The sequence below is a fragment of the Acipenser ruthenus genome, chromosome 11 (genome assembly GCF_902713425.1).
Source record: "Acipenser ruthenus chromosome 11, fAciRut3.2 maternal haplotype, whole genome shotgun sequence".
Taxonomy (NCBI): Eukaryota; Metazoa; Chordata; class Actinopteri; order Acipenseriformes; family Acipenseridae; genus Acipenser; species Acipenser ruthenus.
Window position 1 is genome coordinate 25,694,865 of NC_081199.1, and position 72,089 is coordinate 25,766,953.

The window sequence follows — 72,089 nt, forward strand, 5'->3', positions numbered from 1 at the left end:
GCCCATCTCTTCAATGTTACAACTGACTTGTTAAACCGTCACAGCCTGCATTTTATTTCTGGCATGGCAAATCAGTCTGTCTTTATTGTGCACTGCAGTTACACAGCACTTCCTCCAAAAACAAAGCAACCATGCACGGTAATGTAAAAGTTAATCATTAAACAGTTTTAGATGCTGTGATGCTTTTTAAAATCAGTGATCTTTAGTTGCTTTTGTGCATTTTCATTTGCAAGTGAACTGTGACATTAGGGCCTTATCGAGCCTGACTTTGGATACTGTTTTAATTCTGGAAACTGGTGTTTTTTTAATCTTTTGCTCAATTGCATTGCCTTTTATGTTTTACTCAGTTCTGTGCATGGGTAACATTTACATTTTGATTTAATTTTGCTGTTGTGTCATTAATGGGGAATTTTACATACTGCTTCAGTACATACCCGATTTAAAGGTATGTGCTATATTACAGTTCACGTGTCCAGTCGTCTCTTTTGGCAAGTGATATTTTCAGAATCATATCGTTCTGAATTAAATACTACTTCTGTTGAAAATGTAGTACTGTACCAACAAAACCAATACAGTACATCTAAATGGAAGCCTGCTTATTGTAAACCAGCCCTTTCAGCTATGTATTTTTGACATTGTATCTTTGTATTCCCTGAAAAAACGGATACGTTTTTGTCTTTTACTGCTGTGTTATTCCCCCAACTCGTGCACTAACAAATTTCAATGAAAGAATCAACGTTTCCCTGTACAGTTCTTCAAACCTGTCATAGTTTTCTTTCCATATGAAATGTGTGCCCTTCAGGGGGTTGTTTGGGTGGTAGAGGGCAGGTTGTAACATGCTCACCTACATACACATCAAATCAGATGAAATAATCAGATATGCGTCACACTTGTTTAACCGTCACTAAAGTAAACATTTTAGAGGGTCGGATATGTTAGTGCTGACTGTATATGCATATCTCTTAAAAACAATTTAAAACTAGAAATCAAGGAAGAGCAAGAAGACCAGTGATAATGTTGTTAATAACAGGTAAGAAAATACATTTTAAAGTTTTTAAATAATCCCAGTGCTGGTCATGCAATTCCTTTCACGTTTTTATAGTGCTCAATTGTGCATGATGTCTGGTATTAAACTTCCTTAAAGAAATATTTTACCAATCTGTAGTTATGCACTTCCCTTCTCACCTGGAGAATGCAATTGTTCCCACTCCTTTTCTTTCCAGTCATTCACCAACCAGTTGCCTCCCATATCGACTGGCATGCCTTTTAACCAGTGACATGAACTCGAACACACCGATGAGGTGTAATGACCTAGGAAGTGAAATAGTCACAGATTTTCTGAAAGTAAGGCAAGCAAACTGAGAGCTTCTGTTTAACTATTGCAGTACTAGACAACAAGTGTTCAAATTAAAATGAATGTTTGCTATAACATGTGTCTTTCTGCACATCCTCAAACTGCTCATTTGATCCCCACATAGTGACTAGGGGTGCAACAATTAATCAGTGCATTGATGATGGATCATCTGTGCTTAACTTTCCCGCGCTTCGATTACACTTTGGTGAATCGATGCATCGAACCCAGTTTGAAGTCTCCAGTTGCCAGTTTGCATTAAAAACTTGTGTGTGAGAGTGCTAGTACGGTAGATTAGCGCGTTGCTAGGATACACACTTTAGGCCTCTACATTTGCGTTGGACAAGCCAAATCAGAAGTAGGGGTATTCACGTTTTCTTGATTTAAAAAATAAGTCAATACAATTTTTATTTAATCTATTAAATCTACTGATTACCGTCTTGTTTCAAAGCATGTTGTGTTTGGATTATATGGCAATATTATATAAAAAGATGAATTTAGTATGATAGTTAAATTAATCAGGATTTGTGAGATTAATTCAAATGTTTTGCTTTGCTTTTGGACATAAAATGTTAACAAACAGGGACACGGGATGTGCGCCTGCACCCCCACATGCCGAGGAAGGGGTGCGGTGGCAGTGCAGCCGCAACGGCAACTTTTCTTGTTAACTTTAGTTCCCTTTCAAGTCGAAGACGACCACCAATATTAAGTATGGGATATTCCCTGCCCTAGAAGTAGGTAATACTGAGCTCTCTATATCAGAACTGCCGAAGGCCCCTTCCTGTGATGACACACTCTGTCCTGCCTACCGAGGGTACAAAACCATCACTCACCGGAAGATCTCCCTCTTTTTCCTTCTCAAGACGGTAAGGTAGGAACTCTGTGTCTAGAACTGAGCGTGTTGATAGGAAGAGCACTCGAGTCGATTCAGGTCTGTTATAGTCCCTAGCATTTGTGCTGAAAGCTGGCTTGCCGCTTTCCTGGAATCAACGACTCTTGAAAAAGACAGAGTTTTTTGTCTTTCTGTCTTTCAGCGGCCCCCCTTGGTGGGCCGCTCTCTCTTTGCTGTCTGTTGTATGTGAGCGGCTGTCTGTGCAGCCACCCGCGATTGATTTGTCTTTTCCTATAGAGAGCTACACAAGTATCCTCCTCGGGGCTAGGCCTGCCCGCTGTCGAGTGACCCAGCCGCGCTCCCTTCCTAGGGGTTAGGTACTACCGTATCCCCATCTGAGCGGAGTCGCCGGCCGAACCTGACTGCTGCGGTGTGTCGGTTCATGTGCGTTCGGTGTGCTCTCTCTCCTTTTCTTCCTTCTTATAAACTGTAATTTTCGCTTGACAAAAACTTCACCCACCGCGGCTTCGGCCTCTGTCCCCCCCTGGTACACGCTTCGCGCTGACCAGGTGTGTGTGTTGACCACGCGGTCTGGGTACGCACTTTGCGTAGCGTCCTCTTTGGTGCTGCGGTACCACGGCGCACGCATAGCCTGATTCTCTTGGCACAGGCTGCATATTATCCGACGCCAGCGTAGGAGCTTAACGCACACGGTACTTGGTTCCCAGTACGCAGTGTACGCAGAACGATATTCACAGCGCATACAACGCGCAGGTGTTCGTTGCTCCTTCCCAAAAGTTACACACAGAGCGCAGAGTACGCATTTTAAGCTCCCGCTGCGCAAGGCGTCTGGAACATTCGAGGACGAGCAGTGCTGTGCACGTTGCTCTCAGTGCGTAGGCACTGCGGCACTGCACTGCTAGCGCATACCTCGTGGTGCCGCACGGTACAGTCCAGGCCTAGTCTGTTGAGCATTAATTCCTTAAAAAAAAAAAAAAGGGGAACTATGCTAACAAGAACAGACCCATGCCGGGGTTCCATGCCTGTACGGCTTGTAACGCCAGTATCAATCTTGGGTGTCCCGCATGCCACCATGGCCCTCGAAAGGGATGTGGCTTGCAGCGTCTGCGAGGCTTTTCAGCCTAGGGTGAAAGAGGCTCGTCTGGAGAGAGCCAGAAAGGAGAGCTCCGCGTCCTACGCGGAGGGGTCGTTGGTGGCCTTTGGTTCCCCTGACAACGCGGCCCTGGACTCCCTGCCTGACATCCCGAGTGCGCAGCTTAACCACTCCCCGTCTCCAGCCGCAAAGCGGGTAAAACGCTCTAAGCAGGCAAGGGACATTATGGACCTGAAGGCCAGGATGGCCCAGGTCCTGGAGCTATTGTCCAAACAGGCCACAGCATTGGCCCCTGCCCAGGCTCCGCTGCAGCCCCAAGCACCATATCCCCCCTCCCTGCAGGGAGCGCAAGGAGGGTGGGAAGGCTCGCCCCAACAGGCACAGGAGGACGCGCTGTCCATAGCCGCCTCCGGTGATACAGCTTCATTCTCCTCTGACATGCAGTTGGGGGACACCCTTACAGAGGAGGAACCTGGCTCTGAGTGTGTGTCAGAAGCCAATTCCACCCTGTTGCCTAGCTCGGTCTCGGCTCTTATGGAACGTGCTGCAGCGTTCCTGCAGGTTCCCTGGACACCGGCGGCACAGCCACGCCGCTCCGTGTTCCGGACGCAGGTGCTGGCTCCCCGCCTGCAGTGTTTCCCAGCCTTCCCAGACTTTGTGGAGGAAGTGCGCTCCTCCTGGGATAGACCAGCTTCGGCCCCTAATATCTCCAAGCAGACTACGCCGCTCTCCTCCTTGGAGGGCGCGGATAAGCTTGGTCTGGCGGGGTTTCCACCAGTAGACTCCACTATCGCAGCCCTGGTGAGGGCCCCGCCAGTCAGGGGGTTCGCTAGAGACCCAATGTGTCCTAACCCTCAGTGCAGGGTGACAGCGACACATCTAAAGCGAGCGTACGCAGCAGGGGCGCCGGCAACCCGCTTGGCTAACACAGCGAGTGTGCTGACTGCGTATCTGGATGGAGTGTTGCGCGAGGCCTCGCTCCCGGAGCCGGTAGCTTCGGAGCTGCGTCTCCTGTCAGATACACTGCTGCAGATCTCCGGCCTGCAGGGGCAAGCCCTGGGCTGAAACCTGGCGGGCTTAGTTGTGGCGCGTAGACAGCTGTGGCTGTCACAGGCCAGGGTCCCTGACGCAGATAAAGCTGCGCTGCTGGATGCGCCCATATCCCCGGAGGATACGTTTGGGCCAGCTGTGGAAGAGATTCTGCAGAAATCTCTTCGAGACCAAGAGGCTTCCCGTCAAGTGGCTGCGTTGCTCCCTCCCCGCACTCCGGCGTGGAGTAGTTCGAGCCGTTGGCGGGCTCCCCAGACTCGAACTGTCACCAGAATGGTTCCAGTCCCCACAGCCCCACGGGGTTACCTAAGGCATCGCCTTCAGGGTAACAGAGCCCAACCAGCAGGTAAAGGAAACGCAGGCCGTGGTCGATCCACGTACCAGCATCTCAGGGGTCGTCCTCAGGGCCAGCACGTTATGTGCTCACCCCAAGCTGCTCAGCCCCAGCAGCCCCAGCAGGGCCCCTGAAGGCTGGCGGCCTCAGACCCCCTTTTCGGCACAACAGCTGCAATACTGGTGCACTTGCACCACAGATATCTGGGTGCTCGCTACCGTGCAAACCGGCTATGCGCTTCAGTTTCACTCGGGACTCCTCCCTTTCGGGGTGTTACAAACACCTTCGTAACAGACCCCTCGCAGGCCTCGGTACTTCAAGAAGAAGTGGCCGCCTTGCTGCGCAAGCAAGCTATTCGTCGAGTAGACCCCGTCTCCCAGGAGGAGGGGTACTACTCCAGATACTTTCTGGTACCCAAAAGAGATGGAGGGGTTCGTCCCATCTTAGATCTGAGGCTCTTTAACAGGTTTCTGAAAGAAAGGAGGTTCCGAATGCTGACACACCGTCACATCCTCCAGTCTGTCCGGCCGGGCGACTGGTTCACAACTGTGCACTTGCAGGACGCATACTTTCATATCCCCAATCGTCCAGAGCACAGGAAATACCTGCGGTTTTCCTTTCAAGGAAGCGCGTACGTGTTTGCTGTGCTGCCGTTCGGGCTCTCCCTAACTCTGCGTACGTTTTCAAAGTGCATAGACGCTGTACTGGCTCCCCAGCGGCTGCAGGGGATCAGAGTTTTGAACTATCTCGACGAATGCTTGATTTGTTCCCAGTCTCGAGAGGGAGCTCTAGCCCACACGGCAATTGTGACAGAGCATCTGGTCAGGCTGGGCTTAGCCTTGAACGATGCAAAGAGTCAGCTCGCACCAGTGCAATTATTTGGGGCTCCGGCTGGACTCAAATGCAATGCGTGTATACCTGTCGGACGACAGGATAGCAGCTATTCAGGATTGCCTCTCCCTGTTTTGACAGGGATCGAAGGTAACCCTCAGGTTGTGCCAGAAACTACTGGGTCTTATGGCCGCAGCCACAGTAGCGATCCAGCTGGGTCTGCTTCGCATGCGCCCGCTGCAATCGTGGCTCAATGCATTTCATCTCAATGCCAAATGCGACAGACACCGCTCAGCGCTTGTCTCAGGCTTGCACATGCTCAGCGGCCCTACACTGGTGGGGGGTTCCCTCTCACCTGCGCAGAGTGGTGCAAATGGGAGTAATATTGAATCGCCAAGTGGTGACAACAGATGCCTCCAGCCAGGGCTGGGGAGTAGTCTGGCAGGGCACGGGAGTGAGCCGATCCTGGCCGGACCGCTGGGCACCCCTGCACGTGAACATGCGAGCGGTGTTCCTGGCTCTCCAGCACTTTCTTCCAGTGCTGAGCGGTGCACATGTGCTGATCCGAATGGACAGCACAACAGTAGTGGCGTATATCAACCACCAGGGAGGCCTTCGGTCTCCGTGGTTACATTGCATAGCCTTCAGGCTATTAGTATGGGCCCAAGCCAACCTGCTGTCCCTGCGGGCGACGCACATTCCAGGAGTGGTGAACTTGGCAGCGGATCTCCTCTCCAGGAAAGGTCCGCATCCGTCAGAGTGGCATCTCCACCCCTAGACGGTGGAGTGCATTTGGAAACGGTTCGGGAAGTCGCAGGTTGATCTGACACATTGCCCCCCATGGTACACCCTCCATCGCTCAGGCGGTCCACTAGGCGTAGACGCCCTAGCGCACATTTGGCCCAAAGCGTTTTTTTACGCTTTTCCTCCTATAACGTTGCTCCCGGCTTTCCTGGAGAAAGTCCGGTCAGAGAAAGCATCAGTTCTTCTAGTGGCCCCCAGGTGGTCCAAGAGGATATGGTTTGCGACCCTGTGCCAGCTGCTGGACGGCCAGCCTTGGGAGATCCCGCTTCGCCTGGATCTCCTCACTCAGACACAGGGCTCCCTTTGGCACCTGGATCCGGGCAGGTTCCAGTTGTGGGTCTGGCCCCTAAAAGGGACCACTGGCTAGCCCTGGGGCTGTCGGACGCGGTTGTGAGCACTATGCAGAATGCTAGGGCAGACTCCACTAGGTCAGTTTATACCTACAAGTGGAAGTGTTTTCAAGCCTGGTGTCTGGCTAGAGCCATGACCCCGTTACTTGCCCGATGCCAGTTATATTGCAGTTCCTGCAGGAACTGTTTGATGCTGGAAGGTCTCCTTCCACGCTGAAAGTGTATCTGGCAGCTATATCTGCTTGTCATGCCCCTGTAGATTCTAGGTCTCCGGGTGTGCATTTTTTGGCTACGCGCTTTCTTAAAGGCGCACAAAGATTACATCCTCCTAGGAGGACTGTTCTTCCTGAGTGGAGCCTTAACATTGTACTGGAGGCTCTTACAAAGGCCCCGTTTGAGCCTTTAGACTCCATAGAGATGAAGTACCTGTCTATGAAGACAGCCTTCCTTTTGGCTATCACCTCTGCTAAGCGGATCAGTGAACTGCAGGCGCTGTCCGTGCACAGCTCCTGCATGCGTGTGTGGGAGGATGGAAGCAGAGGTTCGCTGAGCACCAGCCCCGCTTTCCTCTCCAAGGTGATCACAGCTTTTCATGTTAACCAATCTGTGGAACTAGAGTCTTTCCACCCGCCTCCGTTTACTTCACAGGAGGATGAGAAACTAAACTTCCTCTGCCCAGTGCGGGCATTGAGGTTTTATGTACTTAAGACGAAAGCTTTGCGTAAATCGGATCAGCTTTTTGATTGTTATGGTACACGGACCTTGAGACAGCCCCTCTCTAAGCAGCGTTTGTCGCACTGGATTGCAGACACGGTGTCGACTGCATATGATGGTGCTGGGTTACCCCCACCTGGTAGAGTAGCTGCGCATTCGACTAGAGGGTTGGCTACATCGTGGGCCCTTTTTAGGGGCGCTTCGATATCTGAGATTTGTACTGTGGCTAGCTGGGCTACGCGGCATATTTTCACCAGATTCTACCGCGTTAATGTGGTAGATCCTGCTGTGCCATCTCTGGGCACAAGGGTCCTTGAGGGTGTAAGTTCACACCGCTAACCTCTAGGTTAGACAGCGCTTGTGCATCCCTCATATGCTGCCGTTCCTTCTCCCTCGCGACAGCTCTGGTATACATTACAAGAGGCCTGTTTCTCTTGCCCGGGTAAATCAAATTCAGAAACAAAGTCACCGACCGTCAGACACAACTACAGCAGCCTTTATCCAGCCTCCCAGGTACAGCAACCCCGCACCACTGTTGAAGTCCAACCCTGTAAAACCAGCTCAGCACCGTCTCGGTCACCAAGCTGAACAAGCAGTCTTCTCTCTGTCGCTCCACAGCACACACCTGGCAGGTAACAGCGCTCTCCACTCCTCTCTCTCGTATGCACAAAGCAGCTGATTTAAATAGCCGTCTCGTGGCGATTAACGCAACATATCAGGTGTGTTTAATTAAGTCCCGAACAAGGTAAGGGGTTTGTCAATACATAACTAACTAAAATCCCTCAATCGCTACACGTTTTCAAGTCTGATCTATGTTACGTTAGAGACCAGCACAATTTATAATGTGTGAATAGACCTATTAAACGTGTCGAATAGAATGAAAGCATTTTAGTGCCGTTTGATTAATGTATTTTATTTGTATTTATTTTAAAAAGACTAAGGACAGTACATCTGATGTGCAACATCTGATTTGCAACGTAGTTATTAGGTTGTCTTGTTGCTTTGAATCTTACATAAATATTTTAAGACTTTGTGCCGCTGTGTCTTATGAAAGTCACTTGGTCTGTGCATATTTTGATGGTGAAATGCACACAAAATGACGATTCTGTATATATTTAAATATTGCCCGAAGGTGCCTATGCCCCCCTCCCCCCCCCCCCCTCCCCCTCCCCCTCTTTTTTAAAGCCCCGTTTTGATGAGCATTTGATATGAAGGTTCTGTGAATTGGATAGCAGGGATATTTGCAAGTGGAAGCAGTGCAGTGTTTAACATATAGTTCTATAATTTTCAGAATATCAGTTATGTTAACTGACATATCCTTCTTGTTGATTTTCTTTGTGTTTCTGTTTCAGTCGTCACTTCCTGGTGACTTTTGAAAACTGAGACTAATCCCCTGTGGCCTCAATAGAGCTCTCATAATGCCTAAACTCTCATTATTTGTTTATTTATTTGTTTATTTAGCAGATGCCTTTATCCAAGGCGACTTACAGAGACTAGGGTGTGTGAACTATGCATCAGCTGCAGAGTCACTTACAATTACGTCTCACCCGAAAGACGGAGCACAAGGAGGTTAAGTGACTTGCTCAGGGTCACACAATGAGTCAGTGGCTGAGGTGGGATTTGAACCGGGGACCTCTTTGGTTACAAGCCCTTTTCTTTAACCACTGGACACACACCAAGTACACCAGAGTGTAACCATTCACGTATGAATTTACACATGATTGTGAGAGCTCTATTGAGACCACAGTGAATGCTTTGGTTTTTGCCTATGTACTGACATACGCACCAGTCTGTGGGCCTTTTTATGCACATAGGCTTTGCAGCTTTTTGCTAAAACATCTTGATTCATTTTGCCCCTGGTTAGCTTTGACAGCCTTATGAATGTAAAGAAAGATGGATCCCTTCTGAAACTGAACCCCAATCACGGATACAAGAGTCCATGGCCAAATCTGTAATCTCTGCAAGACTCCCTGGACCACTCCACCCCTGCCTTGTCATGATTCAGTTGGCATTTCACAAAAAAAATCAGACAGTAGTGAGTAGCTGAATTCGACATGGCGCCACGCCAGTCTGATTGCTTTTCTATCCTATCTGATGGTTTTGTGTTTTGAGAGATATTGGATTGTCCAAGCTCCAGCGCTCCGGCTGCCATTCTTTTGTGTGACCGGCTGGAAAATTGCTTGTTAGCGGACTGCTGTGAGCTCGGCACGGCACAGGAACAGCAGGGTGATTGACTAATCGGCACGCGTGCGCGAACTAGAATGAGCATCTCTGGTGTTTTAAAGTAAGCACTAGTACAATTTAAAATCCTTTATTTGTATATCCCAGTGGGGAGCTAAAGATGTAGTGTTCTGTCTAGTGCATTCCAGAGCATTGGATTGGCTTAAGATGTTCTGTACTGTACCTAGAAAATTGGCTGAGCTGTTTCACTACATTAGCTGAGTGGAAGATATAATGTCTTACCAGAGGATTAATTTTAATTATGGTGCCGCTAGCCTTTCATGGAGGCTTTAAAAATAAATAAATTAAAAAAATAACAAAACAAACAGCAACTGAGAAAGAGATAACATGGTTTGGGGCAAGGTACTGTAGGCAGCATTACATAATTGAGCACAGTTATCATAGTTTTTGTTATCTGGTACTTTTTAAAAACCACTAGGATAGAGGTGCCCTAAATAAAATGAAATCCTAGGTTGTTCTTCTTTGTGATTCTGTGGTTTATAACCCTTATATGTGTATTTCAGTGCTTAACTGATGCATAACAGGAACTGCTGAAGTGGATGGTGGTGTTGGCCTGTCAGAATAACCACTTGTCATACCTGAGTGGTGCTGGGTGACACAGTTGCGTGTTTATTTAACAGTTTGTCTTGAATGATTGCACTTGATTATTTAATTGCAGTTTTATTACAAATGTCCACCCTACCATACTGTACACAATAAGGTTGTAATACTGGGCTTTGCTCTCATAGTTTATCATGCTACCAGAACCCCTCAATAGTGTTACTGCCTTATATTTACTGATTTGATGTTTTGTTACAATGCATAACTGATGATTTCATACTACAGTTATGAGATCAAACAAGACTAACTTGGATTCTGAACAAGTGTAAAACTGTTAGGCAATTCATTGTAATAATAATAAAGTAAAGGCTCTAATATATTTCTGTTTAGCGGTGTAGAATGGGGGTGCCTGTGTGATAGACAAACCCTTTCTAAGACATTTCTAGGACTTGTCAGTCCCAGAACTGTTGTTCAAGTACCGTAAACTGATGGATTCACTTCTTTAACAAAGGTTCAACATACTGTACGTGTGTAAAACAAAGAGAAAATACGGAATACAACTCTTTCATTATTCCAGTTTGAAGACAATTCTAAGTTAAAAATTATTTTTAATAATGAAATGAAGGCTTTGAAGTGATAACAAATGAAGATGTTCTTTGTGCAAAGCTCCTGATAGTGGAGGTAATCATCGCGCTGTGCAGTGAAGAGATGCCCTTGTGTGCCTGTGACGGAAATATAATGAGTTCTGGTTGTAAATCTCCCTCTCGACCTGTGAGGGCACTAAGTAGCGAAAGGGAAAGGCTTTGGACAGGTTGGTCTGACAGTTTATTCCCTGGGTCGGGAGGTCAGTCAGTCTGGAAAAAGACGAGACTCCAGTGCGGGAACGTATTGATCTGGAAGGTAAACGAGGTAGCAGCTGCAGGCAATAGAGTCAGCTCTAATCGTTTACCAAGGGGTCATGCATAATCGCATAAAAGGGGCCGGAGAATTGTAAATCTTTTCCTTCGCTTGGGTTTCAGAGTTACGAGGAGACTGGAAGGACTGGGAGATATCCCCAAAATAAAATAAAGAGTTTGTGAGTGTTTTGTTGGTATTTTCTGTTTAGTAACTGTCTGTGTTTTTTTTTTGTTAAATAGCACTAGACGGCTAAACAGAAATCCGGAGCTGCGCCAGGGGCCAGCACAAAGCCGGATCACCACAGCACTTGTTTTTCACCAATAGCACGTAATATATTGTACTTCGCCACAAGCACTGAGAGCACTCACTTTGGACCTGTGATAGTGTGTGTCTAATTGTGTGTGTTTTGTACCGTGTTTATTGTTTGCGGGACTGCAACCCTTTTTCATTACTGTGCAATACACATTGCTGTGTATTGCCAGCTCATTATTGTTTTCTGGCTGGTCATCAGACAATTGGATTTCTAATCATTAAAACCCTCATTTCACCCGTACTTTGTTGTCTGTTTGTTATTTGGAATTACTGCATCCGCACTGCACCTGCTATACACCTGCTACTAATTACCACTTTGCCACAGTGCCCCATAGCAATGAGGATATAATTGAAAGAGTAGATTTTCCTCAGAAATGACTTTTTACACATGGCCCAGACTATATTAAGCACAAGCTGCATAATCAGATTGTATAGTACAGCTCATCTTATTTCTTCTTGTCCATCCTGTGTGTTTAGAGCAATTGTACGTCATTCAGTAAACTATTTCACGTCATTATAAATAATATTCTGCCAATTGTAACCCATGAAAGAGTACCTTTACATATAATTCAAATGTAATTGTCTTTACAGAGCTGAAACTTGGTGCCTAGATTAAACAGTAAATAAGGATACGATTTTGTCACAGAGGTCACGGAAATTGTGAAAATCGTGAATTTGAACAAAAGTCTGAAATCTTGGAAATGAATGTAAAATCACATTTGGTTAGGCATTTCCTTTAAAAATGCAGTATGTCATGCAGTGAAAATACAAATCTTCGAGTATCTAAATTGCTTGGTTGTGTGTGCACTCAGCATTTACGTGTAGCTATGTAGGTCAGCGAAATGAGATTTATATTTTGTAGCTGAGTGAGCATGTAAATGAAAACAGATCGTATGTTACTGTAAAGTCTCGGTTGTGATCTTCACATACGTACAGCGCTTGTTAATTTATTTATTTTTAAACAAAAAAGTGGGCTTGCATCTTTAAAAAATATTAATTAATACTTACATTTTATTTCTTGAAACTGTTTTTCATACAATGTAGTGCACCCAAGTAGTCTGTTGAAAATAAATACTTGCGAGGCTAAGTATGTGAACTTCCCTTGCGCACTGAATGCATGCCTGCCACAGGACGGGAATTGCAGTAATCACACACCGGCCATCAATTTCGTAGACATTAAAGGTTTGCTAACATAAGGGTGTTTAACAGTAGAATACGGGAGAAAATCTGTCCCGGGAGATGTCCGGGAGAAGGGTTCAAAATACCGGAGACTCCCGGTGAATACGGCAGAGTTGACAGGTCTGTATTTCCTCACCAGTCTTAAAAACCCAGAGCAGCACAAATGATTTAAAAGGCATGTCATATGCAGACAGGCTGAAAGCCAGTGAGCCAGTGTTATTTAGAACAGCAAAACCCTCTTTGCAAACTGACCTGGAAGTTGATGGTCCAGTTTGTTTTTTTATTTTTTATTATGATGTTTTTTTTTTGTTTGTTTTTTTCTTCTTTAAAGTGTTGGCTTCCTGTGTTCCTGGTGATTGGAGAAATAAAAGATTGCAATTTTTTGGAATACCTGCTGCTGATTTGCTGCTGTTTTCTGCACCCTTTGCACCCGCCACCACTCTTGCCTTAGCCTGCACGATCACAATACTACAATGGCTCATTTCACAGGATATTGCATTCCATTAGGTGGTCCACTGATTTAATAGTCATTGACGTCACTAACAGGAAAAGTTCCTGCACTCCCCTATCTCTGACCTAAAGGAGACAGCCACCTATCCTGCATATTAAAACCTATTATTGAATTTGTGCCTCTCAATCCGTTTCCATCTCAAAATTAAATGCACTGACGGATACATCACAGGTTCTAAAAACGACAAGAGTAGAAAAGTTAAAAAAAGAATAATTGCTTCAAGTCATTAATGTTTGTGCTGGAAAGTAATTATAACTAACAAGACACCAAAATAATCAGATTTTCTGGGTAGCCAAGACTGGGTTTCATGTAATCACGGCTGATCAGCCTGTTTCTAGATTTCAAATTAGGCTCAGAGAAAAAGGACATTGAGCAGATAAACTACCCAAGGTAACAGAGCCTACTTTTAAAAATCGAAAAGCAAGTCAGCCAAGCGAATAGTCTCAGGGAGCGAATTCCAGAGTCTGGGAGCATGATTAGAAACAGGTCTTCCGCCCATAGAGATCAAGCGGAAATAAGGAACAGAGAGTAGATCTGAGTTAGAAGAATGAACAGAACAACCCGGAGTGGACGGCTACACCAGCTCACACATGTAATCGGGGCCAAGGTCCTTACGTCAGAAGTAGGACTTTAAAATCTTTTATCAGCTTAACAGGCAGCTAATGTAACAAAGCCGGGGGGCTCCCGAGTGGCGCATCCAGTAAAGGCGCTCCTCGCAGGATGTGCCCTATAGCCTGGAGATCGCAGGTTCGAATCCAGGCTATGTCACAGCTGACCGTGACCGAGAGTTCCTAGGGGGCGGCGCACAATTGGCTGAGCGCTGCCCGGGTAGGGAGGGCTTAGGTCGGCAGGGGAATCCACGGCTCACCGCGCATCAGCGACCCCTGTGGCCCATAGGGCGCCTGTGGCTCTGCAGCAGAGTCGCCAGATCTGTGTTGTCCTCCTTGTCTGGTGGCATTGCTGTGGATCTGCAGTGCGAAAAATGACGGCTTGGAAGGAGCACGTTTCGGAGGACGTGTGTTCCAGCCTCCGTTTCCCAAGTCGGCGGGGGGGTTGCGAGTGGTGAGCCGGGGATACAAATAATAATTGGGCATGCTAAATTGGGGTGAAAACCGGGGTAAAAATAATTGGCGACGACTAAATTTAAAAAAAAAAAAAAAAACAAAGCCAAGACAGGGCTAATGTGCTTTCTTCGTTTAGTTTGTGTTAGGAGGCATTCAGCAGAGTTTTGGAGAAGCTGAAATCGTAAGATAAACGGATTTACAATAATCAATTCAGGAAGAGACCAAATGTGTGGCTCAGGATCTCTGCTTCCCTTTGAGGTAGCATGGCCTGAATTCTCGAAATATTCCTGAGCTAAAAATAGTACATATTTGTAATCGCATGAATGTGAGAGTCAAAAGAAATGAAAGATAACTCCAAGATTCCTCGCTGCAGATTTAAGTTCAAATTGTTAAGTTGTTACTCACCCAGCACTTAATATCACTGAGTCAGAGGGAGAGAGCAGAAGAGGCGTGTTTGTCAGAAGGATTAAAAGGGAAAGAAATGCGAGTGTCATCAGAATAGAAATGAAACTATACACAGAGATAATAAGCAGGACGGTTTGCGAAAGACAGCCACAACTGGTTTAAGAACAGACAACTGCAGACTCTCTGTTGACTGCTGCCAAATTATTATTTATGTTTGTTTGTTGTTATTTATTGCATTTAAGAGTTCAGTGTAGATACACTGTTACTCGCCCCACTAATTAGGAAGGTTGTATTTTCCTCAGTTTGTTACATTCAGGATAAAGTATGCCTGCTGTTCTTTCATCTGGAAGAAAGTCTGCAGCTGTAACAGCAATTATAAAAGCTTCCCTCTGCTCTGTTACAGAGAGACTGGTTCCAATGCAGTACAGTGAGTATAAGAGCCTCCCTCTGCTATGTGTTACAGAGAGACTGATTCCTGTACAATGTAGTGAGTATAAGAGCCTCCCTCTGCTCTGTGTTACAGAGAGACTGATTCCTGTACAATGTAGTGAGTATAAGAGCCTCCCTCTGCTCTGTGTTACAGAGAGACTGATTCCTGTACAATGTAGTGAGTATAAGAGCCTCCCTCTGCTCTGTGTTACAGAGAGACTGATTCCTGTACAATGTAGTGAGTATAAGAGCCTCCCTCTGCTCTGTGTTGATGGTATAGTGATCCCTGTACAGTATAGTGAGTGCCCTGCAGGTCAATGTCAAATACAGTATTTATGAGAATGATTCCAGGAACTAACTGAAGAACTCTTGACTCTTCCCTTCTCCATCAGCTTTGGTCCTGGACCTGTTTTGGAAATCTGCAAAAAAATGCCGTGCTGTCAAAATAAAAAAGGCATTTTTATTTCTGCATGCCTGGCTTTCACTCAATCCAACTAAATCAAATGATGTATTTGTGTTTTGACAAGGTTCCGTTTATATAGATGAACTACCTAAAGGAGTCAATATTCACAAATTGCCACTGAGTGATGGAAATGAGCCCTGAAAGGGGGAGATTGTTTGTTTGTTTGTTTGTTTGTTTGTTTGTTTGTTTGTTTGGTCGATGTCACATAGTTGAATGCTTTATGTGTCTCTCCCTATAGAGCTGAACTGCACCACATGATCTCCATTGCACAGCAGCCAACACTAAGCTTGTTAAGAGGAGGATCCACAGATGTAAAGGCCCAATTGTATCTGCCATCATTTCACAGATAATGACTTTATATTAGGGCAATTTCTCTGGTTTACAGCTATTGTGGAATAATTTGATGCTAACGTTTTTTTATTTAATTTTTATATGTATGTATGTATGTATGTGTGTATGGTTCTGGGTTCTCTTAAGCTTGTCTAGAGTATAGAGTACGTAGCTGGGTTCCAAAAAATATAGCGTTACACGTCCTCATGTCCCCACATGTTAAAATAACGTACTGGTAATTTTTCTTTTCGTTGTTAAAATCCTGACAACTTTTTTTTTAACACTTATACCTTTAATGTCTGTTTCAAAGCACTTTTCAAAATGTCCGCTCTAGTGCACTAATAGTGTAAGGATTATTGCCCACATTGTCAAACAGGTAACACAACAATAACAATCCATGATGTGGTACAGAACAGAAAAGCCAGAGCACTTTTTTAAAGTTTTTTTTTGTTTGTTTGTTTTTTTAATCGCTCTTTCTGCAATAATTTAGAGGACAGATCTCAACCCCAGTGCACTAGAGCGGACATTTTGAAAATAATTTTGAAACAGACTTGAAAGTTATAAGTGTAAAAAGTTGCCAGGATGTTAACAATGAAAAGAAATGACAGGTGCATTATTTTAACAGTTGTAGCAACATGTGGGGATGTATAACACTGTGTTTTTCAGAACCCTGCTACTTACACTTTAAGTGTTGTGACTGAACTGCCTTCTTTATTCCATTCAAATTAATTATACCTGGTTTTATATTTTCATATCAAATGTCTCTCAGATTGGAATATTTAACATAAATGAAGGACAACATAATAGGGGAATGTAGGCCAATGTGACTTTTCAACTCTGCCAGCCCCACCTAGAGAGAGAGGCGATATAAACATGACCTTACTTTACTGGAAGTAAGCACTGACACTAAAGTGTTTTTTTTATATATATTATTATTATTATTATTATTATTATTATTATTATTATTATTATTATTATTATTATTTTATGACCATAAGTTTCTTTAAGTGTTTTTAAGTTGTTCATAATTCTACTTCATTTTTGTTTTTTCTTTGACTTTAACTTACTGGGTTCTATGGAAATGTAGCATGTTTGTGGCCTTTTTTTCTTTTGCACTACATAAATGCATCTCTAAACACAAGTGTCTTTGAGTTTTCAGTAATTTGCCTCTTGACTGCTAGTTTCGCATGGTTTTATAATTGGGTCAAGTGCTTTCATCTGGTTCCAATTGCGCTCTTTCAAAAAGAACATTGTGGTGGAGTGGCAGCAGTGATATTGCCAGCAACCCCGGGGTTGGGCTGTCCTTTTGGGCATGAGGGCTGCATGTTTTAAATCAACAGATGGGGGTAATGAGGCTTTTTCTATTAAATGTCTTCCAGCACCAGCAAGGGATGAAAGAAAAATACTTGCTAAGCGTGAGGTAACTGGGGAATTACCAAAAACAGAAAACCAAACAGATTACAATCAGACAGTATGACTGATTCTATAATGCATACTTGATTTTAAAGTCAAATGTTTCAGCTAATGCCTTCATTAGTGTTTTATGGTGTTTGCAGTCGTCCAGAGTAGCTCTGGGTTCTGTTGCTCCCATTTTTAGTAGTTATTCTTATTTTGTGAATCTGCTTTTACCTGATAAGAATGGAATGTGGTACACCATCCATACAAAGTTGGGTGAAAATTCAAAGTTATGAACCACAAGCTGTGTGTCACTTCTTGTGTGTTTGCACATAATCAGTAGCGTGGATGTTTGCCATGAGACAGAATTACACTTTGACAGTGCCTGTACATCCCACTAATCAGACACCACACGCATTGTTGTAGCTACGTTAAGATGAGCGGTGATGATACTTGCTTGATAGATTTGCATTCTGTTACACTTACTTGGCATTACTGGTATTTTTGTCATTGGCTTGACAGGATCTCATTTCAGAGTTATTGACCTTGCAGACTGCCTGTATTCACTTTGACATCCTCCACTGTTTTTAGTGTCAGAATTTATTTTTCAGCATCTGTATGGGACTTGCTGTCCAACGTCTCTGTTAAGTATCTGTTAAGGTGTTTAACGTGCAAATACTAAACACTGCATTTTATAATAGTATAATTTGTCACAATAACAGACATCCAAATACTGTATTGGACAGGCAAAATGCTTAATTTGTGTATGAATAATAATTGTATTATGTGTGTTGTATTGATTATTTTGGATTAACTCTGCTAATTTGCTGTGATTGATGAAAATGGAGAATGCAAACTATGGAAAAAGGTAAATATGTCTGGCTGTCTGAATTGGGAATATTTAATAAGACTCTTTTGCAATTGAGATATCTATACATTTCAAATGACATTTCAAATGTTTTGTTTTTAAAACATTAAAAACGTTTTAGTGATTAAACAAAATTGTGTCATGTAATGAATTAGCATTTCAGCCTGTTGAACTGAATGGTGAGGCTGGAGGCAAACTGCTCATCATACAGTTTAAAGACAAACGTCTTATCATTCGAAGAGCAAGCTCTGTAGTCGAGAGGTATGTCAGTATTATTAACTCACCAGTCACTAGGAGGAGATCCATTTCAGTAACTTAAATGTGTCTTGTACATATGTATAATACAGATTCCTATTTGGTAGATGCAGCTCCAGGATACTCCAGTGTGACTATGGCATAATATCTAGTCAAGCAAGCCCAAGGATGAACGACCAAGACTGAATCAATCAGAGACATATTTAAAACCATATTTGTTGGCCATTGAAAAAACTATCTATATGGAATACATGTTTTAAGGGATTCATTAAATTGACATTACAGGACAGATAAATAAGAGAACTAGAAGTTGAAAATGTGCTCAAATTTGATTTATTATAAAATATATACACTACCGGTCAAAAGTTTTAGAACACCCCCATTTTTCAGTTTTTATTGAAATTTAAGCAGTTCAAGTCCAGTGAATAACCTGAAATGGTACAACGGTAAGCGGTTAAGAGGTTAAAAAAAAAAAGTTTAGGTTACCAAAAACTGAAAAATAATGTACATTTCAGAGTTATACAAAAATGCCTTTTTCAGGGAACAAGTAATGGGTTAACAACTTACAGCTGTTCTGCAGCAATGGAAGTAAATTAAGCCTTGAAAGTTGATGCTAACAATTCCTACAGGTGTCCCAACTTTTGTTGATTACTTATAAACCATCTGTCTGTATAAAAGCAGTGTTGGAACAGACTGTGTTACTACACCCTCTTAAGCATTATTTGGACAGTATTGTACTGCAGGAAGTAGTATATTGCTCTCATAATGGCGGGAAAAAGGCAATTAACAAAGGAAGACAGACAGACCATTATAACTTTCCTTTAGAGAAATTGCAAAGAAAGCCAAGGTGTCAGTGAGTACAGTTTCCTACACCATCAAAAGGCACTTGGAAACTGGAGGAAACTCTGACAGGAAGAGGTCTGGCAGACCCAAAGCCACAACAGAATCAGAAGACAAGTTTCTGAGAGTCAACAGCTTGCGTGATAGGCGGCTCACAGGACAACAGCTTCAAGCACAGCTTAACACTGGTCGCAGTAAGCAAGTCTCAGTTTCAACTGTGAAGAGAAGACTTCGAGCTGCAGGTTTGACAGGTCGAGTGGCAGTAAAAAAGCCATTGCTAAGATGGCAAAATAAGAAAAAGAGGCTTGCCTGGGCCATGAAGCACCGCCAGTGGACTACTGAAGACTGGAAGAAGGTCTTATGGACCGATGAATCAAAATTTGAAATCTTCGGTTCATCACGCAGGATTTTTGTACGCCGTCGAGTAGGCGAAAGGATGGTTCCATGTCAAACATGGAGGAGGAAGCGTGATGGTCTGGGGCTCTTTTGCTGGATCCAGAGTCGGCGACTTGCACAGAGTGAGTGGCACCCTGAACCAAAACTGCTACCACAGCATTTTGCAGCGCCATGCAATACCCTCTGGTATACGCCTAGTTGGTCAGGGGTTCATCCTACAGCAAGATAATGACCCAAAACATACCTCCAGGCTATGTCAGAACTACCTTAGAAGAAAAGAACAAGACGGTAGACTTCAAATCATGGAATGGCCAGCACAGTCTCCAGACTTAAACCCCATCGAGCTGGTTTGGGATGAACTGGACCGAAGGGTGAAAGCAAAGCAACCTACAAGTGCAACACATTTGTGGGAACTTCTGCAACAGTGTTGGGAAGAACTTTCCGAACAATATTTGATTTCCATTGTAGAAAGAATGCCATGTGTGTGTTCGGCTGTTATATCTGCAAAAGGTGGCTACTTTGAGGAGTCAAAAATGTATAGATTAAATTTTGTTAAACAAAACGATTCCATGATTTCTTTTTTATCTCCAATTGTTTATTTGTTCTATGCTTTAATTTCAGAGTACATTGAGACATTAAACTGCGTAAATTTCAATAAAAACTGGAAAAATGGAGGTGTTCTAAAACTTTTGACCGGTAGTGTATATATATATATTGTAACACAGTGGGGATGGGATTGGGTCATCCCCGCAGTAAAATGTATGGTTTTGTTTTGTTTGATTCTAGTGCTGTATTGTTTAATTGGTTGTGTTAATTGTTTTATTGCTTAGTTATCTCCTACACCTGGTGAGTATTATTAAATTGGATCCAGGTGCAGGGTATAAAAAGAGAAGAGTTAGTTTGCTCAAGACTGCTGAGAAGAAGGGAGCAGAAAGGTGTTATTCTGCGTCCTGGCAGTCGTGAGAGAAAGAAAGAAAAGTGCTGTATTCAACCTGTGTGGTTGCTGTGAATGTTTAGTGGGGAAACAGCCTAGCTGTCCCACGTGTAGTCAGGGTGTTCCTGGGTGTGTTAGTTAGTGCTCGTACAGAGCTAGGTATTTATTTTGTGTTTGGGTATTTTGTGTTCGTGATTTGTTTTGTTTTTGTTCATTGATTCTTTATTAAAAATTAGCGCAAAAGCGCTCTCAAACTCTCCATCTGTGTCTGGTTGGCATTTTAAAGGGCAAAACGAACCCGAGCCGCAAGGCTCGTTTACAATATACATTTTTGAAAACAGTCTGTTGTAGTGATGAGCTCTTGTTTTCTCGATTAGTTTCCAGCAGTGTGGCTTCTGTAGCTGTAATAATAGATGAGGTGCAGTGAATTACAAGAAGCTGGAGTAGATAATGACATTTCGCATTACCCCAGGATGGAATTAGTTTACTCCTGTAATCTTTCATTTCTTATTTTTTTGTTTTGTTTTGTTTTATAGTACATTTATTTTTAGCATTATATAATGGAGACCAACTAGTTTTGGCATTGAATATATATTTTTTAAATATTCTGAACTGGAGAGAAACAGTAAAGAAGTTTGGGAAGTATGCAAAACAGAATTTAAATAAACATTTGCATAACTTTGCAATTTTAGTAATAGGGAACGAACCCCCGATTGGGATGTATGTCCCTGGAAACAGTGATGCACAGGACTAGGGGAGGAGGCTGTGTGGTCCAGTGGTTAAAGAAAGGGGCTTGTAACCAGGAGATCCTCGGTTCTAATCCCACCACAGCCACTGACTCATTGTGTGACCCTGAGCATGTCACTTAACCTCGTTGTGCTCCGTCTTTCGGGTGAGACGTAGTTGTAAGTGCAGCTGATGCATAGTCCACACACCCTAGTCTCTGTAAGTCGCCTTGGATAAAGGCGTCTGCTAAATAAACAAATAATAACTAGAGGCAGCTTTGTGAACATGCAGGATGTGACATGTTATGGTTTTAAATATGCCTGGAGAACTGCGTATCCAATTGGGATGAAACTTGGTTAGAACAGTCTTTAATTTATTGAGAGCGTCCAATCGTAGGATACTAGTTTATATAGATAATGAAGTAAGTTTCAAAATATAAAAATATCTCTCTTTTTTGGGCTAAGTATACTGTTTGATATTAGTAGACAATAATTCCTAACTCTTTTTGCAGCTGCTAGATGGTATTTGATTCAATATGTTTCCCCCCGACAGGTACTGCAGAACCCTTACGCAGATCGCTACTGAATTCAAATAAAATGAAGCGTTCCAGTGATGTACAGAGATATACAGAAATACCTGTCACTCTTACAGCATACTGTGGCTGTAGGCCATTGCGATTTACTTCACTGATCTAATTTAGTTTTTACAGCCATGGATGTGGATGTACAGTATTAAACATATTTCCCTTTTTATTGGGATGTCAAAGCTGTGGATTCTTTGTTTGCTCAATCCAGGCAGGCTGCAGTGATGGGTGAGATTACAATACCTGTATATTCTAATGAAGTCCTTCCCTCAGTTTCCTTGCAGACCCTCCTGGAGATGACCACCAGCCTCCTGAACCATGACCTGGACTGGTCCCTGTCGCACCTGTGGGCCGCCGTGAGCAGGGGTCTCCACCCTCGCCTGGACCACTGCAGCACCTGCCTGCAGCACTATAGGAAGAAGCTGGAGGCAGACGACGAGATCATTATCTTCAGGTAGGGAAGCACTCTGGGTCTGGGGACCGCCAGTCAGTACCGGCTGTCTTATCTGTTTCTAGTACACTAGGTTTTAGTGTGTAACACCTACAACAGTAACTAATGCATACTGGCAATTATACTAAAAGAAACATTTATTTGACAAAGTCTTTCTCAGTGTCTTCAATGACGTATTGTACATGTCTGTTGTTTCTTCTTGTACCGATTCGATCTTGTGATGCATCTATAATTGTAAAAACACGCAATGGTAGAATGTAAAGTAATACTAAAAGTTTTTTCAGTTTTGGATGGCAGTTATCTGTGCAAAACTTGCAGGGTGGTGGGTCCAGTTATGTTGAGTAATTAGCTTAAAATTATAGAAATTTAATTGTCACTCCTAATATGGCAGGTCTTGTAAGACATACATTTAATATTCTAGGCTGTAACAATGTGTAATCTATAAACATAAGTTTTAAAGCAAGCAGCCTTATTCTTGATATCCAGTCTCAAATTGCTGCAGTATATTATCTCAGTTCCCCATTTTCTTCTGTTGTCTGTTGTTTGATTCTTTGTTGGTGTTTTATGAATATGCATATTTCATGTGCTGCAGTGAGATCATGTGCTGTGCTGCAAAGGTACCAGGATGCAGCATTTGTCTTTGGTATTGTATTTGAAATATTTCCTAAAAAAAACAAGTGAAGAACCAAAATGTTCTCCACACAGTACAAGGGGGACCAGTAATAATGATCACAAAGCTAAGAGATTAAAAAACGGGGAACATTGATTTTGGCTAGCTCTCAACAGTGAAAAACAAAAGGGAAGATGATTTCTACTCCTGAAAATGAAAATCTACTCTCAATTAAAGGTAGATGCCAGAGACATTGACAGGTTTTATTTCTGGTTCTTGGTGGACAGCTTCTTGAAAACAAACTTATGAACTGGTAAAAAGAAACGCTCTTGAAAGCCCCTGTGTTGTTGTTGTTCTACCTTCCGTTCGCTCCAGTGTACCCTGTTTATCAAGTTTGTTTAACACTGTAGAACATTGCAACTCCACAAGTGGGCAAAATGGGGGGGGGGGAATACAAAGAATTATGATTCTCAACTCCACAACTCTCTTTAAAAGTAAATTCAATTCTAACCATAATAAAATAAAAAACATAAAAATAAGAAACAACTTTCAGGACCAGAATTCAGGTCCCTAACATTAACCCCATGAGCTCTAGCTGAGAGTAAGAAGGGGTTGGGATAAAGGGAGGGTGTAAAAGATGGGAGTCGGGGTTAAGAGATGAACAAACCTGGTTCTCATCTACAGGGAGGCTCTCGTAATCATCTGTATTATGTTTTCTCGGGCAACAGGGATAGTGGAGCCATACTTTCATGTATGAGACGTGAACCCAGCTTCTAAAGACCATTTAAAGGAACATCCAAGAGTGATCTTGATATCCAGGTGAATTTAACATAAATATGTATATATATTGATTTATCAGAGTGGTAAAGATAGGTCTTTTAATACAGATTTCGCTGTATTTCATTTTTATACTGCTCGACCAAGTGATGAGGAATCTGAGTGAAACTGTGTGTGAATGGAGCCAAGAATGCAGATTCATCTTGCAATGGGATTTTCCTAATGAGCGTTATCACAAGTAAAAGGTCACAGCGAAAACATTGCAGAGGTCCATTCTACCTCAAGTGCCCCATTCCTGTTACTCTGTACAGAAGGGGCTGATTAATTGATGTCTGGGGAAGCATATTGGTGTTGAGCTGTGCACCAAACCGCATTGGTACCTGTCATTAGCATTACAGCATACTCACAAATCCAAGTTCTGTTGCACCAGAAGTGAAATGCAGAGGGACACCAAATGTGCAGTATTTTATTTTTTTTTAGAAATTGCTTTGAAAGAAATGTTATTAAGTAAGGTTCACTTCAATTATTTGATGCTTAGTGTCATATCTAAGTTCACTGAACACCAGGTCCATAATAGGACAGTGTTATTTGGATCCACTTCTTTAAAATATATAGGGTTATCTACAGACATACATACTGTATACAGATTGATAGATATGGAACATGTTGCTTTTCAATATAAAACACCATCTTTGGGAGGTTATGTCAATGCATGATTAAACTACCCCATATCTGTCAGCTGTAACCTTTACTTGCTTGTCAGGTTAACAGTGGTGCATTACTGTCCTGACATTCAGGGATTAATTGACCTTGTTCCTGTGACTAATAAGAGATCCTGTGCCCCTGGAGGGAGCTTACTGTTTAAGAAATGATGCATTCACCTTGGTGGAACGAATCAACAGGGACAGCTACTGACAAATAACATACTTCCATAGGAACTAGGCAACCAGAATAAAAGGCTAAGTGTTTGTGATGTGCATGGGTTTACCTATTCCCTACTCCCTTATTATTTGAACCCACTAACACATCCCATTTATTTTTATTTCAGCCATATTGATGAACCTTTGAGCTTTAGAGTTGGAGGTCTGCTCGTGTTGAATATTTTTTACATTATTTTATTTGCCTTTTATAAATCTGTGGGAAAAGTTAGGGAATGTTTTTGGCTGCCATTGCAGCCTTGCTACAGAAGCCTCTGGGTTATTCAAACACTGACCGCAAAATGTGATAGTGACCAAGCCATTGACCCCTGACCTTGAGGTAATATGAAATAAGTTAAAAAGACTGGGTTCAAAAGACTAGTGTTTTTGTCTTAATGTTTGGTACACTGGTGTACTCTATGATTTTCTCAATTAAGTTCTATTTCCTGTAAAAATGAGCTGTTTTCCTGCCACATTAATTGTAACATTTTGCCATTTCAAGTGATACAGTGGGAACACTTTAATATAATGTCTTCCCACAAGGTACAGAGCTGTTTTCTAGAAATCTTTCAGTCAAGTTCCATAACCGGTGTTTACCAGTAAAAGTTAACATTAAGTGATTAGTGCAATCCAGGGGGATTCCCCAGTGCTATAAATGGCTGTAAAAAAACAGCTGTGACTTCTCGGGGTATAGGCTGATCAACAACCCCCCTTTATGTGTTTTATCTTCTTCTTACCTTTATGATTGTGTTTAAAGTTATGTCATTTTTGTCAGAAGCGCAACATTTACAGTATACTTCCATATCTATCTTATGATGTTAATGACAGGCAATCAATATACTTCCATATCTATCTTATGATGTTAATGACAGGCAATCAGTGAAGCCGTAAAAAAAATGCACATCTGAGATCATTCGAAAACAGCTGTCAGCAGTGTCTCTCAGGGACAAGCCAACTGCAGTTATGTATGGAGAATGGAAAATGAAATATGCAGCATCTGAAAGAGCTGACTGTTGATTAGAACATTTGCGTAGGCTGAAGATTAATTGGGGAATGTGTTTAATTGCAGTGCACATACTGTTTTTTCTGTTATCTCGAAAAAAAGAAACCAAAAAAGGTGTAAACAGGAATGTGTTGTAGAAGTGGGAGTAAATTATATTTACAGCATGTAATGTTTTTTTAATCACAGACAAAAGCATCTATTTTCAATAGTATAGACGGAGCTACGTTTATGTTTTCTGCTGTTCACCGTTTTTGTTAGCTATGATGGTATGCTAATTAGAATCTATTAGTATTCACATAGGCCCCTATGCATGCACTGCCTTCTGCCATTTGAAATTCCAGATGGATCTTTATGCCAATGTATAGTTATGGAAGACAATGTTATATCAGCTTTTACTTTGCATTTATAGTAGTGAAATGAATAACCCTAGCCTCCCTCTTCATTAACAATTAGAAATCACCCTTATTCTAAATTCAGAAACTTTTGTCTTAATCAAAACTTTAACACAGAGTAATGTCTCAGTTATCATTGTGAGGGGAGGGGAGGCATTATCTGGTATCACATTGAATGACATACCAGTCTTAGCAGGCAACATTGCCTGTAACCATTTTTGGGTAGTGAAATAAGAACAGATATCCCACCCAGTCACTGAGTATGGGTAGCACATTTGGGGTATGGGAATGAAAGACATGGAAGCTGTATTTGGTCAGACCGTATTTATCGCAAGTTTCAGAGTTTGCTTCAGATTTCATTTTCTTCTTTATTTTTTAATGTCCACTTGTCATGTTTGCATGAATTCTAAGCAATTCTTATTGCAGTTATTCAAATACTGCTGCTCCAGTTCGAGTTGCCTGCTATAGATATATTGTATGTAACATAGACCAGATCAGCAGCCGTGGCTTTATAGAAGTACGAGCCAGAGCCACATAGAGATCTGTTACTTCTGGTTCTTCACATGTTTTAGGATATACAAATATTTCAAATACTACACTGTAGATAAACCGCTGCAATCTGGTACTTCTGCAGTGGTTCTCAATTACATTCTCTGGTGGGCCAGATAAGGCAATGTCCAAACGCAGGGGGGCCACAGGGCGCTCAAGATGTGCTTAGTGGTGGGGGGTTGTTTAAATAGTCATGAAAATCTGACTATCCAATCAGACTTTACATACAGTAACAAAACATTGCAACACTGCACTTGCACCAATCAACTAATACATCTCCGCAATAACTACTTAACATGATACATTGTTTGATCGCCATTAATAAAAAAAATAGAAAGCAAATATAATTTCCTGACCAGTATTCAAACAACCTCTTGCAAACAAAAAATTATACAAATCTCACTGCGATGCTATTAAAACAGCATGCTATTAATTTTAATTTTATTAAAACTAGAAAATGTTCTGACAATTACTGCGCAGCAAGCATTCAAATTAACTAACGAAAGCACTTATGTTGTATAAGCATTTTATTAAGCGCCTGATTAGAAGTGTAGCACAGTGTCAAAATATGCATGTTCTAATAAACTTCAGTGCATATCCACCGTGCCACCTTTGAGAGGTGCATTTCTTACTTTTGTCAGACAAGTTTTTTTAAGCCCAAATAAAAGATATTTGACAGGCTCAGTTTCTATGGCCAATTTCCTGTGACTGAACACTTACAGGTGACCGCATTGCTAATTTTCCTAATACTTAGTTTATCATATGAAAAATAAAGGAAATGTAGACACTTAAGTTTTTTTTATGCACTTCTATAATAAAACCAAACTGTTACTCATTTTAAAACATACAGCAGCCCCTCTCAACTTCCCAACATTTACCTTGCTAGTTTGGCCAGTGTCTGGAAAGTGTGAAGCATTTTTGAGTGATGTGCATTACCTGCATCTGTATCCCCCGATTCTGACTCGCTTGCCAAATCTGAAGCATCACTTTGTTGTTGTTTTTTATGTTAATCCCACACATCACTTGCCATTTTAGACACAAACGTGGATTTTTGGCTTTGAATGAATGTGCAGCAATGTTTGTAAGAACATTCAGATAGTTTCGCCGAACTAAAGAAAATAATATTACTACCGCTGTTTTCATATTGCACGAAGCCTTCTCTCATTGCTCAACCAATGAGGCACTCAAACTAAGCAAATGTGGTAGGAGAGGAGTCTCGCTGGCCCTACAGAAACCAAGCAAATGGGTCTGGAGAGAAGAAACTGCTGTTTTAATCAAGAGACTTTCAAATTGCATTGGCCAGGCTGGATAGTCCACATGGTAAAAAAAATAAATAAATAAGAACTGTAACCACATAGTCAAATTGTCAAATGTGTTTTAATCTCATCAATTAAAGAGAATGCATTCTTTCAGATATTTGGCTGTGTTTATCAAAGCTTCACCTTGTGGTGTTCAGTTATTTTGATGATGAAAATACAGCTTTTTTATGATGAAAATACAGCTTGATATTCTGACACTGTTCTAGACTGTTATTCTACACATAAAAAAAGACTGAAAATGCAGCCGTTAAATAAATCTTTGTGAATAGGGGATATTGCCTGCAAATTAGGGACACGGCAGGACCCTAATGTTTGTTTTGACCCTCAACCATATCTCAAGAAACATACTGTACATACCTTAGATATGTATATATGCTTCCACTTCACAGCCACTGCACTATATTTATATTTCACAAATCCATTTTATATCCAGTGTACAAACCAATGTATTAAAAGATCCATGGTCCCAGGGATGCTTGGTTTTTGTTCACATGCCTTGTTAGAAATGTACAGTTTGAGGCTGGAGGTCGTGGGATTGTGGGGTCTGTGGTCCAACAGCACGGAACAATTTATTTGTCATTTGTGTGCACATTAAAGGGGCATGTTACTCTTCAGCTTGTTATGAGCACAGACAATTCATTGCATTTCTTTGGTATGTTATGTACAATATAGTATGCTGACAAAACAGTTGATGAAAACAGTAAAATGGTGCACAGCATATTACTTTTATGGTCAGCATTATATGCAGATGAGAACTGTGCAAACGAAAAAAAAGTTCTTAACAGAACTGTATTGTAGTACCTTTATGTTCCATAGTTGTTATAAAACAATTATAATGAGAACATCATTTTGTGATTCCATCTCTGTTTTTGATTGAACTAGCGATACTTTAGATCGGTCTACCCACTTCTAAGTTAAAGTACAGATGTTTGACTTGGCTAGCCCCCTTTGAAGAGCAAGAGCTTTATAGAGGATATACTGTACTATGGGCTTAGAGTACTGTAGTTAGTCCACTCATGAGGATGGTCAAAGAACCCACAAGCCCCCCCAAGGGTTGAAGCCATCCAAACAAGAGAAATAGCCACAGCTCTGTGAACTTTCATAGACTATTCTGTTTATGTATGGAAATGAAAGCATGTTGACCTTAAATTAAACTGCTGAATTTGGAGGATTGACTAAGATAGATTAAAATATGTAGTGTAGTTTGGAACAGTGTGATTTGATTTGAATGCAAGTTAGAGTCTAACTGCTGAAAAAAATATTCACTGGGCAGCATCGAATATGTTAATTAATGCCAGATCTCTAAACACTTAAATATAAATATACTGTCAACGGGGAAAAACATATTATACATTTCCAACACTGCTTGTAGGCTATTAGTTACAGATAAAGTATTTCCCTAAGCCCTGGCAGAACACACTGCTGCTGAATAATTAGCTTCAATTAAAAAAAAGCAGATGGATTCAGTTTCTTGTTTATTTCGCAGTTCCAAAAAAAAGTGTTTCTCAGACTTTGTCTGTGTGGTTGAAGTTAATTTTTTCTTCAGCAGCAGTGCAGTTTAACAGCAAAGCATTTTATTTATTTGCGTCTCCCAGGTGCAGCCTTTAAGACTGCTTACAGTGCAGTACTGCAGCCTGTTCCTTACTGAATTGTAATTATGTTTTTTTTTCTTTTGTTTCAGATTAAAGTGACATCTGTTCATAACACAACCTTTGGGGATGCTCGTGGAAGAAAGGTAAACATAATTAGTGTGTCGTGACTGGTGCTGCGCAGAGCAATGGAAAATAAAATGAAGTGCGTTTTGAGTGATTTTGCATGTGAGAATTGAATCTGCTGCTTATCCTGTGGTGTGCGGCTTAAATATCTAAAACAGCTTTAATGTAAAACAGGGCTGTCTCCGCTTTGAAGACTAATTACGGCTTAATTTGTAAAGCAAAAGAAAATTACAGTCAAATAAGGTGAAACACATCATGGCGCTGCACCCATATACATTACTTACTTTAAAGTAAAATGAAAAGCTTTCTAGTTATTTGGAAATGTTGGCATCACTTTATAACATTGGGCTCATCTACGCTCATCCGGTTCCTAGGATGTGAAGTTGGGTCTTGCAGGATCTAAGTGATTTGGCATCAGCAACATGACTAGGTAAACTATTCTATACCCGCACCACTCTATGTGAACAAGTGTCTCCTACCCTCTGTCCTACTGTATTTCTATCGCCACTTAATTTGCAACTCTGTCCTCTGGCCCTGGTTGTATTATTGCAATCAAAATGATTGGTTAGGGTTAACTTTGTCAGTCCCTTTTAACATTTTAAATACTTTGTTTGAATTGGACATTCAAATCTACTTTGTGCTGTATAACTATGTGCATAGTCATTACAATGTATATTTATTTTACTATAATGACTACAAATTCATATTATTCAATAGATCTCAATGATGACTGTAAAAGTGTTAACGGATATAAGTCACAGAATTTTCAATTTTAGTAGTTTTGGTGTTGCATATAATGTTATGGATACTTGCATGCTTGTTATGTCAGTTTTCAAAGTGGGTATGAAGGGTTATGAATATAGTTACCCAGTCCTTCTTTAGCCTTTATAAAGATGTATTAAATGCTAAACTTTACCAAAATTTGTTATAGTTTCTAAATATTTTGTTTAGTTTAAAACATGCTGGTGGGTTCCTGTTTAGTTTAGTGGTACTAAAAATAAAACAAATTAGGCAAAAGTTTTAAATTAGTGTTTGAAAGTTATATAATTTCTATACTGTGTATCAGGTTTATACAGCAGCTCTAAAAAATGCTCTGTCCCTAAGCATGGTGGCAATAAAAAAGATTGTGTTCCTTAAACACTGTATTCATAGTATAACTTGAATTTCCGTTTTTAACTTGGTGTAGTCACTTGTCCTAAATGATTACCTCAGTCTTTGCAGTCATTATTAGCAGTTCTATTGCTGTCCTGCAGAAAATTGTGCCGACTTAAATAGTTGATGTTCTTCAATATAATGAGAATCTGAAAAAATGTAAAATTACATAAGGTGATTTTTGAAGTGGCAGCCTAACCTTGATAAATATTCCTGTACATTGATTATATGTTTCAAAGACATTGTATGTCATTATTGTAAACCCATTAAACCGCTGTTGATAAAGCAGCTCCAAGCCACGCCTGCTGTGGGTTTCTATTGGAGGGTGAAACAGCCTAGGTCCCACCCACAACCAGTACTGACCAGTCTCCCTGTAAGCTTTGCACATGACCCGCCTTCCCTCTGCAAAATGACCTGCCCTGTTTTGCCTTCTCTACTTCAATTTCCTCGCGTAATAGAGCACTCACAGCTTAGTCACTTTTAAAGGTTGAATAACCTAGATAAAAACCAATCTGGTATGAGTCACTCTATTAAAGTTGAGAAGACTGTATAAACAGCACCAGAATGTCATTAGTTTACTTCCACTTGTTCTTTGTTAGACATAGCCTGAGATCAGATAATATCTCAATTAATGTGTCTGTCTCAAAGATTTCAGAAATATGAGATAAACCTTCCAGCAGACTGAACCTTTTTCGATCTGGCAGCTGACGCCTTGAAAGCGCCTGAATGCCAGATGAGCAGATGATACCCATATCTGTGTGTTAGTAAGCTGGCTTTTATTATTCGCGTGGAGAGAAGCTGACAAAGACTTATTATTTGGTGCTAATTTAAAACCGGCATGAGGGATGGGGTAATTCTGTGAGTCTAGCCCTTATCTCTGTCTCTCGTACACTGTACATTCATTCAGCTGCAGGTTTGTAGGAGATGTATAACTGATAGTTCTGAACTCCAATAATGTCTGTAGGTTTATTCTGAATGCTAATGCTGTCTGTTGAAAGAAAAATTGGTGGATAAATGCTGTACTTTTGCTTTAGTGTTCAGGACCAAGATTTCTACCTTTTGTAACTGCATAAGCAGCCTTAGCAGTGAGGTTAAATGGGAATACAAACAAGGTCCAGAACCCTTTTAAAGCAGTTGGATCCCAAGCTGTAAATCATTCAATAGATTAAACGTTTAAGCTCCCCGTGCAAACGTGTCGGTTGTGATACATGGTAGAGCTAATAGCTGAAAATAAAAAACTTGATTTAAAAAAACAAATGTAAAACAGCCATATATTGGTTGAATTGTGTAAAATTCAAATGGAAGTGCATTGCATTTGTCAGGGTAGTGTTATTAATCCATTCACAGCATTCTTTCGTTTCATACCACCTGCATAGAAACAATTTGCCAGGTTGTACCGATTCCCTATTGAAATCCCCGTTAAAATATTGCTAATTAGAAAACTAAGCAAGCAGCAGGCTGGCACAGAATCCTGCCAGCCCAGGCTTTCATAGAGAACGGCCCGCCAAAATAACATTAGAAATGCAACGAATGGTGCACGAAATTGAGGGGCTGTTGCCTTGAGATTTTTTTTTTAAGTGCATTTAGCTGATTGTGAATAGAGCTGAAGGCTCGTCCAAGAGTCATTACTGTGTGTTAATGGACACCCTTTCTGGAACAGAATGCTAAGCTGTGGAAGAATGTTTGTAATCCATAAGACTCAATAAACGCTTAGGGGTCAATTTAATCAATCTGTATGTATACCCTGCCAGGATAAGCCACAGCTGTTGTTTTTTTTTCTTTTTTGCAGTACCAGGGAACCCACATGGATTACATAGGTTGATCAAATGGACCCCTTAGTATGCGAAGGATATTCTTTTGCTTATTGAGAGTCTCAGAGTCAGGTGATGTGGAGGCATCTGTCTGTAAGTCACACCTAGCTTTATGTGCATACAGTGGCTTTAGGTTGATTTATTTAATGTAAATCTGAACATGATTGTGGGACACTGTAACTTAAGATGTACAGCATTACATGTGTCCTTGCTGGGGTTTATTTATTTTTTACAATGACTTCAGTGGAATGAATGACTCCCAGGAATGTCTTATCTTGTTTCCTGAGAGCCAGACAGTTTTGAGCAGCATGCACTCATATGTAGTTACATTACATACATTACTGTGCTTCACACAGGAATCCAAGCGTCCAGATGTTAAAAACATGATGGGTCTCAATAACAATTCATGCTGGGTTTAGAGGTGCAAAAAACTGGGGACAAGTTTTCTGTAAATTATTCAGCACTAAGTAATGTAGAAAGACTACATTATAACTAATTCTAATGTAAATAGTGTAAGTGGAAGAATAAAATGGGCATTGATGTACTGTACATATTAGTCTGGTTTACTGGTTTGTTGCTGTGAATGGAGTTATCTGTTCTATACTACTAGAGGAATATGCAGTTTTAAGTGGAGTTGTCTTTCCAAAACCAGCAAAAAAAGAATAAACTGTAGGCACTGTAAAGAAAAATAGCTGGGGGGGCCTACGAAGGGCTCAGTACGACCTAAATGTTCAATGACATTTACAGAGTATCTGCTTTGTGATATTTACATTTGCTACCCTGTACTAGAAAGCCACAGTGATGAGGAGCTGTAGTGTATACCAATACAGGAAGCTACTATACAAAACAGATGTGAAGATTTGATCCTCTACCGTATTTCTTCGAATACAATATAGCGATGCGTGTATTAAAATCGTCAACAAAAGACATGACTACCTGAGTACAAGCAGAAACGAGAAAAGACGAACCAAAACGTTACTGCCCAATCTCGAATCAGTCATGACATACAGGTAGCCATTTTCAAAGGAGAGTCATTAGCTCCCTGAGGAATTAAAATAAGCTTTTACAATTTCAGCATTTCTAACAAACAGCACCAACTTGGACAGATCGGAAATGCTGATCAGACCCCCATATTTTTCGACATGGCAAGCCATGTCTAATGGCAAATGTGTAACTGTAACAGTGAACAAAGCACTGCATTACATTAGACCCTTCATCCTGAGGTGGGTAGCTGGGACCCGGGCCAATCTGGGTACGACCCAGGTACGTAGTTTCACACTACGTGGGTTTGTGACCCGGGTCCGGACCCCGGTAGGAGTGCCAGTTTGAAAGGGGCTTTAGTAACACCAGGGGGATTTGAGAATCCATTTCAATGAATTTTAAATGAATCCTAGAATCCATTTAACTGAATTTCAGGAACACCGCATCTCTAACTCATAAGAAACAGGATTGTGAGCATCTGTGGTTTTGGCCAGAAGATATTAAACCACTTATCTTGCTGTGCCTATTCCCTTTACTCACTCTTCCATGTCTAAGCAGCCTCCCAGGCAGACAGATGCATAAAGACCCCTGGGGATATCACTCCTTTACAGTTCCTAGGTCTCAGAATGTTTTTCATGTGAAAAAAAACAAACACGTCCAGATATCGAAACATCTTTCATTTTATATTTGAACCTGAAGGCAAGGATTTGTCTGCCAGTAGCCAATGCTGGTTGCGTGCAGCTAATCAATTTAAATATACTCCAGATATTCTGTTTTTATCAGCCCATTCTCTTTCTCAAATTTCTGTGAAAAAAAAAGTATGGTTAAAGTGAGGTGGCCAAGAAGTGCAAAGAGATAGCAAATCTGCAACCAGGGGACTGAAACGGGTTGGTAACATCTGAGAAAAAGGGTGGTGACATCTAAAAACAAATGCACCTCTCGGCCACCGTATTTAAGGACTTTATAAACATTCTTGAAAATAAACTAAAAACCCATGGAAACAGTTCTTAACAAAACATGCCTTACAGAAAAAAACTACCACTGGGAAAAGCCTGGGGATTATTAACGGTTGTGGTTTTATTTTAAAAGGGAACTGCAAGGTTTTATTATGAAAAACTACTAAATAAATGATAAGCAGGGTATTGTGTAACAATCTGACCTTCAGGAGTGCTAAATGAAGTGCTTTTCATTGGCTGTATTGAAGTTCTCTAATTAGCGCTGAAGAACGGATGCATTTATTTATTTACTGGGCTGTGGCCTAAGCTCAATAACATTTAATAAGGCGGGACATATCATCAAGGCTTTAAACTGCTAGCAAAAAGAGTTTGCATTCAGAATTTTAAACAAGTCGGTACACCAGCACTCAAATGTACTGTATGTCAACAGCGAGAGCTTGTATGTTATATAATGGTATTTTTGCATTTCCCTTTCCCTTTTATGGTATTTGAAATCATTCAGTAGTGTTGCATTTCTAAGATTATGTATTCCTACAGATACAATGCATATCTCCCTGGCTTTGATCTTGCTTGAGGAAGGCTTTGTTATTTAACGAGCTGTCAGTACTTCCAGTTACCATGGAAATGGTGTGACACTCAACCAGCTCCACCTACTTACATATAAAACCATAGACTAGTGTTTATAACAAACTCATTACATACCGTAACTGTCTTCCATGCTGTGCTTATCTCCACAATATCTTTTTTGACTTAATGGCAATTGATTTGATGTCTGATTCACATTCCATGGGTCAGTATTCAGCTGTGAAGTATAATAACTTCTTTGAAATTCTTCTTTGGGAGGAAGTGACTGAATGAGCATGTAGAGGCAGCTGTCAAACAATAGGAATAAAAATGCAACCAAAAAAGCAGGCGAGGATCACATCAATATCAGTCATATTAACCTGCTGGATGCAGATTGAAAAAATAGACTGCAGATGGAACTGGCAGTCCTAGTTTGATTTGAAAAGGAGACGCGTGTTTCTAACCCAGTTATACTCCACTGTAATAGTCCTCCATTATCACATAAAAGGAATATTGGTAAAGAGAAGAGATCGTCGGTTAAGATCACCATCTTTTCCATGTAAAGGAATACAGTTATTCCATAAAGCAGAGTCTGCTTGTATTTGTATGCTCCTATTTCACCTGGTCAACTGTCCCAAGCATTTATAACTCTTTGTAAACCTTCTGTTCTGAACGTCATTTTACTTGGCTTCTATTTGTGCCTTCTCGTCCTAGTGCTGTGTGTAAAGTTAAAAGTAGTAACTTGGGTTAACTTTTACCTTGTGTCCATGAGACAGTGACACCTTGCTGGCCTGGCACTCTCTCTCCACTGTGCCAATATTAGATACCAAATGGGGCCGGCAATGCACAGTGCTGACATAGACCAGAATTGATGTTTTGGAAACAGTGTTTCTTGGATTTTAAAGAGTGAAAATCCAAGGCCAACTCAGAGTCATAGTGTTATGAATGTAGTCTTTTTCTCCTTGGCTGGTGAGATTTAATTACTTTCTGGTCACTGTTTGCAACACAGCACCATGTATTTTAGAAATGTTTCCCTCCAGTAGATCCTCTCTATGCAGTCAAAGAGCGAGATGGGATTTGAACCCACTTTTTCCTAGTCCCTTAGCTGCTCGACCTCCTGAAGCACAATGAAACAGCCATACATTTTCCACAGATTGCTTAGTAACACTTAATTACACTCCTGGCCAGGGTTTGTGTCTCATGAAAATAAACAGCAGAGGGTGATTTTAAATCCAGAGGCAATCAGACGCAGTTGCGTTGTTGTGTGAGGGAAGCTGTCAAGTGAAATTAGGTGGGTGTTGTGGGAGTTGGGGTCTTGGGTACTCCATCCTTCCAACTGTGACTCCCAGACTCCCTGCTTCGGATCACAGGAGCTGCAGTAGGGTAGTTGTTCTGATAATATGATACCGTCTTTCTTAGAGCAAGTAGCTCCAAATATCATTTTAATTGCTTTTTAAAAAATATTTTCTGTACTATTTTAATGTTTTCAATCATTTTGGGTTCTGTTACTCCAATATGGAGTTATTACCATTTTTCTGCCTTTAGCTGGCTTTGGGCTTGTAGGCACAACCATAAGTGTGGGACTAACAGCCTTCCTCATTCTATTGAAATCATGTGACAATGTAACCTTTCAACTCTGTCAGCCCTACCTACTCTGTACGTCGATACATATGTAGTCGATGAGGCTAGCAAAGGTGAAAAGTCACATTGTCACATGGAATGAAGAAGGCTGTTAAGTCCTAGTACAGTACTTAGGGTACACCAGGGGAAGTCTAGAACCTCAAAAGCCAGGTAAAGGCAGATTTTAGAGAAAACTGAACTCCTATAGGAGCAACAGAACCCAGAAATACTCAAAATAATCGCAAACATTATACAATAAGGGAAATAAAACAAACAAAAAAAACCAATTAAGCAGTTGTGTCCTCACGAAAGAAGCTGCAAGTGAAAGTGAGCGAAGGAATGGACAGTCTATAAAAACCTAATTTAGATGCTTTGAAGTTGTATTTTACCTTTTGAATAGCAGCCTTGTGGTCATAAAATACCGTGCTGATGTGTACAGTTGTAATACATCACTCTGGCTTCTACATGCAGCAGCAGGGGCTGGAGCTGGAGCTCTGAATGCCATATGCAATCTCTCTGTTTTAACTGTGTATACGAATAACATTTTACAAGAAACGCCTGCTGTATAAAGGTCACATTTTCAGCATGGATGGACTTGTAAGGTAAAAATGTACCTTTGACATGAGGTCATGTAATGTTACTGTCTCCTCGTAAAGATATTGGTAAACATAAATTTTGTATCAGAGTGCTAACTACAAAAAAAAAAAAAATATGTCTTTAAAAGCTCTTTGGGCATGTGGGGTCCCATTTTGATCTCGTTGGGAAGTTCTAAAATACAGATGTGCAAAGTAACTGCAATGGCTCATCCGAGAGTATTTTTTACAGCAGTGTACATAAGAAAATACCTATAGCATGAAGTCAATTATAAATGTATAAAACACACATTAGAAATCATCTTTCTTACAATGTCACCAGTTCTATATGTATGTGTAAGAGCTGTTAATGAAACGCTCTCAGTCATAAACTCCCCAGTTGCTACACATTTCTGATTTCCCATCCCGAGTGCTTTCCCCTAGATTGTATTATCAATTTTAATCTGCCATTTTTATCCTGCCACAGCTGGAACACAGATGCGTGGCAGTCACTAAGTTAAAGTGGAGTGGTAAATCAGAAGCTTCTGTCCATCTTTATTTGCACAGTAGTGATGACATTTGCAATACACTTTTGAGAGGACAATGGTCAGAATCTTTGGACCTCAGTATACTTTATAGTTCCTAAGCACCATCTGGATTTACTGGGATTACACAGAGTCAGTTTGAAATGGCCAAAGAAAAACACTTTGTGCACAGAGGTGACCTCTGTAACCTTATGGGCAAAGATTAGATATTTAAAGTCAGTGCTCGGCTTCATTCAACCTTGTCTAGCTGCCTGGCTTGCGCTTGGCTTCTAATTTCCTTCTCTGCACAGCTGTGGCAGCACTGCAATCCAAAATTCCAATAAGGCTATGTGTTTTAAAAATGACTTGTTTTTAATATATCTTGTATATTCACCAGGGAATGTTCTGTAAATGTGTTGTTGATGTGTTTTTTTTGTTTGATTTTTTTAATAAATATACATCCATATACATTCATTTCTATTGGGTCAATGACAACTGGCATTACAAAGCTCCACAGCTTATAACATGAACTTCATCATATATATGGTTTATATAACAGCACAATGGAATGGCAAAATACAATGGGTATCAATTTAGGTGTCAGTTCAGGTTTAAAACTTGTCGATCATATAGTATAAATGTACTGTTAGCAACCAAACCCTAAAATATATTGCAAAATGACAGCAGGACCCTAGTTTATAGGGGATTAAAAAGCAGTGAACAATTTGACCAAAACCAGGGTTAATCAATAAAATTCTATAACAAACGTTTTGAATAGAGAAGAAGACATTGATAAAGGCTACTCATCAAATTGGAGTTTACTAGTCTCTCTCAAATCTTTTTTAGAGATCTGTTAAGGGATATCAAGATATTTAGTGAAGAAGGGGCAATAAATATACCACTATCAGTGATTCAGTGGTCTATCATTCATAGAAAATGGGTTAATTTAGTGGAGCCGTTTGTGAGACTGCTTGCTCAATCATTTGCATGTATTTGAAAAGCGAACAATTATCTACTGAAGAAATCACTGGTGTAAAAAGGGGAACAAGCCAAACCACAAAACAGCACAGTTTTGAATATTTTGGTAGGCCAGGATATCCAACAAAACTGTATATGCAATATGTTGTGCCATGAGAAACAAACCTGTTTGTAATTACTAAACCCTGCTATTCCCTATGACATTTGTATGTGACTGGATTAATCAGTTCTGTGTTTGCAAGATTTATATGTAAAACAAAAAATACATACATACATACCTGTACATATTCTGAAAGACAACATCTGCAACAATACAGTCTCAACTTGGGCATTCCTTGCATTCAAACCCAAATGGAAACTTCACATCCATCAGGAAATATGGCGTATCTTGATGGCCTCCTGTCAAATCACTGGCCAAACCCTACTCTGCTTAGCTTACCAGATTAAACTTCTAGCTCCAGGCAAAGTCTAAAGTCCCCAGCAAGCTGGGACTAAAGCAATCAGTTACGCAGAGTTTGAGCAATTGACTTGCAGAAATAACTGTTTATGGTGCGTGCCATTCACTCACTGTGTGGTTTAATGTAGTGAAGAATTGCTACTGTTTGCAGAAGACAAAATAATTAATCTCCTAGGACATTACCATACATTAGGAGTAATGGCAAATATAGTGAGGTGGAACAGGGAGAAAGCAGGAGAGAAAACAACACCTTTTGTAACATGTAGAACACCTTTATAATTATCTCTGTATCCTTGTGCAATGTGAAATGATTTGATAACACAGAGGCTCTCATCACTTTCCAGCAATATACCCTGATTAGGTGGATTTTAACAGAGTAGATTCAGCTGTTCCAAATCCTCTTTTGTGTATAGACGTGTCTGGTTTCAGTAAGATTACTATATACTACCTTCTGAGTGGCTGGACAAAAGACATACACAGCAATTGCAGTATTTGGAAGCTGGTTTAGTTTTGGCTGCTTCTGAGGCGAATGCTACAGGGGCTGGACCATGGAAATAGAAACACCTTCCATAGCAGTACAGGGCAGTGGTCCTCACTATGAATGTACAAAAGGGATACTATTCACCACAAAACTATTGGGGGCCATAGTGCGGTTTATCACAGAACAAACATTACTAAATCTCAAAACACTCATGTTTAAAATGGAAAGGCCGGTTTAAGATATCGCAGCATGTTTACAGTTTGCTAAAAGCAGGGGAGCCGCAAGCAAGACTACTGCTATAGGGTGTAGGTCAAACATGATTCATCAATCACTGTTAAACACTCTGTAGTGCTACATTTAGAAACACTAAAAGAAACTTCAGATCCAAAAGGTTCGACTTCGTTTTTCTTCAAATGTCTTCAAATGTTTGTTGAAATGTGTCATTTAATTTTATGTGTTTCTTTTCATATTTCTAAATTCCCCATGATTCAAAACGATGCATCTGCAATGTGTTTAAATTAATTTTACAATAACGTCAATCCAGCACTTTTCAGAATTGGTGTCTAAAAACATTCTACCTTTTAATTGCAAATTGCTTTATTCTACATTTTGATAATTACATTGTATATATTTTTGTGTCATCCAAAACAGTTAAACACCCATGAATGCTCAATTTAAAAAATACAGTACTGTATTTCTCAATGTCTTCAAACTGTATTTATTTATTTATTTTTGTATTTCAGTTGCTGTCAGTTCTGGCTCTAGACCCTCAGCAGACTCAAGCCTTTGACCAGCTCTGATGCATCTACAGGGGACCAGCCAGGGTAACAGTTATTGTTATTGCCATTATTACCTTGTATTGCAGTGTAGGAATGTCCATAGAGTATTGCCATTACAAATCCTATCGGTATACTTTATTATCATTTATTTCTTAGCAGACGCCCTTATCCAGGGTGACTTACAATTGTTACAAGATATCACATTATTTTTACGTACAATTACCCATTTATACAGTTGGGTTTTTACTGGAGCAATCTAGGTAAAGTACCTTGCTCAGGGGTACAACAGCAGTGTCCCCCACCTGGGATTGAACCCACGACCCTCCGGGCAAGAGTCCAAAGCCCTAACCACTACTCCACACTGCTGCCCCACGTGCTGTGGCTGTATACAGAAATAGATTTTCACTCTAAGCATGTCTAGAAACAGGCTTATTTTTCTTCTGTCAGAGCTGCATAACTTACATCAGACTTAACAGTTGAATGTCACTGGCTTTGAGGTCACATGTTGTGGCTGTGTGGTCCAGTGGTTAAAGAAAAGGGCCTGTAACCAGGAGGTCACTGGTTCAAATCCTGGCTAAGCCACTGACTTGTTGTGTGACCCTGAGCAAGTCTCTTAACCTCCTTGTGCTCCATCTTTCTGGTGAGATGTTGTTGTAAGTGACTCTGCAGCAGATGTATAGTTCACACACCCTAGTCTCTGTAAGTTGCCTTGGATAAAGGCGTCTGCTAAATAAACAAATAATAAAAAACTGCCAGGTAAAAACACAACAGATAGAAAGGGCATAATTGAAAAAGGACTCCTTGAGTGGAGCTTACTGCTATTATTTATTATTATTTATATATAATCGAAACAAAACAGTTAATCATGTAAATTTGCGTTGTATGTATTTATATTATCACCTGTTCTGTATTTCTCCATATCAGAGGGTTGCTCTAGCTAAGAACGAGTTGCTCTGTCCTGTATTTAACATCACTTCCCACAGTGTTGATTCACCCACATCCAGCTGTCCTTGTTATCTTAATAAGGACAATGAGGCTCCTGACCCCTGGCGCACTGTGTTCAGTGAGGTGTGTGTTTTCCCTGACTGGTGTCAGTTCTGGCTCTAGTTTAAGTGCTTTACTGTGTGATCTCTGCCATAGTGTTCTCATGAGTCTTTGTATTTATCAGCTGCATGCTATTTTAACATTGCTATTTGGGAACCTTCTAGATCTCCGGGACTAACACCTGAGATAATATAACAAGGAGGTCTTTAGTGAAGCACTTTCATTTCCTATACTTTGTATTATGACCTTCAGAAAGCTCAATGTAACACAAAACCACAGCAGAAGCATAGCAATCAATAAAGTTAACATACAGAAACAAGCCAGACAGGCCAATATTTATTACTGCTATGTTTGTGTTTTTTTGCTGTGGTGATTATAGAGCACTTTATATTGGTATTCATTTTCACAGTGACCTGATGTGTTAGATAATTTCATTCCACTGGTATATCTTTTGTTTTTTCATCCTGATGGAAAAGTGGAATTAAAATGGCTTTTGAAGCTTTTTAGTCTTGATAATAAAGTTTTTTTTTTGTTTTGTTCTGTTTTGTTTTTTGCCGCTCATAAAACTGAATTGGTATCTCTCCCATGAATTGTCCCCCATTAAAATGGAAGTCATTATAAAACTAGTTTAGGCATACAGTAAAAGTGTGTAAATTGCTTTTATCCCACTAGCATTAGTATAATTTGCTTTTTTTTCCATGGTGGGAGATATTTATGTCACTTTAAGCTGTTCATGTTTAAAAAAAACATAATGAGATCAATCGACATGAATAAGATTGAGTTTGTTTCAAATTTAGTAATCGATTGTGATATTTCCAAACGTAGGACTGGTATCAACAAGCAGGGCTTGTGTGGTCTGGCTGTTTCCAGTTTACCCATTTCTGAAATGCCTTGTTTCTAATGTATACACATATATTTTAAAATCTGAAATCAAATGTGAAAATGAGTCGCATCATATTGCAGCCAAGTTTTCAAAGGGTTTGAGTTTACTACGTGCTGGGATTACTAGAGAGCTAATTTAACAGTTGTTTGATATATTTAGAACTGGAGATAGAGGCCTTAATCCTGAATACAGCTTTTGTCTTGATAAGAGCAAATCGGAACTGTAAAACTGAAACACTTAATTCTAAAATATGTCGCAATACTAAAAGAAACTTGGTATATTAGGATTGCTACATCCCATGCAATAATGAGAAGAATCAGTAATTTTGATTTGTTGTGATGTGCCTTCTGATTTCTGGATTATTCTAACGTCACATCAATGATATTTCATGTGGGAATACCTGGAAGGTTGAAACCAGAACCCCTTATCGTCTTTGGAATCATGTCCCTGTTAAGGCAAAGTATCCTCTAATTATGTAAATCTGGTCCATGTTCCAGGTCATATGTTCCAGACCAGTTATGTTTTTTCTTTTTTTCTTATTAATGTAAGAAACTGGGTTGTATTTACTTGTTAATTGGGAGAGTGACGTGGTAATCGCTCGGTCATGTGCTGTGTGTTTTTGGGACTGTGCCTGTATTCCCATTAATATTGGCCAATTTGTTGTGAAATGACCCTGAAGTAGAATAGCATCATTCTTCTCATTAGTATAGGAAGTGTGGAGTAATGGTTAGGGCTCTGGACTCTTGACCAAAGGGTCGTGGGTTCAATCCCCAGTGGGGGACGCTGCTGTACCCTTGAGCAAGGTACTTTACCTAGATTGCTCCAGTAAAAACCAAACTGTATAAATGGGTAATTGTATGTAAAAATAATGTGATATCTGTATAATGTGAAATAATTTATAATGTGATATCTTGTAACAATTGTAAGTCGCCCTGGATAAGGGCGTCTGCTAAGAAATAAATTATAATAAAATAATAATAATAATAATAGTATCTCAGCTTTCCAAAGACCTTTTCTGCCTGATAGTGCTTTTCATGTATTGCTGCACGACATGAACAACTTCTTCCTCGTACTCATTTTTATTCATTGTGCTTTTTATTCCTTCAGCCACCTTGATCCCAAGCTCACAGGTTTCCCTCTGCATTACAAGGAGAATATCACTAGCAAACCGAAGAAGAGTTAATTTCTTATAAATATTTCAATGTGCCGAATGTCGATACTGGCCAGTGGGAACTCTGTTGCTTTCAAACCTTCCGTTCCGGTAAACATTCTACCTGTTTGAGGTCTGACTGACATAACGTGACTTTCATCTTGTGTATCAGGACAAATGTCCACCGAAAGTATACTGTATTATACCTTTCCAACTGAGAATCTGAAGATTATTAAGAGGGATAATGTTTTCTTTCAATGATGAAATATTCCCTATGATTACTTAGTTTTAATGTAAAAAAAAAATATGTTTTAAAATGTACTCATTCTTTTTTCTTTAGAAAAGTGTAATTTAGTGATCTCATACCTACAACTCTCAGGAACTAGGATCAGAAAGAATTTTATAAATACCATGTCTGGTTTTCATTTTACACCAAATTGTTTGACGGGTGCATAATGTGAAGAAGTTCGCCATCATCGTCAACTCATCAACATCTTCTGTAAAAAAATTAATAAATATATATACACTGGTTTGCAGAAGTATTCACCCCCCTGCAAAGTTTTCACATTTTGTTGGCACCTGAGCGTACTCCACGACGCTTTCAAATTAGACTTTACATGTAGAATCTAGACAAACTACTCCACATTGATAAAGTTAAAAAATATATATAGAATATAAATAAGTAAGATTTACAGAGAAAAACTGATTAATCTCAGTTGCGTAAGTATTCAATCCCTTTGCTACTGCAGCCCTAAATCAGCTCACGTGCAAATGATTTGTTTGAAAAGTCACAAAATTTGTGAAATGGTTTCAGCCTGTGTGTACTGAAAGTGGTTTAACTTGTAGATAATTTCCCTCAGGTATATAAAGACTTTCAAGCTGCAACTCACATAGTGATCCAACAAAGCAACCATGAAGAACAAGGAGTTTTCGAAACAAGTCAGGGATAAAGTGGTAGAGAGGCACAGAGCAGGAGAAGGGTACAAGAAAACTTTAAAGGTGCTGATTATCCCTCTCAGCACAGTGAAGTCCATCATTAAGAAGTGGAAGATGCATCATACCACCCAGACACTACCCAGATCAGTCTTTTGTTTCAACTTTGCCCTAATTTACTTAAATGGACCAATTATTACCAATTATTGGTCTAATTAAGTAATTTAGCGCACAGTTGGAACAAAAGCCAGGAGGGACACAGGCCCTCCAGGAACGTAATTGCCCACCCTCGATGTAGATGATACTGCAGACATGTGGAAAAAGGTTTTGTGGTCAGACGAGACAAAAATTGAACTTTTTGGTCTAAATTCCAAGCGTTACGTCTGGCGCAAGCCCAACACTGCACATCACCCAGTCAACACCATCCCAACTGTCAAGCATGGTGGTGGCAGCATCATGTTATGGGGATGCTTCTCTTCAGCAGGGACTGGGACGCTTGTCAGGATAGAGGGGAGAATGGATGGTGCAAAGTACAGGCTAATCCTTGAGGAAAACCTGTTTGAGTCAGCCAAGACTCTGAAACTGGGGAGGAAATTCACATTTCAGCAGGACAATGACCCAAAGCACAAAGCCAAAGCCACACTGGAGTGGTTGAACAAGAAGAGAATTAATGTTTTTGAGTGGCCCAGTCAAAGTCCTGACTTGAATCCATTCGAACATTCATGATGAGACTTGAAGATTGCAGTCCATCGATGATCCCCAACAAACTTATCAGAACTGGAGCAATTTTCCAGTGAAGAATTGCCAAAAATGTCACCATCCTACTGTGCAAAGCTAGTAGAGACCTATCCAAAAGGTGCAAAAGGTGCTCCTACCAAGTACTGACTTAAGGGGCTGAATACTTATGCAACCAGTACATTTCATTTTGTACATTTTCTTTGCAAGTTTTGCTGACATTTAACCTCCTCCTCATATAAGTGTTCAGTTTAACCACTACAGCTCTGAATAAAAAAAGTTCATTTGAAAAACTGTGCATACATTATTTGTAATTCAACAAAATGTGAAAACTTTGGAGGGAGGTGAGTACTTCTGCAAATCACTGTATATATATATATATATATATAGAGAGAGAGAGAGAGAGAGAGAGAGAGAGAGAGAGAGAGAGAGAGAGAGAGAGAGAGAGAGATTTAGATCTAGATATAGATATAGATATATGAACGATTTCTAGCAGCGCCGTAGCAGAAGGGTTAAAATATGTTTATTAAAGATGCCTATGGTTAGCAGACAGCCATTTGCAAAGTTTAAAGAAACCAAGCTGTGATGTAGTCAAATTTTCAGCAGCGCAGGTGTTTCCCCTGAGGTAGAGCTAGATGCTTCTCACCGCAGGAGTCGGTGACCAATCTTCACAAAAAGACATTCACTGTGTTATGAAGCAGCTTCCTGCAAGTTACTTCATTGCTCTTTTGCGTCATACTCCATTCCAAAGTCAAGTTCCTGTTGGACGGCAGAAGCTCTTGAAACAATGACAAGCAGAAAATACTCTGAAAAGCTATCTAAGTGAATAAGCCTCAGCAAATCATTTCCACAGCCGGTGCGATGGGAATTGGAAAGTCTGTCCTTTGAAGAAAGACAGCTAATAAAAGCACATAATTTGCAATAGCAGCGCTGCCATTTCTAAAGTACTGCTTAATTTACCTTATCATGCTGAGGGAGGCTTAAAGATTTTAAATATAAAGCTGTTCAGCCATACTCCATTAAACCCTAATTTAATCCTGTATAAAAGTTCAGTGCCGAGCTATTAGCGTTGCCCCTTTTCAAACTAAATTGTAGTAAATTTGTGTTCTTTTGTAAATGAGCAAACCATTTCTCTTTCAACACAAGCAATGGTTCAGAAAGCATTAACATATTATAGTCGCGTCCTCTAGTTGTATTGTTTTATCCTGACTTCCCTATTAAGTGCATATGCATTCCCTATGTGAAGCTAACACTTCAACCTTCCCAACAGCTATAATAACTATTATCCACAGAGACTGCCAAACGGTTTATGTAAACAAAAGTTTGCCATGTATTTAATATGTTTTACCATACCTCTCTGGGCTTTACAGTGCTTACCTATTCTTTACCATGCTTTATTACAACTGTGCTATGATTTTACTATGAGAAGGGTTAACCAAAACTATTTGAAAAAATGAAACCAGGACTTTGTCAAAACTGATTGATTTCTTTCCAATATCAACGCTGTCACTTGGATACAAACATGTTCTGAACACATTACTACCGTTCTCCCTGACTTTTTTTTTTACGCTGCCTTTGCTTTTAAAAGCATCCCCTGTACAGTTGCTGTTCAGAGTCAATTTGACAGGGTACTTAGAGACGTCAGAACTTTGAACTCAAAGTTTTTACTTTGAGCTTTGATGATCAAACAAAAGTACGTATGGTATTTGATTATTTTGCACTGAAAGACGTGTCCTTCTTGTTCCATTACTTCTCTTTTGGTTTTTCAATCTAATTTATAATGGATTTATCTTTCATGTTTATTTGGACCAGTACTTGAAATGTTTTACATTTTCCTCTTTGATGTGAATGTGATCAAAATAAAAAAAGATCAAAAGGTAGATTTTATTTTTATTTTTATTTTTATTTTCCAATTTTCTCCCAATTTTGGAATGTCCAATTATTATTCAACCTGGCTCACTGCTGCAACCCCAAACTAACTCCGGAGAGATGAAGACAAGCACTCACGTCCTCCAAAACGAGTATCGTCAGCCGTCCACTTTTTTTCGCTCTGCAAGCCCGCTGTGCAGCCATATCCAGATCTTACAGCATCAGAGGACACACAGTTCTGAATTGCATACAGGCCGGCCTGCAAGCTCCCAGCCAGCCACAAGGGTCACTGGTGTCTGCTAATCAACGACTCCCCAGCCGAGCCTAACCCCTACCCCGCCCAGGCAGTGCTTGGCCAATTGTGCACCTGGGAACTCGCATCCACGGTTGGCAGTGGCATAGCTTGGATTCAAACCGGCAATCTCCAAGCTATAGGGCCATCCTGCACTTGAGAGAAATGCTCCTTGTATCAGATGGCTTGTAACACACAGCTTGTATTGCTGTCACAATTGTGATTTAGACGGTGGTTAAAAAGCCCAACAAACCAGAAAGTTTAATATCTGCTGATTTTCCACAAAGATAATTAGTTTCTTCATTACGCTATTTTAATGAAAACCCAAATTTACTTAGTATTAAATGTTTTTCATAAGCCTCAAAACAGAATTGCTGAGAAACAGGAATTATTATAAAGAATTTTTTAAATAACTTATTTTTAAAATTGAAAGCATTGAAGGAAAGTTCCTTCAACATTTCTATCTTTCCAAATATATTTATAAACTATAATACACACCCTGTGTATAACTTGCACACTGTTTACAATACAGTAAAAAGCAGCCTTGTGTTATAATGGGACGTCTTGCATGCTACCCAGGCAAAAACAACTCCCAGCTTGCAGCGCCTGCCACTTGCCATGCACTTCAACATTGCTCTAGTACCTAGATACAGTTTTGTACATTATGGAGTGCAGAATTTTAATTGTGTAATCTGTAGTATGGTGACTGAAAATCTGCATTAGTGGTACAGTTAATTAGATTATTCAAACAATCTTTTGCATTAATCTGTATATATATATATATATATATATATATATATATATATATTTTCTTTTTCTTTTTAACTCCCCACCCTTTGTAGATTGGTAGTTTAACTTCATTGTAGTTTTTAATTTCTTGAGAAGATTTTTTTTTTTTAATTTTAGAGTGACCAGTTATTATTTTTATTTATTTTCCCCCAGTTTGGAATGTCCAATTATGTTATTTCTCCAGACTGCATCGAGTCCCCACAAACCACAGATGTTCTGAGGGCGTGTGAGCATCCTCCGATCTCACAAGCCTAAAGCCAGAAACACTTTAACACCGAGCAATCCAGAGCAAAGGTGGGCGCCTACCCCAGGAACTTCAGAGCCCCCCTTGGGGTCCCCAGCAAAGTTCAGCCTCTTTGCACAGCCTGGATGTGAACTGGCATCGTCCAAGCTGTGTGACGCATCCTGTGCTCCCAGCGGCAGCGCTTTAACTGGGTGAGGCACTCAGGGACCCGCTCTTGAGAGGATTTTAACACTGAAATATCATAAAATATCTCAGCGTGGTCGCATATGTTCGTTATCCAGGTATCCAAATAATGGATTCATGAAAGTTAGAATCAATAGATTATTCAACATATATGATAATTGGTTCACACAGCTTTAATCTGCATATATCCCAAATTAAAGTAACAAAACAAGAAACTAAAAGCAGAACAAAAATATATCTTAAAGCTTTCACTATCACGTTGTTAAAGTTGTTTTTGTATTTCTTAATAGTAATTCCTAGGGCAGAAATAACTGTATCTCTAGCCACCCAAACTAAACAGTCAGCTGTTCTTAGTAAACAGCAGAACACATTTCCTCAATGCAAAGTGAATGACAGAGGCATCCATAGCTGTTGTTTCCCTTTGGTGACCAGTAAATTTAAAGTAGGTTTCACTGTTTTACTGTATTAGCAGATTAGTTGTATTGTGCGCTGTACCTAAAGAGAGTCCTACACAAAAGTAGATGGAAACCTTATCTGAAAGACTGCTCCTGACCCCAATTCATCTTGAAGGAGCTTTTTATAGTAAAGGGACACAGAGCATGTGTACATAGAGAGACAGAGAGAAAGTGTTGCCCACACAGTTTCCGAGATTATTGCTCTCCGCTTGCAGAACAGTGTTTGTGTGACGTTGAGAAAACCCTGGCAGGATGGGTCCTTTTAAGCGATGTCCGAAGTATCCAGGATTGATTGAGTGATCTGAAGCATGCTAAATTAGCCGGTAGGAGCCTTGGCTTATCCTTGACCCCGTCCTGCCCTTTCACCTTGCTCAGTAGTGCTGACGCTGAATATATATATAGAATTTACTGGTTTATATTGTAGACGAATCTTGAGCAAAAAGGTTCTGCTGAAACTAGGCTTCAGATTTTACAGCTTCTGTGTTGTTTGTACTGTAAGTGCGGTTTTCTAGTTCCAAGGCTTAGTTTTATGGCTTTATACTGAAGTCAAATTATAAGCCTGACAACCTTGTTTTGCTGAGATATATACATGTAATGAGCACGAAAGAAAGAATGTGACAAATGTAAACTGGTCTAATGCTAGTCTACTAACCAGGGAAATGTAACCCTAGTATAAGCTTTTGCCCGAGCAGACTTTCGATTGTTTAGCGTAAAGACAAAACATTCCAGCTGACCTTCTCTGGGAATTCTGGAGTTATTTCAACCAGACGGCAGAGATCAAGAAAAAAGAGGGAAGTGAATAGTGTTGTTGTTCGTTTGGTTTCCACAGCAACAGGCAATGTCATTTATTTATACCTGCACACATTCAGGAAACTAATAATAATATATTTTTTAAATCATAAATTATGATTGGTTTTGGGATGGTTTTGGGATGCTTGCAGTCTGCACATTCGTCAAACGAGTGACACAGTTCAATTCACCTTACTAAGGGGATCTCATTTAAAATTGTTGTTTTAATGTTGCTAGTGTTTTAGTGGTTACTTGTTGACCTGGTAGGCTTTCTGTGCACATATATATATATATTATAACTTTAAACAAAATGTAGTCTTAAACTTTCCTTTTATGCCCTCTAGTCCTAAATTTTGAGTTGTGGCTATCTGTGGCCATTTAGCATTATACAGACTTTCATTCTAGGCTGAATAGATTTCATATTCTTTGAACCTGTCCTCACAGCTCATTCTCTGTACCTTCTCAAGTGCAATGATGTCTTTTCTGTAGTATTTGGTACCAGGGATGGTGGCTTGCCACTTTAGGGCTTGGCAACATTACTGCAGCTATGAAGCAGTTTAAATGAACGTAGTCCAGGACATTATTTAGACCTTCAAGGGTATTATGAGCTTAATCCTGCAGCACATTCATTTGAAAATGAAACTTTCTAGGAAGGTGCAAATAGCAGCTTCTCCTGCATATTAAGTGAAGTGTAATTATAAATGGAGCTTAGCTACTGTATTCCAATGCCTGGCATTCTGATTTGAAACTTGTTATGTTTTTAACCTGTTGCCATTTATATAATGTTTTTTCCATTAAAATCAGACATTTTAAATACTGAGTCGTTGACACATCTGACAAAAGGTCTTCTGAGTAGATGGAAAATGCCAGAAGCAGGAAAAAAAATGTGGTGACTATTTTTCACACTTACAGAAGTTACTGTAATAACAGACACACACATGCTGTTTTCAGTCACTGGACTCCCCTGCTATTGTACCATGAAGTCCTACCTTCATACCTGAGAGCTTTCTCGTCCTGCGGTGCTGGGCATGAATATCACAGAAAGAAAATGATAAAATAGAGGTGCTCATACATAAGTCATGCTTTGGAAATGTACTGTAAATCTAGAGAGAAGCTTTCATAATCGTGATGAAACTTGCCATGGACATAAATCATTGACAGTGTTTAAGGAGGGGCCCCCTGTCTGTCCTTCTTATCTGTATGTCGCTGTGACCAGGACAAGTGATCACTACTTTTACTGTTAGTCCGACAGAAAATGAAGCCTCTGGCTTTAAAAAGATCAGCCTTCCATCAACATTGCTCCTACAGCCAACCACCCTGGGGCAGTCCAGTATTACATTCCCCAGGTATGTCTCACACAAACAACAATCTGCACATTTCCCCATGTATTACACAGACCTACCTGGGAATAATCACACTGGGCTCATAAAGCTCTGTGGTCAGTTAATATTTCTATTTTACTGATTCTAGATTCTACATGATGGTCTCAGTTTTTTGTATTTTTTTTCCCACTGTTTAATTCCAGTTCTTTTAAATCAACCTCATTGGTCTATTTATCAGTTTGTGTCAGTAACTTGACACAAACTTGATGCTTTTACCCTGATAATAAGAATCAGTATTCCTGAGCGCAGTGGGTGTGTCGTCCTTTCTCAGCGAGCGAGTGGATCGGAGGTGGTTGGCAGGTGTTTGGATGTGCTCCAGTGGAGCCGAGAGGGAAGCCACAGGGCTTTTGTCTTCTACAGCTGCCCTCAGAATCACAGCTCGCACAGAATCACCCGCTGAGGGGCTGTGTCTCCACTGCGAGGGGGGAAATGCACAGCTGAGTCCATTCACTCACAACCATCTCTTCATACAAATATAGAACAGTATAAAACAAGATGTCTGACAATGGCATAGACCTACGTGACACGGAATCTGAAACACTAAACAGAACACTCCGTTTCAAGAAAGCAAGTGGGTAGAACATAAACTAATATATTTTTTTAAGCAAATTAAATATTCTATATGGCATTATCACAATTGTGAAGAAGAAATACTTTATACAGTTTAAGGAGGTGAGAAGGTGTGTAATATTAATATTATGAAATTGTCAGTTTAGCCTCATCTGAATTTGAATGAGCAGACCCTGTGCATCTCCTGGTTCAAGTTATTGCATCTCTGGGACTATGTATTGACTTGAAACTTGGTAGAACAGCCCACAAATAGGGAATCTGTTGTTGCCTCATGTCTGGCTTTTTAATTGGCAGCCACCTTTGTCACCTAATTGGGGGGGTGGGGGTATTAGCTTTGTGCCACCAGCAATTACCATACCAGAATTTGTGTTTTCAACAAAGTAATCAGCAGTTAATTACCTAAATATGTTAACATATATAATTAAGCCTAGTAGGGAGATGCTCCATGAGAGTGATTAAGATATAGCGTTAGCTGGTAGACACCAGAGTTGTGGAATCCAGGGGGTCCTCAGAGATGTACAATGCTTCAGTATGGGTTGAAAAATCAACTTCTCGCCTTCTTACAAATCTTCCAATAGAATTTATGATTGAGTGTTTTAAAGGTATGTTTTTATTTTCAAAGCAGATTATTTCTGCTTAGAATTATAACTGGCAATAATGTTCTTTCCGGGTAAGACAATGACAATTAATTGAATCAGTTTTGATTGATGAGATTGCTTTTTGAACCAATATAGGTTGATCTGCACCCAGCAAGACATCTTAGTGTCTTCTTAACAGCAACACTGATTACACTGTGTTGGTACACAAGTGAACGGTTTGGCCTGGTACCTTGAGGCACTGCGTATAGCTCAATGTTTCATTTTGGAGTTTAAATAGTTATTTTAACATATACTGTAATGCTTCTCAGTCCTGATGATGTGCAGATCATTTATAAATAAAAGACTTGAGCAAATTTTCAAAGTGGAGTGTTAGTTCCCTTAAAGTACAACCAAAGACTGCGAGTTCCAATCCAACTCATTCGGACACGGGTCTGTAAGATGGAAATTTGCCAACAAGGGTCTAAAATAAAATATTTATTATGGAAGTTGTTTCACCTTACTAGAAATACCAAAAGGTACAGTAATATTTTGCAGAATTTTTGCCAACATTTTCAAACTCTTGGATCCATACTGAATTTTACATAATATAAAGATCACGCCCACAGTCATCTGTTTAGAACTACTGGACAAGGATTCCTCTCTAACTAAGTTCCTCCAGATACTGTAGGCTGCCCACTTGTCTTCTTGTGTGTGTGCCCCATGTTGCATTTGTATGTAAATAGTTTGGGTGATGTTTGTGTTGGTGGTGGTTGGCAGGGACGGGGTTAATTCCTCTCGCAGCCAAAAACATGTGAGAATGTGGCTGTTCCCAAACGAGGTAATTGGGAACGGCCACAGACTATAAAAAGAGAGCTTCCAGCTCCATTAAGGGGGAGATCACCAGGGAGCTGGTTTAAGAGGAGTTTGGCTGCTTGAAAGTTAAGGGAAAGTGTTTGTTGACAGGCTTAGTAGTGCTGTGTGTGAGTCAGGGACCTGCTAAAGTGAAGCAAGGCAGTTTTATCTCGGTTTACATTTTTTTTTTTTTTTGTTCTTCAGCACCAAAGGAATCCATGTATTGCACGAACTAATCCCTAATCCCTACTACCACCACCATTTACTGTAAAATAAAAGTGAAACCTACATTCTCCTGCCAAAAAAAATAGTCAGCATCTGTTGCTTTCTCACATGGCTTTCAAAAGAATAGGCAACTCCAAGCAATTCTAGTTAGTGTGGTGTTTTTGTTTCAGCTCGTACCATTTAATTGCATGATATTGTAATTGTAGCAGCTAAAACACTGGGATCTTCCAGTGTTTCAAAACTGTATTGTCTTTGACCCAAAACTGTATTAAAATTGGTCATCCTGCCAGGTCATATTTCTAATAATATTGATCTGTATCTTACAAAAATCTTGTGATTGTTAATATACTGTAATTATTAATTGTACTGTACTGGTCATTTTGCTCTGTATTATTAATTATTCAAGGGTTCAATAAAATCTGGTGCAGAAACAAACCAATGTGCTACATGCCAGTTTGGTCATTCATTCAAGCAGACAAATATTTCAGATAATGCCTTCATCAGTGAAATTGCTGGTAGTTTTACCTCTTATTTGAAACTTGAATTTAACAATCCAGAAAGTAAAATATCTCAAAATTGTGATTGGGGAAAACCCACCCTACAGTAAATACATGATCAAGCAGATACCTGGTCCATCACTGTGCTCCATTGTTTCCTTTAGACTTTTAACTACCTAAGGGCTACAAAAAAAATGAATAATGAGAATCTGTTGTACTGGTTGTACTGTAAAAATACTGAATCGTCTCCTATTCTGTGCATTTCCACAAATTTAGTACAACAGATGTCAATCTTTTTTTAATGATCCACACTTCTGTATCTAAATAGATTGGGTAAAGTTTTTATTGCTCTGGAATACTTGGTTCAGCTGTCTTATTTTCACAAGATAGTGCCTTGTGTTCAGTTGCTGTCAATATAATTGGGTATGGCATTTTTAAGGCCACTATATATTGTGCTGTGTACTTCTCTTATGAGACAGCTTTGGAATTTCTGTTAGAGAGAGGGAGCTCATTTTCTAGGTTATATTAGAATCGATAATATGATGTTTTTTTCAGACCATTAATATTTGGAGCTGTCTCTTAAGGTGTTTGTAATATAGGATGGTAAGTCATGTAAGTTACTGTGTGTGGAGATTCCCCTAAGAGTGGGTGATTGAGTGTTTAAAGCTATGGGTGAAATGTTTAGTAAGTAAGGGAGTGCTGTACGGCACAATAAACCAGATTATTTGAACATAGATTCAGCACTTTATTCCACTTTAAACATCTCTAATTCAGTTGAAATGCATTCATAATGCCATTGATATTACACCTCCTCTTCGCAATTAAACCTTAATAGTAGTATCAGTTTAATTGATTTTTCATTTGTCCAAGAACATGGTGGATTTGTTGAAGAAACTCCAGGCAGTGAATACAGTGTTCTTTGATGAATCCACAACACTGTTTGTTCTCTTTGACAATTTGAGATTTCAGATGAATTGCAAAAGTAAATCAACTGAAAGATCAAAGGGTGATGATTAGGGTTTGATTTGATTAACCTATATCCCGCCAGGATAAGCCACAGTACCAAGAAATCATCCAATCATTTTAGGGCTAATCCCGGGATAACTAAGGATAAATGCTTGATGCAATCCTGCAGATTTCCCAGTGCTGTAAAATGCTGAAACTAAAGAAATTCCATCTGTGGCATATCCCAGCAGGGTATCAGTTCATCAAATCAACCCCTCAGCCTCTTTGATCAGGGAGTACGCCCAGGTTCTTAATCTAGGTTTAAGTTTACAGTTTGTTTCGAATATCGCAGAAGTAACTCCCCTCTCTCTGGTTGTCTGGTCTTACCGCTCGCCATCCTGGCGGAGCTCTCTCATTCCCGGGGCAGCGAGAAGCCCAGTCTGCTGAACCCAACCCAGCCCGGCTCAGGCTTCCAGCTCAAACTCTCCCCTCCACCACTGATGGAGGAGTGACAGCCATCAGTCTGAAAAATAACATATTAACACCAGTGTCAACAGCATTATCACCAGTGTCAGCAGTAGTAAACCCCAGTGTCAGCAGCAGTGTGAAATTTCTTCTGAGTGCGGTAAGAGCAAAACATTTTATTTCTATGATTTACTGTCTTTTATACGAATGTTTTCTTGCACAGATCTCGCTATTGTATTTAGCTTGGGCATGTCTTTATATTATTTGTGCCCTCTTCGTGTCTTAACATTAAAAAAGCTTAAAATAAGTAGGGGACCCTCAGGGAGTTTTGCCAGGGCCCTCTCTACCCTGCCAGTCCGCCACTGGATGTAACTATGCACTAAAGTCACGATACTGTATGTATCATGATATGCAGGTGATTCACAATACATGTGATGGTCCTGATTGGCTACCTGTATGAAGCATATTAAGATCAAATGATCATTATATAGATAGAGAGAGTATGTGTTCGTACCAACTATAAAACACTCATATTGTTCAAGAACCATTTGGTTAACTGTAATCAGCTTTGTTGTGCTTTTGGTCTTGTATCACAGTATAAACGAGACATTCCTCTATTACAATACAATATATCATGTAAAGAAAGTACAATGATTCATCGTTTGTGTGACCGTTGCTTGTATATTAGTATGCAAAGCTGCCATTTCTGATGATAAAATCATCTCACTGGCATTAGAAAAACATCAGCACCTTATTGTTTGTTCTTTGCATGTTGTTTTCTTTTTTTTTTTAATAAATTAAGGGATGTCAGTTTTGTTTAATACAACACTACAGATTAAGGTTAAAATATATACTAATATATAAGTTAAATATATACATTATATAAGCTTATATGTACTTTGTGTGCATTCAAAGATGCTGTGTCCACAGAACTGGAGTTGGCTCTAATTTGTGTGAGTTAAGCTGCATGAAATAGTTTGGGGAGGATTCAGGGATTTGCAGCAGCAGAGGTTGCTCAACATCTGTGTTCTTGTGACAGAAAGACAATGATTCTTGGTGGTAAATCTCCCTCCCGACCTGTGAGGGCACTAAGTAATGGGAACAGAGTACCCTGGACTACTTGGCCTGACACTTCGTTCCGAGGGTTAAAAGGAAGTCGGTCATTTAGAAAAGGGGCGGAGCTTCGGTACACTAACTCATCGACTTGGAAGGGAAATGATGTGGCAGCTGCGGATTGGAGGAGCGGCTACAATCATTTACCAAGGGGTCATGAGTGACGGTATAAATAGGGGTCAAAGCGATGTAATCTGTTCCTTCGTTTTGGTTAATGGAAAGTGACCCGGAAGGACCTGTGTTTTTGTGAATCCATATCGTGAGTGTTTGTTTTGTTCTGTCTATTTGTTGCTTGTAATCACTAGGCAATTAACACGTTCTGGAGCTGTCGCCAGAGGCCAGCACAAACCCGGAACAGCACTGCACTCGTATCACAATAAACTGTGTTTATACCACAATCACTAATTCACGCACTAAACTGACTTGTGTATGTATTTTGTGTTTAATGTGAGGCTACAATAACAGGACCATTATTTCGGGACCAATCTGGGGATTATAAAGTAAGAAATACACGCCACTGTATTACTTACCAGCTTTATTATTTACTGTTTGTTTTGCTGTCAGGCACTGGACATGAAAGAAATAAAAACAAACCTTTGCATCTGGATTGCACCTGCACACTATTAACCACTTTGCCACAGTGCTGTATTAACCTACAGGAAACCTATTCTATGCACCTGTGGTTATCATCCCTTTAAACCTGGTTCATCGCAATGTACTGTAACAGACGTTTTTGCAAAAGCAGAACCATCCCATTTCATGGTCTTTGTCTATCAGTTGAAAGCCGAGATGTCTACCCACTTAGTAAAGGCACTTTGAAAGCAGTTGAAAGTAGATAATGCCCCTTTTATATCAGATGCACAAAATCTGACGGCCAGATCGCTCTTGTCCTTTTGAAGTGATTTTAGTTTGAGCTCAAGTCACATTTTCACTGAGGCCTCCAGCTCATTAGTGACTATCTTAGCATTGAGATAAGTCTGGGGGTTACTAGCCCTGTGATTCATTATCCTAATGAGAGGAAAACACACACGGGCAAAGACCCTGGCACTGCCCCTTCCGAGAGGAAATCTCACAGCAGCACTGACCTGCTGACCTAATAACTGATCTATGGACTGGGGTTAGTGGGAGGAAGATTTTCACACTACATAGAAAAAATAATCTCTTCCAGCCGTGCTGAGTCCGTCCGTAGCGCTTCCGCTGGCTTGTATTCGTTTAGATGGGCAGATCTGAGGAAACAACAAGGTATTTATTTATAGGCCCAGCAATCCCCCCAAGGCCTGCCTCCCAGCCACTCAGAGAGGGGGAAAGCCCACACACCCTCTTCCCCACCTCTCTGTGTCACTGCCATGACTGGCAGGCGGATCCCACGCGGTTGCCGTCCTATTCCTGCAGCATCGTGCATACGTCAGACGGCCAGTCCAGGTCTCCCCTGTTACATTTGGTAATGACCAAGTTGTGTAAATAATGTAAACCTACAGTTTAGTTTATGTAAGTTTGACTTGTGTCAGTGTCCGACTCTAAACCGCAGTGTGTGGTATAGACATGGAGAAATGTCGAGATGACAAGTACAGTGCGTTTCATGAATATTTAAACTTTAAACGTTGATACCTCAAAACCATTATTTTGTTAGTCAGTGTTCTTGTTCTAATTAATTATAAATGAAAAGTCATATCCCTGTGTCACTGAAGTGTTTTACAAGGCAGTACTGCTGTATTTAGAAATGATTGTTGATATTGACTCCTGTGGATTGTATTTGAATATGTTTATCATTATTTAAAGCATCAAACTGACAAATTAGAAACAAAATTGACATTCACTTTTTTTCTCTACTTACGCGTAGGAGGCTCATATGAAAACAGGCTCAGGTTACAGTTTGGGGGCAGTGGTAAATAAAGATTGCATTAACACATAAGTGAAATTTAAAACCAAATCATTTTATACAACAAGGTATCCAACAACAGAATGAACAAACGAATCGTACTGTTCCAAGTTACTCTAGGTTGCCAAACAGATACTCCTTGAACGTTCGTGAAGTGCTTGGTTATTTCACTCATCAGGATGGCTGTAAATTCATTATTCGGCCATCCTCAAATATATACAATTTTAAAAACGATTCACCATTTCAAGTTAGGGGGGGGCGCTAAGACACAAGAAAGCCCCACTCCCCCCACCCCCCAAAAAAACCAGTCCAAGCAAAAGTGGTTTCCAGATTTAAACCTTAATAAAACTGTAAAGGGTATTGCTGTAAAAAAAAGGGTGTTGCTGTTGGTTGAAACACTGAGCCATAAATTAAGCCAGATTTTCTAAGCTTCTTGTTCAGCGTGGATAACCTGAACTTACTCCTTCCCCTGCATGCTTAAGCAACACCGTCCTTCTCCCAAAGTACCGTATATAATGAGTAAATAAATACAAAAACTACCATGGGTCTGTTGAACTGAAATGATTTGATCCTTTGTGTTTTTTTGGCAGTCTCTATTATAGAACCCTATAAATATTTCAATTCACTGAAGACCTTTTCATGCTATGAGGATGCTGTAATACATCTTCAACAGCTCCCGCCCTCCTTGGGGGATACGGTCCTTTTTTGTTCACAAAAATTCAAATGCCTAATAAATGAACTTTTCACAGCCCACGGACTGTCGACATAATTAACTAACAAAATAATGTTTTATTTAAATAAGAAAAGTAAATGAATGTCAAGCTTGACAGTTACTATCAGCATGCACATTTGGATCTAGAAGCCTCTATTCAAATGTAAATGTGAAACACTATGGGACCCAGAGAGAGAAGGCGAGTGGCTGTGCACGTCTGTCTGCATGTGTGTGTGTGTGTGACAGAGAGGCAGGGTCAGGGCAAATGAAGTACAAAGTAAATAAGGAAAGCAAACCATCTTCCAGAATAATCAGATATCAGCTGCATTTTGCTGAACTAGTAATATGGAATACCTGTACGTCGTGCCTCGAGTATTCGTCTCATGGCATTTACAAACGTGCACCAGGCCCATTGCCTTGTTCTGTCTGCATCAGCAAATGGAGTGGAAAAGTCATCTCTGCCAAAGATCTGTTTTTATAATCAAACATGAGATTTAAAAGGTATAATAAACGGGGTGTAGGGTGTACAACATGAAATCATTCTCTCACCCGTGTGTAGGGTGTAGCACATGAAATCATTCTCTCACCCGTGTGTAGGGTGTAGCACATGAAATCATTCTCTCACCCGTGTGTAGGGTGTACAACATGAAATCATTCTCTCACCCGTGTGTAGGGTGTAGCACATGAAATCATTCTCTCACCTGTGTGTAGGGTGTACAACATGAAATCATTCTCTCACCCGTGTGTAGGGTGTACAACATGAAATCATTCTCTCGCCCGTGTGTAGGGTGTAGCACATGAAATCATTCTCTCACCTGTGTGTAGGGTGTACAACATGAAATCATTCTCTCACCCGTGTGTAGGGTGTAGCACATGAAATCATTCTCTCGCCCGTGTGTAGGGTGTACAACATGAAATCAATCTCTCACCCGTGTGTAGGGTGTACAACATGAAATCATTCTCTCACCCATGTGTGGGGTGTACAACATGAAATCATTCTCTCACCCGTGTGTAGGGTGTACAACATGAAATCAATCTCTCACCCGTGTGTAGGGTGTACAACATGAAATTTTTCTCTCACCCTTGTGTAGGGTGTACAACCTGAAATCATTCTCTCACCCATGTGTAGGTTGTACAACATGAAATCAATCTCTCCCCCGTGTGTAGGGTGTACCACATGAAATCATTCTCTCACCCATGTATCATTTGTTTCAGTTTTTCATTATGTCCTAAATCCTTTTTTTCAAATTTGAGCTCAGCATGGTTCACAGCAATATTTTCTCTACTGAAAACAATCCCACACAAGGCCTGTCCACACAATGCATTTTAAACCTCACTAGTGATTTAAACTATTTTAAAAAGGCTTAATACAGTTACCATCATCACGGCAGTGTCTTTAGAACTGTACTAGAGAAGCGGACTTGAAACATCCACCACAGATAGTTTTGACTGTGGTTCTAATTAAACTGGATTATTTAGGGTGGTTCACTTGTATTGTGGACACTGTAAGACCCATTTAACAACCTGAAATTCTATGACATTCACTTTATTTATACACTTTTTTTTTTTTTAAATATGCTTTACCATACCTCTCTCTGGGCTTTATAATGCTCTCACTATGCTTTATTACACTTAGCTGTGCTTTTTACTATGGTCAACTTTTATAAGGGAGTGGTTATGCATAAACATAGTGCATCAATTCATACAGTGTCAGCATCAATACAAATTTACAAGAACAAAAGAAAGTGTATGTGTACAGACAAATTACTACTGTGCCCCAAAAAAGTTTTAAGATAACTTTTACAAAGGACTTGTAGTCAAATACTAAAATGAGAAGAAAAAAACACTTTACATTTCAGACTTCAAAAAAAACTAGTTCTTATACTTATTTGTGTCTCTACAGGAAGCCCATTAAATTGGGAAAATTCAATACAATCTCACCACTGTGAATGTCTAACATTTAGATAGAAACCAACACTTTCCCCTCCTCTGATCTCTCTATCTCCATTCCTCTAGAATCTACCACGCTCTCTCCCTCCTCCTCAGCCAAGAACCTTGAAGTAACCCTGTACCCCTGCCTCTCCTACTCCCAGCACATCTCCACTCTAGCACGCACCTGCAGTTTCCTCCTGCGCAACATACGGAGAATCCAACCCTTCCTCACCAACTACTCCACACAACTCCTCGTCCAGGCCCTGATACTCTCCCGCCCAGACTACTGCAACTCCCTCCTGGCCGGCCTCCCTGCGTCCGCCACCCGTCTGCTCCAGCTCATCCAGAACTCCACTGCTCGCCTGGTGTTCTCTCTGCCTCGCTTCTCCCACGCTACTTCACTGCTCCACTCACTCCACTGGCTCCCGATCACCGCTCGCATCCAGTTCAAGACGCTTGTACTAGCCTACAGATGCCTTGACCAGACTGCACCCAGCTACCTCCAGACCCTCATCGCTTCCTACACCCCCACCCGACCTCTCCGCCCCTCCTGCACTAGAAGACTGGCTCTACCTCCTCTACGCTCCCCTGTCTCCAGAGCCCGCTCCTTCTCCACCCTCACCCCACAGTGGTGAAACAACCTTCCTATGGATGTCAGGACTGCCCAGTCCCTGACCGCCTTCAGGCGCCTCCTCAAGACACACCTCTTCAGACAACACCTGTAAAACTCAACTCTTCCCTTCTGGACTATATAGCACTCTGCCTTTAATGCACTTTAACTTGCACTTATCTGCTCCCTATTTTACTATATTTAATCCTGCACCAATCTGTAGTATTTTGTATTTCACCTTGTCACAAAGACGGCCAGAGTGGGTGGCGTCAGACCAGAAAGGAATACACAGACACAGACAGTGGTTGTGATGAGCTGAGTGCAATGGCTGCACTCAGCGTTTATTAACAAATAAAAGGTTTGAAAGCAGCACAAAACACAGGACACGGCACTACACGCCAAAATAAAAGGACAAACAAAACGTACTAACACACAAACGGTGGATGCACAGACAAACAAACAAACACGGTGAGTGAAAACACTATTTTTACGTTACGTTCTTTTACTTTATTTCTCCTCCTCTCTCCCGTTCTCCACTCACCGAACACCCAACCCTGACTGAATGAAATGTGCGTCTATATATACTATTGTGCTGGGATTCAATTACTAATTAATTATTCACTTGAATCCCAGCACGTGAATTAATTCTGTGCAACCCTGTGCCACACATTATACATATTTTATCTGCACGTGAAGTGATGTGCCATCCTCGTGCCTAAATATAATTATACACTTTAAACACACGTGAAACACAGACCCGTTTATATCCCGTGTACCAATCTATACACCAATATTAACATACGCACGCATACATACAACACATAACACACAAAATACACACAGGGGCGGGCACTTTGCCACACACCTGCACTCATTTCTAACCCTGATGTAACCATCAACACTGTTATCTGCTCTTGGACTGCCCCGATATCAAACTGTAAAGTGTTTTGTATTTGCTCTTATTAGGACTGAAGTCATTGTATGTGTATCTTGCTCAATTGTACTGTAATTCTTGATATGTATTTTTTGTAATCAACTGTAAGTCACCCTGGGTAAGGGCAGCTGCTAAGAAATAAATAGTAATAACTTTATGAATGACAGGTACACAGCTTCTAATCACAATGCAGTCACATGATTATTGCTTGCTGCAGCTGTGGAGAGCCCATTAGCAAACAACAGCCCCTGAAATTGGGTAATAACAGTAATTACCCTGACAGATGTCGCCAAGTTACATGAGAAACGCTAAGAGCTCAGGTGCCATCCAGTTGTGTGGGACAAATTTACACAAAACCTTAAAAATACAACATGTACTCTACTGGTGACCAGTAACAGGTGGGAATTATAGGTTACTGGAATACACAGGGGGGTTCAGATGTCATGGCCAGGCATTTGAAAGCAATGAAACAGAATAGGTTGCAACAGTAGGGCATAGGGATGTTATTGGCACCATGCGTTGAAAGAGATTTAAAACCAATCCTGGTCGTTTCCATCAGCAGCAGATAGCAATTTGAAATCTGAAAGTACATGTTTAAAATTGAAGGAATTCATGTTTAGTAGAGCTTCAAATGATTAACTTGCAATAGGAAACACTTTGGTACGTTATCTGTCATTTGAATATAGCACTACGGAATATGCAGACAGTGTAGAGCAACTCGTTATCCTCAGATCTTCAATTACATTGACGCTCTTTGCATTTCAGCTTTGTCATTATTTATATTTTGCTTGTGGACAAACATACTCATGAAGAAAAAGGGAACATGTAGTTTTAATCAGTTATTGACCAGAAGATCCCACAAATTATCATGGTTCTTTTACAAAAAAAACTAAACAAAAAAAACTAATCATCCCTGAATCAAATGGGAATTCTTAAAGGAATCAGCCCATTTTGAAATGGATCACATCCAGAATGGGTTAACCATTCTGGAATCACACTAAAACTCGTCACAGCCATTCTAGTTGTTGTTAAATTCCCAATTTGCAATGCAATACTATATAGACTAGGGTGTGTGAACTATGCATCAGCTGCAGAGTCACTTCATCCTGGTTACAAAAAGCCATATATAGTGGTTAAAGCAATTTCTTTAACCACTATATATACTGTCTGTGTATATGTGTGTGTGTGTGTATATATATATATATATATATATATATATATATATATATATATATATATATATATATATATATATATAGTGGTTAAAGAAAAGGGCTTGTAACCAGGACGTCCCTGGTTCAAATCCCACCCCAGCCACTGATTCATTGTGTGACCCTGAGCAAGTCACTTAACCTCCTTGTGCTCCGTTTTTCGGGTGAGATGTAGTTGTAAGTGACTCTGCAGCTGATGCATTGTTCACACACCCTAGTCTCTGTAAGTTGCCTTGGATAAAGGCGTCTGCTAAATAAACAAATAATAATTTACATGAACTGTAAATGAGATACTGTTTTAGCAGACACATTTCATTAAGTAAACATTTATTTGAATGTTTTTGAAATTAAAAGTAGAAATACAAAACTGACATTTTTCTTTGTGAACGTGCTAAGTGATAAATGCCAAATAAAAAATCATCAAAATCTACCATCAAATTTAATACCAGCTAAAATGTCCTGTTATACGGTACATTAGTTGCTTAAAGGATTTCTCCACTATCTTATTAGAAATGTACTGTTTAGCACTGATCTGTACATTCTACTGTGCCCCCAGCATTTGAATAATGATTTACATTACACTGATCTGTGTGTGATTAAATGCATAACCTTTACAGTAGAATATGGATTACTTACGATATATAATGGTAGGCCTAATTAAACCACATACAGTGCCTATAGAAAGTCTACACCCCTTTCAAAATGTTCACCTTTGTTGCCTTATAGCCTGGAATTAAAATGCATTAAAATATATATATATTTTTTCATTTATCTACACATCCTATCCCACAACTTCCAAGTGAAAAAAATATTCTAGAAATTTGTTGAAAATTAGGTAAAAATAAAAACTGAAATAGCTTGGTTGGATAAGTGTCCACCCCCATTGTAATAGCAATCCTAAATTAGCCCAGGTGTAACCAATCGGCTTCAAAATCACACACCAAGTTAAGTGGCCTCCACCTGTGTTAAATTGTAGTGATTCACATGATTTCAGGATAAATTCAGCAGTTCCCGTAGGTTCCCTCTGCTGGGTAGTGCATTTCAAAGCAACGACTCAACAATGAGCAGCAAGGCGCTTTCTCCGGGACAAAGTTGTTGAAAGGCACAGATCAGATGATGGGTATAAAAAAATATTAAAGGCCTTGAATATCCCTTGGAGCACGGTCAAGACGATTATTAAGAAGTGGAAAGTGTATGGCACCACCAAGACCCTGCCTAGATCAGGCCATCCCTCCAAACTAGATGACCGAGCAAGAAGGAGACTGATCAGAGAGGCTACCAAGAGACCAATGGCAACTTTGCGAGAGCTACAGGCTTTTATGGCCAAGACTGGTCAAAGTGTGCATGTGACAACAATATCCCAAGCACTCCACAAATCTGGCCTATATGGTAGGGTGGCAAGAAGGAAGCCATTACTCAAGAAAGCCCACCTTGAATCCCATTTGAAGTATGCAATAAAACACAAAAAGTTTTGTGGTCTGACGAAACTAAAATGGAACATTCTGGCCTAAATGCAAAGCGTTATGTTTGGTGCAAACCCAACACAGTGCATCACCCAAAGAACACCATCCCTACTGTGAAGCATAGTGGTGGCAGCATCATGTTATGGGGATGTTTCCCATCGGCAGGGACTGGGGCACTTGTCAGGATAGAAGGGAAAATGAATGGAGTAAAGTACAGAGAAGTCCTTGAGGAAAACCTGCTACCCTCTGCAAGAAAGCTGAAACTGGGACAGAAGTTCACCTTTCAGCATGACAATGACCCAAAGCACACAGCCAAAGCTACACTGGAGTGGCTAAGGAACAAAAAGGTAAATGTTCTTGAGTGGCCCAGTCAGAACCCCGACCTAAATCCAATCGAAAATTTGTGGCATGACTTGAAGATTGCTGTCCATCAACGCTCCCCAAGGAACTTGACAGAGCTTGAACAGTTTTGTAAAGACGAATGGTCAAATCTTGCCAAATCTAGGTGTGCAAAGTTGGTAGAGACCTATCCCAACAGACTTACAGCTGTAATTGCTGCCAAAGGTGCTTCCACCAAGTATTAACTCAAGGGGGTGGAGACTTATCCAATTATGATAAGTTTTTTCTCAATAAAAACTTTTTCCCCTTAACAGTGATAAGTGGAAAAAAATCCTCATTTAAATGCATGAAATTTTGAGGCACTGACACAACAAAATGTGAAAAAAGTTCTAGGGGGTGTAGACTTTCTATAGGCACTGTATATACGTGTGTGTATGTATAAACTTTGCATATTTAGCGGTAGCCATTAGTAACATTGAAAAACCCAAACCAAATCTGAGTACATTTTGACTCATTTTGTCTCTTTTTACCGACACACAACCAATAGTGCCGTAGTTTATAAGGTCTGTTTAATAACGTTTGTCAATATTTATTGGGGTAAAATAATTCTGAATGTCTTTTCAGGCTCAGAAATTATTTGTAAAAATAAAACACGTAGATAGGATTGTCGCTTCAGAAATTGCATTGATTTACTACAGCGTTACTCATCACCACAGCTACTTGTCTCAGGTAAGATTAACCTCTAACGTACCATAGCAACTATTTTTCTGGCTTGCAAGTTCGATTGCTTGAAATATCAAGAGTACAATACTGTGTATACGGCATGATTATGATCTGGTGGTCTGTGGAAAAGGTGGCAACCCTATACCTTGTCCTTCAGTCTCCGACCGTGCTTCTGTTTTGACGGGACCACTGTACTGAATTCCAGCGTGCAGAGTCGCGCTGTCTGCATGTGCATTGTTTGTTTATAAACACAGAAAGTCCAGAATTTTAAACTAAGCACACATAACACATAATACTGTTGTATTTCAGTATCGTGTTGCTAGTCGTTGGCTTTGAACGTCTGCTGGTATGAAATGCAAGCGGTGAGCTTTGTTTGGGATACATTTGTTGTTGTAGTTGTTGTTGTTTAAATTTAAATAATATCATGTCAATATAATTAATTCTCTTTCTGTCACTGCCGCACACTTATTAATTATTTCTGTTGTATTTTCAAAACCAAACAGAACTGCACTTTTGCGTGTTTCAAATCAAGTATGTAGCCTACACGTAATTTGACACTCAGGTGTTCCTAATTAATATGCGCAGGGTTTTGATTTGAGAAATATATTCATTTGTATCCCTACCTGATAGCAAATGCATAGCTTCTTTTTTGTTGTTTTGACAAACTTTTGGACTAGACGTCTTTCTCAATTTCTTACTGCCGTTGTGCATTTATAATGAGCTTAAATAAGCTGTTGAATATAAATGTTTTTTTAAAGGCCTAGGTCATGTTATTACCCCTTTTTATATCGGTGTCAGTTTAATCCTGCGTTACCTAGTTACCCAAGCAGACTAAACAATGCCCTGTCCTATTTTGAGCATCAGTATAGGAAATGCTATTTAAAACATAACTGAATAATGTAATCACTTGAAGCCTGTAGCTATGAAAGCCGCCTCGTTTTGAAATCCACTTCTGTTCTGCTTTGTAGAAGGATTTCCTTTTAATACAATTCAGCCCAGTCTCAGCGGCACTGTGTGTATCAGCCTACTTTAGTGCAAGATAAAAAAAACTGATTAAACATCTTGTTCTCTGATGCATTACATGTCACAAATATTCATACACAGCCATTCACCTTTCGATATATAGAATATCATATAGTGCTGTCCAAAACAAGCCTATATCCATCTGTCAAGAGAGGGGTGGAGCTCTCTCTTGACAGCTTTTATCTTAGCGCACCCTATTCTATTTTTATATAACACAGTGTCCCATAAATCAGGCATAATTGTTCATAATGATTGTGTCTGTGTGTTCCGTGTTTGAAATATCTTTAAAGAGAAACAAATTCAGATCATTTTGAAGTGAAGTGTGATGATACATTCAATTATTCATTAAGTATAGAATATCGTATAGGGTGCTGCTGTGTGATTCAAGCTGATGTCCACTCCACTCTTGATATGAGAAAAATCATGTTATATCTTACACAGCACCCTATACAGCTGATAATTTGTTTTATAATATATAGGTACATAAGAATAATGAAACAGTAGCTTGTTTTAATGTGACATAATTTCCATCTGCTACAAACAATCTGATACAAAGACATTTCAGTTGGCTTTATCACATCAGTATCAGGGTCAGCTCTATATTATATTCCTATATTACAGTTCATATGTTATATTCTCCTGCACTTTGTACCACCTTGGAACATGGATAAGAGTGTGGTTGTGGTTGAAAAAAAGATAAAAAAAGACAAACAGCAAAAGAACTGGATCCAGATGAAACATTTGGAAAATATATAACATCAGCACTAAAAGAAAGCCAGCTGAAAAACTGGCAGAGGCTCAATTTCAGTTGCGTCATGTGCTACACAGTATGAGTAAAGAAATGTAAAAAAAAAAAAACAACACCACTACTATCACTTATTTTTTTAAATTATTTTTATTTGTTTCTTCAATAAAAAAAACTTTGACTATTAATATTTAATTTTATTATTACGACAACTGTAATGCATGTATTCTATTAATTTATATATTGTATTTAATCAAATTTAGTCTTTAAACTAATATATTGTATTTCACTTAAAATGTTCCTATTTGGTTTATGAATGTATTGTATTTGATTATAAATGAAAGCATTTTCTGTTTTTTAATTGACTGATTGGTAATAAATATCTATTTTACACAAGGCAGTTGGTTGGAGTTTTCTTTCGAAGGTGTATATATTTACAATAACAAATACACCTAATTATAATAACTATCTTCTTTATAATAACTTAAGTGATTGCTCTAAGCTGCCAGCGCACAGCTCCAGTAGAATTGAAATAATGAAATAATGTTTGAAATAATGTCTTGGTCAGTGCTTCCAGGTGGAGTGTAAAGCACACTTCTGGTGGAGTTGCTCCTCAAGTAATTGTGCAAAGCACATGCAGCCAGTGTTAATATTTCTACTTTTTCTGGAGCAAGTCCAATTGGTCTCCGGAAAATCCACCAGCATTCCAGTATTCCAAAGGCATTCTCCACGCAGCGCATTGCCTTAGAGAGACGGTAGTTAAAGATCCTCGTCTCTTCGTCCATGTTTGCTCGTGAGTAGGGCTTCATCAGGTAAGGTTTATTATTATTTGTTTATTTAGCAGATGCCTTTATCCAAGGCAACTTACAGAGACTAGGGTGTGTGAGCTATGCATCAGCTGCAGAGTCACTTACAATTACGTCTCACCCGAAAGACGGAGCACAAGGAGGTTAAGTGACTTGCTCAGGGTCACACAATGAGTCAGTGGCTGAGGTGGGATTTGAACCGGGGACCTCCTGGTTACAAGCCCTTTTCTTTAGCCACTGGACCACGCATCTGCCACCACCAGGCAGGCATTCTGGAGGCAGAAGGTTTAACTGATTGCTCTTAAAAGCTGAACTGAGACCACATTTGGCCCAAACCTCACCATCGCTCATTCTCCCATTTGTCCCAACATCAATGTATGAAGATTTTAGCTCAGCATCCACAAGGGCCATTCAGGTTAATGAAATATACATAGCACCTTAAGCGTTTCTGTACTCTGCCAGGAAAAAAAAAAACATCAGCCTCAGCTCAATGTAACATGCGAATGGCACTTTAAAACACAATTACCTAATTTATATAATAATGGACAAAGACACCTTTTTAAAATGAATTTACAGTTGTTTTTATCCAACCCCAATATAAGCTAGAAGGGTTAATCTCAGGTGAAATAGAATCCAAATCATTTTTGTCCAAATAATTTAGGGACAATGTCATCACACTACAGTAATTCAACTTGGATGTCTCCTTTTTTGATAGTAATTTGCTAGTGTAAAGCAGCAGACAGTGCTTTTAGCTGAAATGCATAGGAACACAGATTTCTGTCTATCAAGATATGCAAGGTCCAAAAATTCTGCACTTAGTCTTGTCATAAAAAAGGATGACATTCCCAATTTGTTATGGACTGTAAGTACAGAACATTTTCTCAGGATCTTCATATGAAATTAAACTATGAAGAAATATGACAAATGAATGAATCTACTGTAATATTTTGGACCCCTTATGGACCAATTATAACATTGTGCAGCTCTCTTATTATTTGGATAATCATGATTTTTGGCCATATGCCAAGTTAAGAAAAAAACAAGCTAAAAAACAAATAAATCTTCAGCACCATTGATTAAAGCCTTATTATCGTTTTTTTTTTAAACATGAATAATATACATGTGCCTTCGTTCATTGGCAAATGTCAATTCTAAAACCAGAGGTGTCCAGCCTTTGGTGACCTGGGAGTTCTCAAAAAGCCTTCGAAAACAATGTGTCTGTAACCAGTACAAAAACTGTAACAAAACTGTAACAGTACAAAAACTGTGACAAAACTATAACAGTACAGAAACTGTGACAAAACTGTAACAGTACAAAAACTGTAACGTCAAGTAAGTTACTTTTAATAGTAGGCTAGATGCAAAGTGAAGGTTCAACCAGACTGCACTGAGGCTTCAGTATTTTTGTGCCAAAGAACACTAAAGACTCCATGTTGTCCTTGCAGTATTTAGAAACCCATTAACAGCCTAATGGGATACTTTACCTCTAAATCAAAAGAGCCATATTGTGGAGTTCAGTAAGCCATATATGGCCCAAGAGCCATGTGTTGGACAGCCCTGCTCTAAACAAAAAGACACTGACAACAGCTGTCTACTTCAGGTCTGCCACAGAATTTATGAGAAATAAAACAATCATGTGCATTCCCTATTGCACCTTGTACACTGGGTCCATAATTGTCGTACGACGGCATCAATTTTGTAATCTAAACAAGTTCGATTTGATCCGATTTGACGTGTGTTAAAAATACATTGACCAATGAAAAACAACTGGGAAGACACGTGGATTCTTGCAGTTCCCTGAACAAAATGGAAAATCTAATTGTGTGTGTCACCAAACAAAAATTAGTTTATGATAAATCCAACAAAGATTACAAAGACTTTGAAAAAAAAAAAAACATATGGAAAGACATTGCCGCAGACTTGGGCATGAATGATATGTATTATAAAACATGAAATTATGAACTGATAGCATACATAAACACGTGGATTTTGTGCAGTATAGGTTATTACAAGCATATACTTTTTATTTCAATTGTAGTTGAGGAAGTAAAGAAACAATGGCCTAACCTGGAGACACATATCAGAGAAAGAAGCGTGACATGGCAAGAGCGGTCAGGGCTTAACAGTCAGAAAAGAGGGGCAGTACATGAAAGTGATGGAATTTCTGGCTCCATACACAGAGAGTAGTAGAAGGTCATTGTTGTAAAGTATTTTCGGTAGCTCATTGCTAGCTTCCCAACTTTTAGATATACTGTATATATTACAAGAGCGAGTGTTTGAAAAATTAAATATTGGTCACATGGTTTTTGATGCTATGACAACTGTGTTGTGAAATATGTTTTTTTAAATTTTTTATTATGTATTGCATAACATTATTATAGATCTAGCAGAAACTTAATAAATGAGCAAACGTTTTAACTTCCATCAGCGTTTGTTGATCATTAATTTATATTACATTTAACATTTTTTTGTGTTCAAAGTTATGTACAACATAATTGTATTTATTTTTTATTACAATACTGAAACTAGGTATATTTACTACAAACCCTCCACTGCACATCAGCGCTCTGAAGTACAATATTAACGCCTCTAGTGTGCAATGGATTGACGCACGACTTTTTCGGATGATGGATGATAAATGACGGAACGGATCCAGTGGGAAAAGGCCTTTACTTTAACTCAAATAGTAGTATAAAATAGAATAATGTATGGGTCAGAATATATTATACCAATATATCGTGAGTTGGTTGTCGGCAGCAATACACAAGTGGCGAAGCTACAAGAGCATTACCAGCCTAAAACCAACAAGATTATTATTATGTATTCTGAGGTAAACTTTATCAGGGTATTGCCGTCATAGAACTATAATAACATTTAAAAACAAACCGGTGTCATTACCACTCTCGCCACAACAAGCACAACTGAAAAAAAATCATACATTTGAAATAAAGACATTGTTCAAAGTCTTCTCCATTTCTTTTTTACTGACAAGATGAAATTGGAAAGGTGTCTGTCCAAATCTTTTACAGGTATCTGGTGAAGTTCTGTTGTTTCTTCAACTGAATGCAAATACGACTTTCATGGGGTTTCCATGTGAGTTTTTTTTTTTTTAACTCGAGACATCTACACGAGAAAAATGTCTCGTGTAAAATGCTTTTTTGGGTTTCCATTCGCTCAGTTTATTTTACTCGAGTAAACCGGGCTTTTCACCCGACGTCATGCTAATGAAGGGGAAAGGTGGGGACTGATATGTAAATTAGCTATGCGTAAACCTACTTGTGCTGTTTTTGAAGATTACAAGTGAAATTTTGTAAAAATGTGGTTTCCCTGCGCAGAGAACTGGTACACGAGTGAATCTAAGCT

At 39.9% G+C, this 72,089-nt stretch overlaps 1 long non-coding RNA gene across 1 annotated transcript; it reads left to right on the plus strand.

Moving 5' to 3' along the window:
* Positions 1-22,027: 22,027 nt before the first annotated feature.
* LOC117426302 (uncharacterized) lies at positions 22,028-43,138 on the plus strand. Its single transcript, XR_004548102.3, has 3 exons — positions 22,028-22,202; positions 29,448-29,501; positions 40,321-43,138. It is a non-coding gene; the product is annotated as an uncharacterized LOC117426302 (long non-coding RNA).
* Positions 43,139-72,089: the final 28,951 nt, after the last annotated feature.